The following is a 67,762-nucleotide window of genomic DNA, read 5'->3' on the forward strand; positions in this document are numbered from 1 at the left end:
AACTCGAAGTACACTTACACTCTTCAAAACAAGAATTTAACCCAAATCTCACAACACTATAATATAAGAGTAAAAGAAAAAATCACAAGCTTAAAGTGTCTTTAATTTGGGATGTCTAGAACCATGAACTTAGAGTTTATTATATAACCACGAACACTCACTCCCTTACTCAACCTGATACGCTTCCTAGTAATCGTTCAACTCAAGTGAGTTAATTAATAAGTGTTTAAATTCGCATCAGAATGTGCAATCAATCAAATTGCTTACAAGTCTTAGACCATTACTCTCTCGTAAAGAGGATATGTGTTGAATACAATTTAATGAGTGTTTTCTCTTCTCTCTCTTGTTACAATAGTGAGCTTGTGTAACAATGAAGTTTGAGAGTGTTTCTAATCTTGAGCTTTTTCTCTTCACAAATATTCTCTTTTAAGTTCGTGTGCTTTTTTATATATAGGGTATTATATAAAAAAAACAGTTTAACAAGTAAAATAAATGTTTTAGTAATTATGTTGTTAAAAAAATGAAACAAATAAAATTAAGTGGTTTCAAATAATAATAAAAATCCCAATAAATAATGAGTTCAATTACAATGATAAAAAAGTAATTGAAAATTGGGTTTTGGTGGTCACTACGTCACACAAAGGATAGGTAGGAAGATGTTGGATTGTGGATTATATTGGTCTATCATCTTTAAAGATGCAAGAAGGATATATGAAAATTGTGAGCAATGTTAGAGGACAACGAGATCCATCACCAGATAGGAAGATATGCCTCAACAACCCATGTTATATTGTGAGGTATTTGATATTTGAGGTATTGACTTTATGTGTCCTTTTCCTTCTTCTTCTGGGTTTTCGTATATTTTACTTGTTGTAGACTATATTTGCAAGTGAGTGGAAGCCATTTTCAAACTCACTGACAATATAATTGATGTTTACACATTTTTCCCCTATTTTGGGCTTTTTAATTTGAGAAGAAATAAATTAAGTGGAAGTTGTAAATTGTTGATTCGCTTCTGTCCGAGGGTCTTTGCCATGAATAAGGGCTTTCTCATATCTTTGCCACAACCACCAATGCTTCAGTAAGGGTTTTGAGATATGTTCTTGATAGTTATCAATAATCAAACCCTAATAGATTTTCTAGTAATTGAATTATGGATGAATAAGATGGTGCGGATCGTATATAATAGTCCTTCGTTTTTCCTTTAATGGGTATCTCTCTATTCCTCCATATCTGAATCAATTCATATTTTTTTCCCCTTTTGATTGTTTAAATCCACTTTTCCTTTTCGTGAAGCTTTCCAAATTTGGGCAGTAATTTGCTTTTTCCAGTTTGTTTTTTCTTTCTTGGAACATAGAAATTGACTTAAGAGAGCGAGCACACAGAGTAGGAAGAATGAGAGTGTCACCGACGGCAACTCCAAACACAGTATCGATGACGTCTTCGGTTGCACCGCAACGGTACGGGGTGTTGGCATTGCTCCTTGGTTTTTGGGTGAAGAAGTAAACCCTAGTTATTTTGAAATACTAGGTGCCACGTCAATTAGGCACACAGTTGCCACGTAATGAAAGATTGTACAGGTTGGCTAAGTTCCGTTAATTGTTTAACGCCGTAAGCAAAAAGGATCAACTTGAACCGTTTTTTACAAAATATGGGATAATTGTGAACGTCTAAAAAAAGGTAGGACAACTTTGAACAAACCTCACAAACCTAGGGACCAAAATAGGTATTAAACCTAATTTATAATAGATAATTATTATGTGAAAAGTTTTTTTTTATAATTCAAGATTTGAATTAGAATTTTAACTTTTTTTTTTACCTAGAAAATTCTCTTTCTCATCTTCATTTTTATATATAGAGATAAAACAAAACATAATTTTCACATCCTAGCTTTTTAATTGAAATACAAAAATTGTAATATTGTTAAAGTTCAATAGAAATTAACACCGTTAGAAGCTAAATAAGATGGGTTGGACAAGCTAGTTTCACCACAAATTTTATTCAATCAATTTTCGTACCCTAGCCCATGCCTAAACCTCGGTATACATAATAATCTACGACTTTATTGAAATTTAAAGACGGACTACTGTATTAGGTCGTTCCTTACATCTCTACCATGACTGGTTAGAAAGTTTATCTTTAGAAAAAAAAATGTCTATTTAAAATAATTTTTATTTTATAGTACTTAAATATAAGACCTCATTCAACTATATGAAATATATAAAAAATAATAAAATTTTGGGAACAAAATAAATTGATAACAGTTTTGTTTAAAACAAATACTAATAATTCATTCAAATATATTTTTATGCGCTTGAAAAAGTATAAAACAATTAAATATTTATAAAGTTATCATAATTTTACATATCCAAGTATATACTGTGATTCATATTATAAAGACTTATTACCTTTACAAGAATTTAACTATCACTTTCTCTTCGGTGTTTTTTTTTTTTTTGTTGTCTTTCTTAATAGAATTTGTGATTATGTTTTCTTTAAAATATTGTTTTATTACCCAAGTTACAAAAATAAAAAAGATAATGGTTTATCGCAGTGTGATTTATAATCCTTCATACATTGGTCATAATGTTTTGGAGAGAGTTCTTCTACACATTTGTTTTTACAATTGACATTGCACAAAGAATTATCTGTTGATTCGGCCGCGACAAAACTTGATAAGATCATGATTGTGATTATAGCACCAATAGTTTTTATCCCAATTTTTCCCATATTTCTTCTCTAAATTCTCTCCGAGGATCTCAAATCTGTATACAAGATGAGATGTTACTTGCAATGTTTATGTAAGCTAATATATGAATTTATAGAAAAAAAAATTCTATATTCTTTTACTCTAGAGAATATATTTTAATAAAAATCTATTACTGATTTATTTATTATTTCCTGATATAATTAATATATATCATGAATGTACCGTTTTGACTATCTATCATATTTAAAAACAGTATTTATTTAAATAGTTTGTAAATATATATTAAAACTGATTACACACACACACACACATATATATATATATATATATATATATATATATATATATATATATATATATATATATTTCTTTTTTCTTGAGATAAATAATAATATAATAAATGCATTAATTAAGAAATTATTTTAATGTTTCTTTTCACTATAAATTTAATAACAATAACAGAGACTAAATAAATACATAACATTTTTTTGGTACAATATTTCAATTATAAAGATTAAGAATATAATACTTTATAATAAGTTCACTACACTAGTACAGTCACGAGAAATGAGAGCGGTTGTTTTTTCTTATAGACAGCGGTTTTTCAACCGATGCATATTCAGGCGAGGCAAAAAGTATAATATTTTTTGTCTCGGGTGTGAACCGAGGCATAAAGGGAGAGGATTTGTAAATAGTATTTATTTACTTACTGTTGTAAAATGTCGTTTTAAAACCTTTATTACTTACCGGTTATTCTGAAATTTATGTTATTTAGTACCGGTTTTGAAACCCTTGATATTTTGTGGGGATTTTAAAACGTCTGCCACTTCCTAATGGATTTAAATTCTTGATATTGTGTGACAATTCTAAAAACTCTTTCAAGTATTTTCTTTATCACTTTAAACTTGTATTTGACTTTTTCTTTTACTCTTATAATATTGTTGTGAGGTTTGGATTAAATTCTTGTTTTGGAGATTGTGAGATAGTTGTCAATGTGCCCTACAAATCTTCACATAGTCCCTTAGAACGTCAAAGTTAAACACTCATATCAAACTATGTACCCTACTCAATACAGTTCAAGTCATGACGAACAATTAAACAACTAAGAACTATAAAAGAACCCCACCAAGAGGATCACCACCTTCACATCCACCATCACTGGCAAAATCACAAGAGTGATATTTTCTTTTCTTCAATACCCTCTTTAGTTGTTGACAAAAAAAAGAGAGAAAAGGACAATTATACAATTTTGTTTTTATTTTTCATCTAAGTAATGTTTTTTAGGTCTTAAAATTTTTATGTGCATTCTATATACTTGTTTGTGAAGCCGTAGAGATAAATGTAAAGTACCAACCATAGATGAGGAGGAAACTCGATCCCGACGAGAGTTTTGCAACACATTGTAGAGAGCTTTGCGAATAAGCCTCACAACTTAGTGTGGAGAGCTTCACATAGGAGCCTCATCATGCATGGGTTTTATTGCAAGATGTGACGTGTAGTGACATCAGTAGTGCTTCATGGATGGAGGAGGTTCATGTAGAGCAATTCCCTATCGGTAGAGGCAACGATTGCGGTGACTATGAGATGCAAGGGGAAAAGAAAATGAAAAGGCAAAGGGGAAGACAAAATGAAAAGGCAAAGGGGAAGAGAGAATGAAAGTGTAGGGGAACATGAAACACTCAAATGAAAAGACAATGTTTCTACATAATTGTCATTATTTCTGAATGTTTTAAAGATGATTCACTATATAACTGTTGCTATTTATCATCATTCAATATGATGTTGTCCCTAGTGAGCCAAAATTGTATTCTTTGTAAGAGAATTTTTCTTTCTACTTGTGAATTCTTAATCTTAAGAGATATTAGGAAGGTATAAACAAGAGTGATTTATGTATTCATGAGAGCCAAAACTAATTTGACTACTCGATTTGTAATATTTGATTTTATTATTACAACCTTATAAACTATATATTTAAAGAGAGAATTGGATGTAGCCTAAAGTGGTTAGGCTGAACCAATATAAAAATCTTGTATGTTATTTGATTGATCTCACTATATGGTTTAGTCTAAATCCCTATTAAAAGAATTCTAAACTCTATTCAACTATATCCTTTTATAACCAGCTATTCTTACAATATTGGGATTAATCATTCATTCAAATATTTTGTGGGGGGTTTTAAAATAATCACAACCATATTAATCATTCATTCAAATAAACAAATATTAATCATTCATTCAAATTTATTTTTATGTACTTGAAAAGTATAAAATAATTAAATATTCGTAAACATATCCTAATTTTACACATCCACATCCATTTTCATCTGTGATTCACGTTATAAAGACTTAATACATTTTTCAGAGTTTAAATATCACTTTCTCTTAAGATTTTTTTTTTCTCCTCGTTAATAAAAATTTTATGATACTTTTTTCTTTAAAAAATTTTTTATTAACACTCGAGTTTCAAGAATAAAAGGAAAGATAAAAGAGATGAAGGAACGTAATTGAAAAAGAAATACCTAAATATATAAAAATAACTATGAAAATATTCTCATAATTGAGTAGAAATATTATTTCTTCTAATTTTTCTCACTGGTTATACATTATAATCTTTGTTTACACTCTTGTATACAAGTATTCTTCACACTGTTCACAACTTCAGGAGCACCTGGTAAACATTTAAAGGTAATAATCAAAATCATAAGTAACCAAGATCAATCATCAAAATAAAAAAAAAATAGTGAAATAAAACATGGAGAAACAAAATATAAAAACCAGGAAACACAAAAATATTTAAAAATACATACCATTGTTCATGGCGATGGACTTCATTAAACGACAATCAGTGATACAATTATAAAGAGGATCAGAAGATAATTTACCACAACGGGATTCACAATCATTCACACATGCTTCGTATACTACTAGATTTATCACGCATTTAAGCTTACATTTCAAATTACACAAAGAACTATCTGTTAATTTGGCTTGTGCAAAATTTAATAAAATCAAAACTGTAATTACAACCCCAATAGATTTTATCTCACTTTTCCTCATAATTCTTCTCAAAATTCTCTCGAAAATTATAAAATTTGAACAAAAGGTTGATCTCACTGGTGTTTTGCAAGAAAGCTAAACATAAATTTATAAGAAAGAATTGATAAAAAAATGTTAGCCTTGAAAATATTTATTATAATAAGATAAAATTTTATTAATTTATTTATATTTTCTTCTATATATGATTAATATATATAAATTATAAATATTAAAACTGAATTGTCTTTTATGCTGCATTGAATAAAAATACAATAAATGCATTAGTGAAAAGGTATAAATAATTCATTTAATGTTTCTATCTATAATTATATATAAACATTTTATATATAAAGAGATACCTATTTTGTGTACATATTTATTAATTCTTATTTTATCCTTTGTAGTATAATTATTTTTTTTTAATAGTTTTGTAAAGGTTTTTCTTTCGTTTTCATAAAATTTTAATTATATATTTAATTTTTCTTATAATATTGAGCAAATGAAAATATCATAATAGCATGTATTCTGATAAGCGTCAATTATCTCTGTCTCACTTAAAATTTATTTGAAACTAAAAAATATTTAATGTATTTCGTTAAATTTTAACATTTCAAATATTATATTATATATAATATTTCATTAAACATTCTTTTTGTTTCCACTTTAACACGTGCCTCCCTTTTTACAATAGAGAATAGAGAAGGTATTCTCATACGTATTTATTGGGCTTGAAAATATTTGGTCATATAATTGATTTTGATTGGAGAGTTACTCCCTCCATCATCACACACAATGCTTCCTGCACCTCTCCATTCCTCTTTTGTCCCTTGAATAATATTTAAATGGATGTGAATATGTGTTGGATTCATAAACGGATATCAATATCTGTGTATGGATATCGACATCCGTGCACGGATATCAACATTCGTTGAACCAGAATAAATCATTGAGAAGTTTAAAGTCCTCATCAATTATAACATGGTCTTCAAGAGAGAAAGCTCATGCTGAACCCCCAACTAACAAAACCAACAAGAACCCATCAAAAGAAGCCTTCATTACATCAGTTATTACATGCGTTATTACTCTCTCATGCACATTGGACAATATTATCTTCAAACATTGGTTAAGCTCCTCAAGAAAAGGCTTAATTCTAGTATGATACTTCACCAACATACAGGTAATCCCAAAGAACATGGCGGAGATCCTGGAAAATCACTTTGTATGCCATGGCCTCGAAGAGTTGACGGATACCTTCCACAAAAACAGCTTTAGAAAGCTTGAACTTCAACCTCTTCTCCATACCATCCTTTATTGTGGATTTAGAATTCCCAAGAAGGGCAGCGGTCCTCCTTCCTAAAGCCTTTAGTCCCATGCCAATGCGTTGCTTGGTATTTATGTGAACACAAGGGCATTACCGAAGGCCACAATCCCTCGGAAACAGCCAGAAGCCGTCGGTAATGACCTATTACCAACGGCTTATCGTCAGCCAGATTACTGTCGGTCAATCCCTTGTCGCTAACATTTACCGAAAGGCAAAAGCCTTCGGTAATTACCGAAGGGAGAAAGCTTCCCTTCTGTAAGTACCGAAGGGCGAAATACTTCGGTAAGTACCGAAAGGTGAAAGCCTTCGGTAAATCCTTCGATATGATCCAGGAAAAACTAAGTCATATTTGTATTTCTTATCCAACCAAACAAACCTGCATAAAATGTTCACAGCATAGACAAACCTGCATAATATTTTCAAACCACAGACAGACCTCCATAATATGCATCCCAAAATCATCCAATCAGTAATGACAAAAAGAACAATATAACATCATTTGTATTCTTCAAATTTAAGAAATTCTATTTATAAATGAAACATAAAACATAAAACAATATCATCTAGACATGAAACATAATGATGGAAACCTAATTAGGCAAGTCATCCAAAGGAGTACTAACTCATGCTAAGGCTAGGAAAGGGAAGTTCAAGAAGAACTTTTAAAGGCTCTTTCTTGATTTTCTTTCTCTTTGTCTTAGAAGGATTCCTCTTTTAATACTATATGGTTGTTTTGTTTTAGGATACAATAAAGTAAAGAACCATGGCTAACCAATCAGATTTGGGAAAAGCATTCTTCAAGGAATCAACACCAGGGTCGCTCAAGCGCCCTCAGACAGGGGGGCTCCAGCGCAGGTGCACCAAATAGACTTCCCAGCTCAAGTGTGCCCCAACGCCCTTAGACAGGGGAGGCTCCAACGCCAGCGGAGCTGCCTGAAGCACGTTTTGGCAGCATTGTCCATGTGACCCAGCATGCTTCCCGTGACCCAGTTGGCTTGGCCTCCAAGCTCGTTTCTTATTTTGAATTTTGGAGGGAAATTAGGACAAAATTGAGGCCCTTCTTCACCTATAAATAAGAGAGCCTCTCCTTTGTAATTTTCACTTTTCGATGTAATGAAATGCTGCATAATTGCTTGCTCAGTTTCTTATATGAATAAAATTTCAATTTTGATCTACTTTGCCTATGTTTTTGGGTGACCTTTTCCACTTTTTCGGATGGATGATTGAGTTCTTTTGTCATGGGTGGTGTTTTCTTAACCAATAAACAACTTAAGTCGTTCAATTATTGAGAAAAATGCCCATTTAGGTTGTTCGCATCAAGTCAAGTGAAGTCCATGACTATTGGTGCTATTGTCATGCCCTGGTAATCGATTACAGGGGTCTTATAATCGATTACCAAAGGCCTTGGGGGCATTTGCACAAAAAGTTCAACGTCACTCCCCAACTAGGAGAACTGGATTCCCCAGCATGGTTTTACCTATGTTCTTGCGGACTTTTTGCAATTTTTTAGATGGGTGAGTGAGTTTAATGGTCATTGGTGGTGTTTAGTGCATCAATGAACACACTAGGCCATTGAATTGTTAACAAAAAAAGGTCAGTTAAGTGCTTTCATGTAAGCTAGACGAGATCTGTTATCATTGCTGGCCATTTTCTACCCTGGTAATCGATTACAAGGGTCTTGTAATCGATTACCAGAGGCATGGGGGCCTTTGTACAAAAAGTTCAACGTCACTCCCCAGCTAGAAAACATCACTCCCCATGATGGTTTTTGCTCTATTTTTGATGAATTTTTCCATTTTTTGAGGTGGTGATTTAGTTCAATGCTGTTGGGTGTGTTCCTTGCCCCGATGATGAGGTTAGCCATTGATTTCTTCAAAAAAATGTCAATTTAGGTGGTTTTCTCTAACTAAGGTGAGGTCCATGATCATTGTTGTAACACCCCTTCTCGGAGTGTCACAGGAAAAATTTTCATTTTATTAATTAAGAAATATGTCATCTAATGTTGTTACAATACAAAAATTTTAAACAGAATTTTCAATAAATAATAGATTTGTGAACAATAGGGAAATATATACATATAAGATAACGTGTTGTCAACTTTGACCTTTGTTGACTATTTTAATCATAACTTTTCCCACAGACCTTCAAATGATGTGATTCTTTTTTTATTAGAAAATAGACTCAAAAAATTTTTTCCAATAACTACTAATTTGTAAAGTTAACGTTTTATATATTTCTGCCAACTCCTACCTTTGCTGGTTGTTTTGCTCGTAACTTTTTCCACCAAACTCCAAATGAGTTGATTCTTGTTTTGTTGGAATCTAGACTCAAAAGGTTTTCAAGTGAGTACTAACTCATAACTTTTAGACCACTGTACTAGATGTAGTTAATTTCCCAAAAACAATGTTTTTCTAAGCTTCCTAAATTGAATTGTTGAGAAAAAAGATCATTTATGTGCTTTCATGTAAGTTAGATGAGGTCCATGAGCATTTCTAACCATTTTTGTCCTAGTAATCGATTACAGGGGTCTTTTAATCAATTACCAGAGGCCTAGGGAGCATTTGTACAGAAAGATCAACGTCACTCCCTAGTTCGGAGAACTGGACTCCCCAACATGGTTTTGCATGTGTTCTTGGTGACTTTTTGCAATTTTTTAGATGGGTGAGTGAGTTTAATGGTCATGGGTGGTGTTTACTGCACCAATGAATACACTAGGCCATTGAATTTTGACAAAAAAGGTCAGTTAAGTGTTTCATGTAAGCTAAATGATGTTCATTATCATTGGTAGCCATTTTCTATCCTGGTAATCGATTACAGGGGTCTTGTAATCGATCACTAGAGGCCTAATGGGCATTTGTATAAAAAGTTCAACGTCATTCCCCAACTGGAAGAACTAGACTCCCCAGCATGGTTTCGCTTGTGTTTTTAGTGACTTTTTCCCATTTTTAATATGGGTGAGTGATTTTAATGGTCATGGGTGCTCAAATACATTAACATTCCATGTTGAGAACATAGGTTGGTTCAATCCATGAATATTAATATTGAAAGAAAATGTTGTGAATTGGAAATGTTCAATACAGTCCATTATAATAATCTTTAAAAATATTAATGACAAAGTAGACATTCCATAATTTTATCAATTAGACATTCCCCTGCTCCTGAGTCAAACTTCTATTCAAAGCACCAACAAACTTGGTTTTGAAAGAATGTCGCACACACAACTACATGAAAAATAAATTAATAACCAAAGCGAAAACTGGAAATGGAAATGGGTACATTGAAAATGCTAAAGGGGAAATGGAAAAGGGATCAAGGGAAAGGAGAAAGAGGGAAGGGAATACCTTGCTCACCTCACCGAAGTCACCGGATTTTTCCATTGGTTCACCGAAGTTTCGCGGGTTGTCTCGCCGGAGAAGATGACCATTTTTGCTTCGTGGGAGAGAAAGGAGAGAAATGAGAGAAGTTGGAGAGAGAGAAGTTGGAGAGAGCATGTAGAAATTGAAAACAAAAATAGTGAGTAGAGAGAGAATGAAGACCTTTTTTACTATTAAAATGATAAGGGTATTTTCAAAATAAAAAATCAATCACTCGAAACACCTTGTTCAGATGTGGCTTGACGAAAAAAAAAATTAAACAGTCCAATATCATGCTAACCCGTGGTCGTTTGTCAAAATGTTGTTAACAAGTGGTTGTTAACATATCGTGGTCCATATTTAATATGTTACATTTACTTGATGGTTGTATTTTTATTTTTACTTGTTATAGTTGAAACTTAAGCTGAATTTTGTGATTGGATTTTGTTTATGTAGTATTTTCATACCATTAAATTTTAATTTTATTAATTTGTTTTTAATATTGGTTGTTTTGGTTTTAATACATAAAATGTTGGTGCTAAATTAACATCATAACAACAAAGACAAAGATGTTGATTTATTTATTTTTAAAGAGATACTTGTGAACACATTCGACTCTTATTTTATCCTTTATAATATAATTATTTATTTTTAATCCATTAACAATTATTTTGACCCCTTTTGAATAAAACTATCTTACCAGTTCTTTTCTCTTTTTTTCCCGATTCATTTTACGAATTTTGGTTCTTCGCCAAATCTGTAATGTTTGTTGCTCATATTCAGGTACTTCGTGTTTTCTTCTTCAGGTAGTTCTTTTTATTTTATTATCTTTCTCTTCTTTTGTTTGTTGTGAATTTTCTGTACTACTTTGACTATTCCCTCTTCTTTTTCCAGTACAAATATGATGACTCTTAGGTTCTTGTCCTAATTTCATTTCATTGTACTCCTTAGAGTATTAGGTTCTTGCAAGAATTCAACTCCACTAATTGTTTCATTCCATTCATTAGGTGCACTATTTCGATCACTACAATTAAGTAATGTGAATCGTGTTTCAAGGAGATGAAAAGAAGTTTAGCCAATGCAACGCATATAAGTCATTTTAGGTGTTATCATATGCTTATATCAATGTTATGGAATATGCTGATTAAGGAGAAGCGACTAGTAGCTTATGTACAGAGATAGTTAACAGTGTACAAAATAATGGAGCTTAATTTCAAGTTTTTTTGGTGATCATAAGAACCTAATGTATTTGTCAACTAGAAACATTTGAAGATGAGGATTTCTATGATAGAAGGTGTAGTTGCTATTGGGATGGAGAATTAGTTATTGTTGGGATGAAGTTGTGACACAAAGGTAAAACTGATAGAAGAAAGGATGAAGGTGTCAAAAAATAGACATAAATCATATGCATATTAGAGAAGGACCTCTTGAGTTGAGGTAGGAGTTCGTGTATTTTTGCAGTTAACATGTAACACCCTAACGAAATGTCACGTGTATATTTTTTTTTATCATCACAAAATCTTTTTTTCTGATTTTCTCCGTACTAACCACATTAAATGGACGAGAGTAATCAATTGCTTAGGATTAACTTTTCTCTCTATTTAACTCAATCTCACTTCTCACTTTCTCAACACATTCTCTCAAAACCCTAATCCTTCTCTCGTTGTCATGCCCTCTCAACTTTCTGATCTCCCAAACCTTCAACATTACAAACCAATGAAGCCTTCTTCCAAAGCTCTTGACCTTTCTCATCCAATCTTTGGAACAAGATGAACACGATCATCCAACATCCATTCCTATACTCATACTCAGAACTTACCTACCTTACTCACGTAGTTCTTCCACCTAACCTCCACCCTTCACCACCAGATTTCTTCCACTTACCCACCATCATTGATCCCTTCTTTTCCACCATCATTTTTTTCCTTCTTCTTCTCATTCTCTCCCTCCTCACTTGATTCCACCTCCTCCTTCTTTAGTCCCATCGTCATATTATTTCATTGTTATAATATGATCTCATGTGGATCAATTCCATTGTCGGGTTATGATGTCCTTTCTCTCATTCCCTTATAATGTTTATCAAATAAGGGAGAGAAAAAGAGAGAGTACATGTGTCAGCATCTAGGATCATGTACTTAGGGGAAGTACACCAGAAGTTAGGATAACTCATAATCATGGGGAGTCTCCAAATTCTTAGAGTTCATCTTAGGAGTCCATATTTACATTCATGGAATATGTTTTTCTAAAAATTTTTGTTGGTTGTTGTTTAACTTATGGTTGATGTATATGTTCAGTTGTTTAATTTATGTCTTCCTTTCACGCAAATATTGTTTATGTATTTCGAGTGTGTTCACTAACCCCGTGCAAAAGTTAAAAACAAGGAAAGATGTAAAACACACAACGAACCAAGACACACAAAAACTCAAATCCTAACCAAGAAAGATTATATATAGTTTAAATGTGTATTTGTTAAACATAAAAAAAAGGGAGATTGTTAAGACAAAATCATATATTCACCTAAACGCTCTCATGTTTTGAAGTTTAACCAAATAACATTAAAAAAGGATAATAATCTAAAAATAACTTAGGATGAAAACACAAGCCTTAGAACCAAAATCCCCTAACACACAAAACCTTAGGAAAACACTTAGGTTCTTAGAAAATGGAAAAACAGATAAAACACCCAAACGCAATGTTAAACGATTGTTATGCCTAAAGCGTCTAAAGAGAGTTGAAGTTAAATGCTGACAGCTTATCATACCCAAAGGGTATCCAATTTAGCTCTCGAAAACAAAACAATGTCAAGACGATGCCTTTAACAAAACATACTAAAAGAGTAAAAGCTTAAAACTTTAAGAGAAAACAAACAAAGCTAAACGATGTATGCCTAAAAGGACAATATCACAAGAAGCATTTACTTAGCTAAACAGTACCATGAGCTTAAATAATACTTTGTCCAACAATGAAGTCTATACACAACACTTGGCATCTTTAGAAGAAAAGCTTAATTGTCAAATTCTACCTTAGCGGTAGAAAATAAAAAAAAGTAATTTGTTGCTTTGAGAAAGCATTAAATGATATTAAATGTTCAACATTCAAAAATAAAAAAAAAGTGATAAGAAAAGACATATTTGTTGCATGCACAATTTAATCTAATCTTTATAGATAAGCTACTCTACACGCATCCACAGATCAAATATCAAAAGCGGACGTTAGAGAAAAGGAGATATTCACCTAATGTTCTTCACTTGAAGCAAAACATTAAAAAAGTACAACCTATTTCAAGCAAAGTACCGAAAAAACATGCCTACTCTGACAAGTTGACTTTTCCCAATAACTACTATACACAAAGAAAGAGAAAGCACAAGAATCAAGGCAAAAGTTGAGTCTAATAGACATTTATCTAAGAAGCCTTTAAATATAAGAGTTTTCGAAAATAAAAACCTTAGCTGAAGAGGATAGCATACAATGAAACATTCATCCTGAGAAGCGTTCAAAAAGAAAAGAAAAGAAAGAGCTCAAGAAAAAGAATATATCTGAGCAGAAAAAGAGAAGAAGAGAAAAGAGAAGAAAAGAAAAGAAATACGCTCGAGCTTCATTGTAATACTGCTTACTGATTGTAAGAAAGAGAGAAACACCTGCGAGTGTTTAAACTGCTTTGTATTGTAATCACATCCTCTCTGCAACAGTTATAGTTTGAACAATTTGTAAGCAATCTTTGAGTGGTGTGAATACTCAAAGGAAATCTAGGCAAGGTTGCTTACTACTATGAGTGGTGGGAATACTCAAAGGAAATCTAGGCAAGGCTACTTAGTACTAGGAGTGGTGCAAATACTCAAAGAAAATCTAGGCAAAGTTACTTAGTACCAGGAGTGATGTGAATATTCAGTTGTAATCTTGTGAAGATTATAGCGAAAACCTCACGGAGAAGACTACACATAGCTCGCTTGGAGTGAACCAATATAAAAAATAAATGTGCAATTATCTCTTCTCTTACCTAAACGTTTCTCTTATAAAAACCTACAACTGTGTTTTTTTTTTCAAATACAAGAACTTTCCAAGCTAAATGATTACTCTTCAACTAAGGAGGTTCTTATAAAACTATGCAATGTACATTTTGAATAGCACGTCAAAAGTCACAATTGTCTACTAACATTTATTAGGTCGAGCGTCTAAGAATTCAAAAGAAAATCTCAAAAGCTTGATAAAATTCTATATTAGGAGGGTTGCAAAAAGAATTTTTTTCATTCACACTATTCAACCTCCCCCCTCCCCTTCTAGTGCTTTTCAGGTACTTTACTAAATACAAGGCCTAGATAAAAAAAACTACAAACTAATTTATATTTTTACAATGCTAATAGAAGGGAAAGACAAGCTAATACACTATCTTCCATTAAAGAATAGCTCTTTGAAGTGTTTCTTCTTCTTCCATTCTTCTAGTCATGACTCATATTGTAGGTCACTAGATGGGTTTCCATCCGCATAGTCTAACAATCCTAACCAAATAAAGATTCATCTTGTGCCCTTAGATGAGACATGCAAGCCCAACAATCTCCACAGGCATTAGAGTCACTAAAGGACTCAAAAGAAGAGAAAAAGATGAACCTATTATGTTTAATATTCTAATAGGATATGATAGTGTTGTCAAAATGGGTTGGAATCCGTGAGTCAACTCGGCCTACCAAGAGTTCGGGTTGGGTTGGATTGAAAAAAATTAAAATTTTAATACAGGTCAATTTTGAACCTGACTCATCCTAGTTGAACTTGTGGTGAGCATGGTTGTCTCACCAACTCACCTAATTTTTCAAATAAGTATTTTTGTTAGGTTAGTCATTTTACAATAAAACAACATGAAAAATTCATAAATCTATATTTAGTAACTCAATTTTTATGCACAAACAAATTTGAATCGTTATGCAACCATTAAATGTTTTGTTGAGGAGTTTTTGTAATATCATTGTGTGAATGAAGTCTTACGTTTGAATTAGAAAACTTTTGTTATTATTTTTAATTGAAAAAAAAACTTGTAATTATGTAAGCCAGTGTCAATCCATTTACTTACAAACTTGGTGGGTTGGACTAGGTTCAAATTTTTTCGACTCATTAATAAATGAATCAGATTGAATTACAGTTATTATAACAAAAACGCCTATTATGGTCTCTGAAACTAAAACAAATAAAGTCAGTTAAAAAGAAAAGACCGAGAAAGATTATAGAAAACATTTTAAAGGAATGGTGGTTCTTTTAAAATGAATATTTATTAATAAAAAATTATATTTATAGTTTAACTTTTTAAATAAAAAAAATCAAGTGTCATCTTTTAAAACCCATTACTATTCCTAATTATCTTTTACACGTTTACATATTGAATTTTGAAGAATAATTTATATTACATTATGTATGTATCAAAATCATTTCCCTATTAAAAAAATAGCTTTTTTTGTCGGTCTCAAAACAATGAATGGTTTATATTAATAATTTATACATAATCAGTCACAAAATAACTTCTTTTGAATCCTTTCTATATATATATATATATATATATATATATATATATATATATATATATATATATGTGTGTGTGTGTGTGTTTATACTAAATTTTTATGCACGTAACAATGAATTTTTTATTCCATCAAATTTTAAGTAAGTTTATGTTTTATTTAAATCAAATACTTCACATTAGTTGTATAGCAGAAAATGAAAACAATGATTTACATGATTTTACAATTTTATTGGACAATCCTAATAATTTTACTATGTTATGATAATGCATGGCTATGAATCATAAATATTATATAAAATTGTAAGATTTTATTATTTTACGATTTACATGTCGATTTTAACTACAAAGGACCATAACTATTTAGAAGGTTTATCATGAAAAATAATCAAGTCTTTATAAAATAATTCTTATTTCATAAAAGTGATAATCTTTAGCTATAATCTCATTCAACTATAAGAAATATTGGAACAATAATGAAATTATCGAGACAAAATAAAGTGTTTGCAATTTAATTAATTCTATTATAAAAAAATATTAATCATTCATTCAAATTTATTTTTATGTACTTGAAAAGTATAAAATAATTAAATATTTTTAAACATATCCTAATTTTACACATCCGAGTCCATTTTCATTTGTGATTCACGTTATAAAGACTTAATACCTTTTTCAGAGTTTAAATATCACTTTCTCTTAAGATTTTTTTTTTGTCTTCGTTAATAAAAAAATTTATGATACTTTTTTCTTTAAATTTTTTTTATTAATACTCGAGTTTCAAGAATAAAAAGAAAGATAAAAGAGATGAAGGAACGTAATTAGAAAATATTCTCATGACTAAAAATATTATTTCTTCTAATTTTTTTCACTCTTTATACATTATAATCTTTTTTTACATTCTTGTATGCAAGTATTCTTCACATTGTTCACAATATCAGGAGCACCTGGTAAACATGTAAAGGTAATAGTCAAAATCATAAGTAACCAAGATCAATCATCATAATAAAAAAGAAAAATAGTGAAATAAAACATGGAGAAACAAAATATAAAAACCATGAAACAAGAAAATATTTTAAAATACATACCATTGTTCATGGTGATGGACTTCATTAAACGACAACTATTGATACAATTATAAATAGAATCAGAGGATAATTTATCCCAACGTGATTCACAATGCTCTGATTCACAATTTTCCACACATCGTGTGAATGAAAATGGATCATCATTATTATTCATACAAATAAGTTTACATTTAAAATCGCAATCGGGTATTTTTGCTTGTGCAAAATTTAATAAAATCGTAACCAGAATTACGACTCCAATAGATTTTATCTCGATTTTTCTCATAATTCTCTCGAAAAATAGAAAATTTTAACAAAAGGTAGATCTCACTTGTGTTTTGCAAGAAAGTTAATCATAAATTTATATTAATCATAAATTTATAGGGAAAGAATTGATAAAAATGTTAGCCCTGAAAATATTTATTATAATAAATCAAAAATTTATTATTATAATAAGACAAAATATTATTAATTTATTTATTATTTTCTTCTATAATTAATATATATAATTTATAAATATTAAAACCGATTTACCTTTTATGCGTATGCTGCATTGAATAAAAATATAAAAAATGCATTAGTGAAAAGGTATAAATAATTCATTTAATGTTTCTATCTATAATTATATATAAACTCTTTATATATAAAGAGGATACCTATTTTGTATACATATTTATTAATTCTTATGTTATCCTTTGTAGTATAATTATTTATTTATTTATTAATAGTTTTGTAAAGGTTTTTCTTTCGTTTTCATAAAATTTTAATTATATATTTAATTTTTCTGATTATATTGAGCACATGAAAATATCATAACAGCATGTGTTCTGATAAGCGTCAATTATCTCTGTCTCACTTAAATTTATTTGAAACTAATATTTAATGTATTTCGTTTTTCAAATATTATATTATATATAATATTTCATTAAACATTCTTTTTGTTTCCACTTTAACACGTGCCTCCCTTTTTACAATTGAGAAGGTATTCTCAGAAGTATTTATTGGGCTTGAAAATATTTGGTCAGATAATTGATTTTGATTGATTTAATTAATGAAGACAATAACATGATGTTTGAATGAAAAATACACTAAACAAAATTCAATTGGGAATGTTGAGATGGACAAAGAATACATGAAAAAGAAGAAGTTGATTAAGAACCACGCAGATGGTCGTACATGCATTGTTGTTATGAGTGAAATTCATAATAAGAATTACTCACATACAAAATGAGATATAGGTTGTTTTAATGTTCAACTACCCTTCACTGTTGAACTAACAACACATTGGATTTAAAATATATTTAATGTTACATTTACTTGATGGTTATAATTTATTTTTACCTGTTATAGATGAAACTTAAGCTGAATTTTGTGATTGGATTTTGTTTATGTATGATTTTCATACCATTAAATTTTGATTTATATTAAATTTTGTTTTAATATTTATTGTTTTGGTTTTAATAGACAAAATGTTGGTGCTAACAAATTAACATCATAACAACAAATACAAAGATGCTGATTGATTTATTTTTAAAGAGGATACTTGTGTACACATTTAATTCTTATTTTATCTTTTATAATATAATTATTTATGTTTTAACCATTAACAATTATTATGACCCGTTTTGAATAAAACTATCTTACCAGTTCTTTTCTCTTTTTTTCCGAATCATTTTACGAATTTTGGTTCTTCATCAAATCTGTAATGTTTGTTACTCACATTCAGGAACTTCGTGTTTTCTTTTGACATTCAGGTAGTTCTTTTTATTCTATTATCTTTCTCTTCTTTTATTTGTTGTGAATATTCTGTACTACTTTCACTATTCCCTCTTCTTTTTCGAGTATAAATATGATGAGTCTTAGGTTCTTTCCATAATTTCATTTCATTTTACTCCTTGTTAGGTTGTTGCAAGAATTCCATTCCCTTAATTAGGTTCACTGTTTCTTTGGATCGACTCTTCATTGTGACTAAGCAATGTGAATCGTGTGGAGAAAATAAGATTAACCCATGCAACACATATAACTCTTTTTAGGTGTTATTACATGCTTCGTATCAATGTTATGGTATATGCTGATTAAGGAGAAGGAGAAGCGACGAGTAATTTATGCATCAGATAGTTAACGGTGTATAAAAAACATTGGGAGCTCAATTTCAAGTTTTGTAATAAGAACCTAAAGTATTGGTCAACCAAAAACATTTGAACATGAAGATTTATATAACAAGTGTATTGGGATGGAGAATTAGTAATTGTTGGGACGAAGTTGTTATAACAAATTACGAAGAAAGTGAAACTGATTCAAGAAAGTGTCCAAAAGTAGAAAGAAATCATATGCAGATTAGAGAATAAGACCTCTTGAATTGAGATAGGAGTTCGTGTACTTTTGCAGTTAACACTTATTATTGGTGTTGGGAGAGCTATTAGATTCAAGAAGTTCTCTCCAAAGTTTCTTGGACTACATCAAATTCTAAGGAGGATTGGTCTAATAATGTATGATGTAACACCCCAAAATATAAAACATCTCACACCCAAATTTATTTCATTAATAAAGAAAACATCGTACAATATTACAATCCTCCATTTAGGAGTAACATAGTTCACACTAGAAATACATTATAATTTCACACATAAATAAAACACTCTTAATTTTCTTTATGTTTTATTTTTTTTCTTAAAATATTCTTCATTTTTCTGCTGCTTCCTCCTTCACTTGAATTGGTTCAGACGTCGTTCCCTCATCTGCTCCCGTATAACAAAAACATTATACGATCATCGCAAAAATAAGATTTTTCCGGCACAAACAAACAAGTAAGGGTGAGCTACCATGCAACATTCAAAGAAAAACATTACACTATTGCTATACGTAATACATTCACCATAAATTCATGTAAAATGCAATTATCATTCTAGACTCTATTATCCGGATATAATGTTGATGGAAGTCTCGGGTGGTCATGCACTTGTGGTGATTTCAACAACAAAAATTTTGGCCAAATATAATATATCATATCACCCACAAGGTTAATCCATTAATGTCTATAAACATAGACTAGGACCTCCTACTACTCTCACCACATAACACATCCTTCTCTAATTGATACTGGAAGATTATTAGAGTTTTAGGATAACCACCAACAACAGGACCCTCAACATCAACATATACACTAATACCATACCAATATAGAATCTCTCCATGAGACTCATATCATGCTCATTTTCCTCAACTCATGTCATACTATTACAAAATCTCCTCATAAAACTCATATCATGTTCAGATTCATAATTTCATATCAACATCATAAAATACATTCAACACAGAAATCATACAAGATAAATATATTACAAACAAATTAACAATAATAAAATCTTACTATAAATAGTCAACGGAGAAGAATCAAATGTTTGACAATCATTAAAATAAACTTAATAAAAACTCTTGGGGAAACAAGAAGTTGAATCTGGCAGAGCCGGTTAGACAACTTCTCATCCTTCCAAGAATACAACGTAATTAAATAATAAGAATAATGACAGGTTTGGGGAAATAAGAAGTTGAATCTGGCAGAGCCGGTTAGACAACTTCTAATCCTTCCAAAAATAAAAACGAATAAGGAAAACAATATAAAGTATGGGGAAACAAGAAGTTGAATCTGGCAGAGCCGGTTAGACAACTTCTCATCCTTCCAAGAATACAACGTAATTAAATAATAAGAATAATAACAGGTTTGGGGAAATAAGAAGTTGAATCTGGCAGAGCCGGTTAGACAACTTCTAATCCTTCCAAAAATAAAAACGAAAAGGAAAACAATATAAAGTATGGGGAAACAAGAAGTTGAATCTGGCAGAGCCGGTTAGACAACTTCTAATCCATCCATAGGCAATTAATAGCATACATATGCATAACATAATCAACATCACATTTTACAACTATCACACTTGGATCTAAGCACAAAAGCATGTTCTCATCAAAATTCAAAATCATACAGAAACAAAATACTTCACACTCAAGATTTAAGATCAACCAAAAGCAACATATACAAGACTCAAAATAATACCAAACAAAATGTAACTCCCCTTACCTCTATTCCAGACTTAGGTTCCTCTTCTCAAACCGTTCTCCAGAAACTTCCAGAATTTCCCCTCTTCAACTAGAATTTCCTCCAACTCTCTCCTCTCACAATTTCCCTAGAATTTTGGTGCAAATCTTCATCCTCCCCCCTTGGCTATTTATAGCCAAAAAATTTTTTTACTATTCATTTTTACTATTCACTTTTACTATTCATTTTTACTATTCAAAAATTTTTTTATTCACCATTCTTATCTCTGAATAATTGATTCTACGTGGAGTGTCCTCTTCCACAATTTATTTTAATATTTTTTTTTAACTATCACTATTCACTATTCACTATTCACTATTTACTATTTACTATTTACTATTCATTCATTTTTTTTTTTAACTTTTAAAATAAATTCTCAAATTTTTAAACTCCTTCCTTTGAAATTATTATTATTGTTACCTATCATAAATTTTAATTAATTTTTTTTTACCATACTTTTATTAACTTTATAAAAATAAAAATAAAAAATAAAAAAATAACTATTTATTAAATTTAAATATTTTTTTTTTCATGGGTCTTACATTCCCCAACAACAAAAATTTTCGACCTCGAAAATTCGACACTTCACAAAAAAAGATGGGGATAAGAATGTTTTACATCATCTTCTAATTCCCATGTATAGTCACCTGTTTTCCTATTCCAAACCACTCTGACTAAGTTGATATTTCTCCAAACCATTTTATCATATGACCTTCTATACCGAATGGTTAAATTATTTTACTAGAAGATCCTTTCTAATTTGAATATTTTATACTTCCAAAATGCAGAAAAGATTAGATACTACTACCATTTATTTATTTTTTTTTTTTTTTTAACCGATACTATTGAAGCCTCCGGTATGCCTGACCGGAACTGTGGGCACAGTGAGATTTTGGCTATATAAGGAGGAGCGAACCGCGTTGAGCGACACTTTGAGGCGTTGCGATTTTTGAGTGTGTGAGAGAGTGTGAGGTCTTCTAAGTGAGAGAGCTTTCGAGCGATCCTCTGGGTGTGAGTGAGATCTGAGCGCTGAGAGTTCTGAGTGTGAGAGCTTGTGGGATTAGAACGACTGAGTGTGATAGATCGGAGAGCCTTTCGGCAAGCTTCAATCTTTATGTTCCAGGGCTTTGCTCCGCCTCGAGTAAGTACTTCTTTTCTCTTATCTTTTCCTTTCCTTTACCCAGCTTCTCCTCTTCTTTACTTCTTGCTTCTTTTCTTTCCTTTCTTCTTCTTGCTTCCTTTCATGCACTTTTTCTTTTCTGAGCTTTTATTACTCGCAATTATATTCTACTCTTCTTTACTTTCCGCTCGTTATATTACTTCTGCTCCTTTACTTGCTTTCTTCTCTACTATTTTTCATTTTTTATTAACTAAAACTAAGAATACACTGTCTTAACAAAGATAAGGGTATATCGGCTGGAAACCAGACGTTAATCTCCCTTCGTTTGAAGGTATGGCAGAGACAATCGGGTAGAACAACGCCACGTACCCCATAAAAATGAAACTTTAGAAAAAAAAAACTTTATATGTATGCACAAAATGGACACGAACGTAGATCCGTTTAGGAACATTTGCGAGGACCGTGAAACAGATCTATTTTTGGACATTGAGACTTCAAAAATTGGACAATGAAAATTGAACTAACAAGAAGAAGCAAAATGAAAAACTTAACTTAAATTGGAACCTGACTTCACTGTAATAAATCTTTTTACTTTTACTTTACTTTATGCACCAAAAACTTAGAAAATGGATATGGAAGCCAAGACAGTTCATAAACGATGGCGATCTACCCCGGAACAAGTTGGAATCTTGCTGAACATCTTCAATCATGGGATCATTAATCCTAGTCGAGATCAAATTCGCGAGATTACAGGACGACTCAAGGAGTACGGAGAAGTTGGAGAATATAGCGTCTATTGTTGGTTTCAAAACCATGGAAATCGGGTGAAACATCGACGCTTGCCGCAAAACGTCCCTGGTACATCTGAACCTTCATATGCCCTCCTTCCGCCGTTTATGTATGGTAAACTTTTTTTTTTTTTTTTCTAATTTTCTTTATTTATCTCTGACTACTATTATTATTATTATAATTTTTTTTTTTTCACTACCGAAGATCCTTCATGGGTAATTCCACAGGCTCCAAGGCTCCTAGATCTCTTTCCCATCCCCGCTATACATGAAGAAGAAGAGAAAGTTACTCCACCCATGCCGTTTCGCATCAAAGCTCCTTCCACGGGGCTTTCCTTACGACCGCCTTCTACCGATGAATAGTCTTTATGATTTTATTTTATTTTATTTTTGTTGGAGTGTAATAATTAACGATCACTTCTGATCGACTCTAGAACATCTTTATTATTAGTAGTAGTAGTATTATTAGTATTATTAATTAAATCTAACGTAAACTAACTAACTATCATTTTTTCTTTCTCTTGATTCACGGTAAGGTAAGTCAGATCTGTCGGTTTTTTTTTTTTTTTTTTTTTTTTTATCTAGTAGCATTAATTTGTTTAAGTAGTGTAAGATAGATTTTATTTATTACAAGGGTAAGACCATCTTCGGGGTAATGGTTAATCGTTTATCTATGACAGTTATAATTTATCTCTGTGATTTCAGAATAGTTGGCTATATAAGGTTCTTCTAAAACTCTAAGGAAATAGCTATGAGCTTTTTAAGAATACAGTGTGTGGAAAATCGGAGCGGTTCTCTTTGAGTTGTCAAGACGGTCAACTACCGGTTCGTCTATCGAAGGAAGATTTTAATCTGTGCTGTTCTGGTTCGTTTGCCGAAGGAGAGTTTTTATCATTCTTTTTATTCACTCTATTGTAAATCTTTAAAAAAATTTAGTGAAAACGTTAATCACTCTTTATTGTGATTATCAACTGGATGTAGATTCTTTTGAATCGAACCAGGATAAAAATTCTGTGTTGAATTTTCTTGCTCTCTATACTTTTTACATTTTACGCATACCCACTGTTTGATGAATTTTATCTAAGAAAATTAATTTCCTAAAACTGACCATCTTAAAACGAGTTTAATCGAATGGAACCTAATAATCATTTGAACGAACGGTAACAACTCAACACTTGACCGAACGATTCCCAATAATCATTTGACCGAACGGTAACAAACCAAACAGTACTAAATCAGCACCTAACTGAACGGTACTACAACAACCCTATACTAGACATAATATATGTAAATTACACACAGACTAATAATCCAAGATAATATCATGTGAAAATTCTAATACCTACTTCACAACACCAACCAAGGATTCATACACCATAAAGATTTGTCTTTTCTTCACCACTTATCTTCGTTAAACCCATTTTTAACTTGATCAACTTCTGATATATATAATCGTTTGTTTTCCTTAAACTCAACACTTCTTAAAACTATAACCACCTAAAATCGAATTGAAACTATCAAACCTCTCTTATGATCACGCCTTAAATCTATGAAAGAATGACAATTATTCACTTAGACTAAGATCTTAAAATACTTCATTTCTTCTATACTCTATGCCTTATCTGACTGCTTCTCAAAATCTTCTTCTTCTACTTATTTATTTATTTATTTTTTTTAACCACTATCTTATTGAGATTCCAACCATTACTGATACATCGATCCATGTTACCAATCTCACACAATGCCACTCCGTTTCTCACCAACACTTCCTTCTCTTATGACTTTTAATGTTACTGATATAGTAAACGAAACTGATTTCTCAAACCTTGCTACATTCATGCTTATCCAGAGCTTCTCTTAATCTAGCCTTTGAACTCAACTCTTCGTAAGATATCTAATCTCCTGATTTGGTTCTGGAAAACTTCTTAAAACATTACTTCTAAACACCAACATCTTTACTCTTCCTTTGAAGCCTAAATTTTTAGTCTTCTAACACCTTATCTTCGAGGCAAGAATTTGTCTCAAAGGCTTAAACTAATTCTAATAAAGGTATACAACTCAAGTTGTCCTTGAATCTGCATTCCTCTACTATTATAGAGCACATTACACCACCACAAAGGCAAGAACAAGACATGAATTACTACAGGAAACAACACTAAAACTCTAACTCTTTCTTACCTCAAACCTTCAGAATTAAGAAAGGAAATTCCTCTTTGATAAAGTCATGAGTGTGCACCCTCATTTCTCTTTATCAAGATGCTTTTCTATTCTTAAAACCTTAAGTCGGTTGCACTCATTCTATGTTTTAAACTTCGAAAGACATGACAATTCATGTCATTTATACTCAACTCTTCACGGAAAGGCACACAACCCGCAAGTTCTAAGGACGAACTGCTCTGATACCACTAAATGTAACACCCCAAAATATAAAACATCTCACACCCAAATTTATTTCATTAATAAAGAAAACATCGTACAATATTACAATCCTCCATTTAGGAGTAACATAGTTCACACTAGAAATACATTATAATTTCACACATAAATAAAACACTCTTAATTTTATTTATGTTTTATTTTTTTTCTTAAAATATTCTTCATTTTTCTGCTGCTTCCTCCTTCACTTGAATTGGTTCAGACGTCGTTCCCTCATCTGCTCCCGTATAACAAAAACATTATACGATCATCGCAAAAATAAGATTTTTCCGGCACAAACAAACAAGTAAGGGTGAGCTACCATGCAACATTCAAAGAAAAACATTACACTATTGCTATACGTAATACATTCACCATAAATTCATGTAAAATGCAATTATCATTCTAGACTCTATTATCCGGATATAATGTTGATGGAAGTCTCGGGTGGTCATGCACTTGTGGTGATTTCAACAACAAAAATTTTGGCCAAATATAATATATCATATCACCCACAAGGTTAATCCATTAATGTCTATAAACATAGACTAGGACCTCCTACTACTCTCACCACATAACACATCCTTCTCTAATTGATACTGGAAGATTATTAGAGTTTTAGGATAACCACCAACAACAGGACCCTCAACATCAACATATACACTAATACCATACCAATATAGAATCTCTCCATGAGACTCATATCATGCTCATTTTCCTCAACTCATGTCATACTATTACAAAATCTCCTCATAAAACTCATATCATGTTCAGATTCATAATTTCATATCAACATCATAAAATACATTCAACACAGAAATCATACAAGATAAATATATTACAAACAAATTAACAATAATAAAATCTTACTATAAATAGTCAACGGAGAAGAATCAAATGTTTGACAATCATTAAAATAAACTTAAAAAAACTCTTGGGGAAACAAGAAGTTGAATCTGGCAGAGCCGGTTAGACAACTTCTCATCCTTCCAAGAATACAACGTAATTAAATAATAAGAATAATGACAGGTTTGGGGAAATAAGAAGTTGAATCTGGCAGAGCCGGTTAGACAACTTCTAATCCTTCCAAAATAAAACGAATAAGGAAAACAATATAAAGTATGGGGAAACAAGAAGTTGAATCTGGCAGAGCCGGTTAGACAACTTCTCATCCTTCCAAGAATACAACGTAATTAAATAATAAGAATAATAACAGGTTTGGGGAAATAAGAAGTTGAATCTGGCAGAGCCGGTTAGACAACTTCTAATCCTTCCAAAAATAAAAACGAAAAAGGAAAACAATATAAAGTATGGGGAAACAAGAAGTTGAATCTGGCAGAGCCGGTTAGACAACTTCTAATCCATCCATAGGCAATTAATAGCATACATATGCATAACATAATCAACATCACATTTTACAACTATCACACTTGGATCTAAGCACAAAAGCATGTTCTCATCAAAATTCAAAATCATACAGAAACAAAATACTTCACACTCAAGATTTAAGATCAACCAAAAGCAACATATACAAGACTCAAAATAATACCAAACAAAATGTAACTCCCCTTACCTCTATTCCAGACTTAGGTTCCTCTTCTCAAACCGTTCTCCAGAAACTTCCAGAATTTCCCCTCTTCAACTAGAATTTCCTCCAACTCTCTCCTCTCACAATTTCCCTAGAATTTTGGTGCAAATCTTCATCCTCCCCCCCTTGGCTATTTATAGCCAAAAATTTTTTTACTATTCATTTTTACTATTCACTTTTACTATTCATTTTTACTATTCAAAAATTTTTTTATTCACCATTCTTATCTCTGAATAATTGATTCTACGTGGAGTGTCCTCTTCCACAATTTATTTTAATATTTTTTTTTTAACTATTCACTATTCACTATTCACTATTCACTATTTACTATTTACTATTTACTATTCATTCATTTTTTTTTTTAACTTTTAAAATAAATTCTCAAATTTTTAAACTCCTTCCTTTGAAATTATTATTATTGTTACCTATCATAAATTTTAATTTTTTTTTTTACCATACTTTTATTAACTTTATAAAAATAAAAATAAAAATAAAAAAAATAACTATTTATTAAATTTAAATATTTTTTTTTTCATGGGTCTTACATATGAGATCATGTGGCCTTCACAATGAGCGAATTTCATGTGTTTCATGTATTGCAATTGATAAAATACATATCAAATTCCAATCATGTGTTGGAGTTGGATGAAGTTCAGGTCATAGAAGATCTATCTAAGTTCTTGTAATAAAAGACTTATCTACAGTTGCTAGTCCAATATGAGTATTGGATTCTCAGACAAAACAATTAAGAGAGAAGAACATTCGTATAATATATGTGCTTTGGAATGAAAACACTCAAGATATCATGTGAAAGTCATATACTTATCATTTTACAAGTAAGTACAATCTTTTAGGACGAAAAGATTGTATATGTTGAGGAAAATGTAAGACATAGGAAAAATATTTGTTAAGACAAGATAGTTTAGAGACTAGACCGTCTACTTAACTCAAGTTTTGAAGTTTAACAAAAATGTTAAATGAAATATCGATTTGTTGAAAACTTGTAGCAAACGACGTCTAAGAAAGGAAGTTGTCTCTCTTATTAAATTTTAATAAGACAATATGGGTAACATACAATGTTTTATAAATAGCACATGAACGCCTAATCAAACACGGTCTTAAAAGCATGCATTTCATGAGCAAAAACTGTCTAACTCATAATAACACAAAAGCATAAGATATATTTTATTTCAAAATAGTGTTAAGCTCAAGGAAAGCGTCTTATGAAATGAATTATCTAAAGAGTGACCCTTAAACGTTGCATATCTATTTTGATAAAGTATCTATTGTTCTCTTATTTTCGTTTGTGTGCTCCTAAAATGTAAACAGAACAACTCTTTCTTAGGTTATCAATTTTTGTTCCAGCATTTTAATTTGTGCAGCAATTTCGTTACAGCACTCTTAATTTCTTGCACCTTGAATTTCGTTTCACTATCTTGAATCTGCACTTACGTTTTTGGGTTTCTATTTCACAGTTCACTTTGGTTCCAATTCAATCTCATTTGTTGCACTTTCATTTGGTTTTGTTGCGTTTTTCTGTATTGCATTTTCGTTTCTGATTCCTATTATGTTTTGCATTTTGTTTTCCATTTGTTGTGTTAATTTCGTTTTCCATTTGTTGCATTGAATTTGTATTCATGGAAGGGTAACTTTGTTTGGTTGGTCATTAGTGAAATTGCAATGTGTTCCTTGAGATTACTGAACCGTAATTGTGAATCTGTTGCTCTGACCTTGCTCACATTCAATCTGTTTGTGCACCTGCAATTAGGACACACTTAGTAGTCTAATTGGAGTATAATGTTCGCTTAGTCATTAATCTATATGGTGCATAATCGATTGAATGTGTGCATTGTGTTTGCTTAATTCGCTTTTATGAAAATTGTGTTTAGTCTTCGCTTAGTAGGCTAATCAGTGTTGGATTAGGGGTTATAGGAGTGAGTGATTGTTGTTAATTTGTGATTGGAAGCATTGTAATTGATCTAGTGACCAACCGTTTTATGTAGTGTTTGAATTCGTATTTTAATCAATTCATTTTTGTTCACATAGCTCTATCTAACCCCCCCCCCCCACCTACTACATGTTTGATCTAATGCCTGAACCAATTGTTGGTCCTTGAAAGATGACCTAAGAGTCACTTTCTAGTATATACTGCACTTTAATTGCATATTAATCTGATTAGGGTCTTTTCTATTGTTGTAATTTTCTTTCTGATAACGTAATTCCCTCCAATTATCTTATAAATAATCAAATATCTTCAAGATACACTAGTGCAAAATAGACTTTTTATAGCAATTGTTTATACCTGTTGAAATTCATTAGGTATAGAAAATGATGTGGTGGCAGAATGGTAAGTAAGGGAAATATTTTTACACCGGTTACACTAAAAAGAGGTATAAAATATAACACGGTGACAAATTCATAATAATGGATAAATAATTCTATACCGGTTACACTCATATTAGGTATAAAAAATAATTTTTTACACCGATTATACTAAAACCCGGTATGGATTTTGCCCAACACTCACTTTCGTTTCTCACTTTCTTTGCCCAACACTCACTTTCGTCTTCTCTTACTTCTTCTCCTTTTCTTCACGTCTTCTCTTAGTTTTCTCTAGCGCGTCTTCTTCTCCTTTGCATTGAGGGCAGAGTTCCAATTGTAAAAAACCTCGTGCTCTTGGATCGCGACTTGTCTAGAAGGGTTAGATCCTCTCTTTTCCTATGTTTGGACGATTAGTGTTCCGCGACAACACAAGAATGAAGAAGGTGTGTGATCAATATGATACTATGTTGGTGATTGTGAGGGATTAAGAGGATGAAATGTGTTTTAGAAGAGTCTTTCATCGAAACTTAGGTACCAAAGCTCACCTCATAACTTAGGTATCAATGTCCGACGGGTTCACTGTGGTTAGCTTGTTATCTGCTTGTGCTGAGCTTGCTGCTCGTGAACTAGGACGTAGGGTCCATGTGTTGTTGAAATCAACAGTGATAATCAAATAAATGATGATATTCCAATTTTCGGTCTTTAATTGTTGTTTCTTTTTCCTTTTATCGGCATCTTCAATTGTTATTTAGTTGGGAATTTTAAATGTTGCTTGTGCTTTACACTCGTAATTTTTGTTCTCAGGTACTACTGTGAAGCTTGTTTTGGAGCAGGATAAAGTTTCCTTTATTCAATTAATTGGTAATAGTGTTCTCCAAAGTGCTGCATCTTCTTTCATTGCGCCTTCTATAAGGTATTCAACATTCACATTACAAGAAACAACTTTGCTAAAGTCCATCGTATAACTTCTGTTTAAATTGTTCGTACCATGAATTACTGGAATGGATATCTCATTGTTGACGTATTACCATTTACCATTGATTTTTCTATTCTATTATTTGTATGTTATCGATAGCACTTAAAATATGAAAAATATTATATAGTTGCGTAGATAGTTCAAGGCATTGGAATGGGCGAAAAGGTTGTTTAGGTTGATCGAAAGTAAATTTAGTATGTCTGTCTACAGACACTTGACTTATTGAATTTACATTTAGGTGCAGAGATTTGAGAGTTGCATTCTATACTTTTTACTATTGGAATAACTTCTGCAGCAGTTTTTAGTTATATCTGGGTTGGTTTGGTAGTGCAATCCGTTTTCACAACATATACGATATAGGATGAGAAGGTAATTCTTATGTTCGTGAATGTGCCTAGATGAAAGAACGCTTTAGCTACGATTTAGTTATTCGAATCTTATGATTCACTTTCACTGTTTTTATCTTACAATTTGATACTATTTGGTTACTTGTTGATTCATATCATACGATAAATCTCAAGTAACTTTGAATCTTAAAATCAGTTTTTTACTTGTCAACCATTCAATTCATACACTTTGTTTAGTTTTTCATTCATTTGTTTCCATTCTTCTAAAATAGGACCCTCACAAACTTAAATATAACTAATGATTTTGTTTTATGAGACTTATGGTTAGGGTTGCTCTGTCTATTTCTTGTTTAAAATTAATGTATTGAGCTCTAAAGTTTACTATGCAATTCAAATTATGATTCATGATTAAAAAATAGCTCACCATTCACAATTTAAATCCTAATTTGATAATGATAACCTTGATGATGATCAATTAGGATAAGGTCATGTTTTGTGCTCATAGATGTGTTAGATGATAGGAAAATAAACGCAAATCATATGAAGCTGCTTTGGTTTTTGTATCTGATATAGCTTTATTCATGCAGTACTTAATTAAGCTCATTTGTTAATTGTTTATCTGCTGATAATACTTGTATTGTACCAACGTTTATGTTCACATTATGAACTAATTAAATCATTTAAGTCCATTTTCCTTGGTAAAAGTTTAATATCTTTGCTGGACAGAAGCATGATGACTCATTTTAGTTTCTGTGTTACATTTCAGGAGCTTGAACATGTTATTTGCCAAGACTATTGAAACCAGAATCGGAGCCATTAAATGAAGCAATTGCTTCTACATTCTACAAGCACCACCCTCTTGGCCATCGTTTTCACTATTTTAATTGATATTGTCGTAATGGTCCCTACCATCACTGCTTATGCTTTCACACTCAATCCAGATAATATCATATGTTTAAGGTTCATCTCATGATTAAGTTTCATACTTTAACTATTGAATGCATTTGGTGACTTTATGCATCATTCTTAGACCTGTCAATTTGGCCCTCCTTATATGGTTTGGCCCTAACTCACGTGGGTTGGGGCCAAAAAATCCACAGGACCAAAAAGCCCCTCGTAAAAAAAGCCCACGAACCAAAATATCTTCAAAAGCCCTGTGGGCCAGGGCCAACCCATGAGCCTTTTTTTTAGAAAAAATGTTCATTTTGAATACAAGAAAAAATATAATTAACTCCTAATTTGTTACAACAATAGTTACTATAGAAAATAAATTGAAATTTTTATAAGAAGAGAGTTCTAAAATCAAGAAGTAAAAGCAAAAGGACAATATTTATTGAGTTAGATTCTCTAAGTATATAATTAAAGGATCATTTTATAAATTTAAAATTTAAATATTTAATTTCACTTTTTTTTTAAGTTATAAGTAAAAAATTAACTTTTTATCTAAAATTATCCTAATTGAAATTTAAGAGAAGATTTTCTCTAATTGAAGCTCTTAATTTAAAAAAAAAATAGGCTTCTTTATTTTCTTAGAAAGTTATTGAAAAAGAAATTAAATATAAATGATTTTTTTTTTCATTTTATACTCAACAAATCATGTTCATAACAAAAATAATAAATAAAAAAAAACTCATAAACCTTGTGTAGACTGAAGTTGTATTCGTCCATAGAATTCAATCTCCTCGTACTACTCACTCAAAATGTTTACATTTTAAATGTCATAAACATAAATATAAACATAAACATACATTTATGTTATGTGTTCTAATTGAAAGTTAAAAATAAATTATTTAATGTGTTAGTTAAAGAATTGAAACCCTATAACATTTGTCATTCTTTAGTACTTTAGGTCTATTTAAAATTTTCATTTTTTTATAAATTTTTCAGAAATTAACTTTCTTTTTATAATATATCTTGTGGTGATTTTGAGAAAAGATTATCATAGAGAAAAAAACAAAACAAAACATAAGTTTAATTTACACATAAAATATTAATACTATTTTTGATCAAAAAATTTTAGATAATAAATTTTTGAATTATTTTTAATTTTAAATTATTAAAACAAAATTGAGTGATATTTTAGAAGTCGAGGAAACAAAACAATGATTCTTTTTAAGAACGGTAAAAGCAGTGCAAATATTAAATCAAATTAATATGTTATTATCTCTCTTTGGGGTTATTTTGATATTACTAATGATATATAATTTTCTAATAATTGGTGTCTGCAACATAAGACATAATTTAATTAAAGTTGACAATAAAATAAAGCATTTTTATAATATTTCAGTAAAATAAATTTGTAATAATATTTAGTTGTATAAAATTAAGTGTGTGATTTGCAATTGTTTTTAATTATTTAAAAAAGTGGTTATTTTGAATATTAAATATTCTATTATACTATAATTAATTAGTTTTATTTAATAATTTGAAATAAGAAATCAATTACATGAATATAAAATTTAATACTTATAATAGTTACTATTAAGAATGTTGAAGTTTAGTTTCCAAAAAAATTTTAGTGGGCTAAACCCACCTTAACCCTGACCCTAACCCCCTTGAGAGGGGGCTTTGGGGGTTGGGGCTTTTTTTCTGCCCCCATTTGAGGGGCTTCTTAAGAGGGAGCTTTCTCAAGAGTGGGTTAGGACTAGCCCTGGGGTCATGGGTCAAATTGACACCTCTAATCATTCTCATGACAAGTTTCTAAACATAAAACCTTTCAAGGAAAGTCAATTCCAGGAAGTCTTTCATAGTATCAAGATCCTTCTTTCACCAAAAAATATAACCATCCTTCTGTTAGAAGAGCCATAACAAACACCATCCAGGTCAGATTCTTCTAACAATTCTCAAATCTTTCTTATTGAAACAATAGTTATCGTCTGCACAGCCACTTAGTTGAATTTTTCTCTGCATTGAACTATGTTAAAAACATCACAAAAGCACACAACTAACTCAAGCCATTGATTTTAATTTACAACCACTCTTCCTATGCAATTATTTTACTTCAACACAATATATCAAAATCTCTGTCCATGTAATTTTATGCATAAACCAGATATGGACTAGGAAGTGAAGCCTGTAAGCATGAGTTGGAAAATATTTTTTTAAAAAGAAAATCAACTTTGAATTGCCATACAAGTACTCCACACCCTCTATTTATTTTTCTTTGTTCACTCGTCATCCATGACTCTTATAAAATCAGTAAGTACAATTTAATGAGATGTATTTATTTTATTTTCTTTTCTATTTTTTGCTATTTGTTGCATTCCAAGTGTCAACCAATGGTCTGGAAAAGGAAGCATTTCATTACCTCTTTTCCTAATTGTTAAGTTTTACTACAACCAATTAAAGGGGAAATCACTCTATTTTCCCTTTTATATCCTTATTGAAAATTATGTTTCAACATTATATCCTGAGGATATTTTTCTATGTGAACCTGGGAAGAGCAGAGGCTTGAATAACGCGAGTCATAGGATAACTATCTAGGCCTAGTATAAGTGTTAACTCTTGAAGGAAATAACAAGAAAATATGTGTAATGAAATTCAACCTTGTAGCTGAAACTAAAAATTATGGACATGTTTGGATACTTTACACAGTAAATGCTTTTAAGAGAAAATAAATTTCTCTGCAAGTCGATAAGTTGCTTATACACAAGTTAAAGTTTGTTTAGATTCCTTTTTCCGTTTAGGTAAAAATGAAATACCTAAACGGAAAAAAACAAGTGTACTTAGCACTTTATTTGCAATAGTAAGTATATAATTTTTATTAATAAAATTCTATTTTTGTAAATGTTATTTAACACTATTATTGTTTGAATCTGCAGGGGTCACTGGTAATTGTTACTAATTCTTCCTCAACAGTTTCTTGTAGTTCTCTTATGTTCATTGCACAAAACATCTCGCACTTTGGTCATTAAAAGTACACTAATATAATAAGTTTTTTAATAATTTATTTGTTGTGCACACATAACTGATTTTACAAAGTTCTTCAGGACTCATTTAAATGTACATTTAACTTTATAGAGTGGTTGAGGCATATTCAAGGTTGTAGGGAATGCATATCGTCTCTAGAAAGAAGTTGCAGTTCATTGCATCAACTATAAGTAGTTAATCTTTCAAACTATAAATATAATTATAAATTTTATGATGATTTATAAATTTAACTTGTACTGCTCACGTCAACCGGGAAGCTTTCGGTGCGGATATTATGTCATGAGGCACATGCAGAAAATTATATCCGCAAATGTCGTTGACTCATGGAATCTGGTGTGAACATTTTATAACTAAGTCATTAATGTTATAACTTGACTCATTATTCATTGTGTAGATATTTGATGACACGTCTCCAATGGAGCAACATGTCATAAAGGATGTTGAAGAAAAATGGGCTGCATTTTTTTTAACCATTTGTAAATGATTAGATGTTTCGATATTACATTTTGAGTTTAGGAACTATTTTATGAGTAACTATGTTAAGTAACTATGTTAAGTAAATATATTTAGGAACTTTGTTAGTTAAATATTACATTTTGATGTGTTAATAGAAACAATATTGATTATTTTACTCGTTATTGATTATTAAAACTGTATTCTGGGATTGAATTTTATGCAAGTCTGGATATGAATAGTAACACATACAAATAAAATATTTAAAAAAAAGTCACTTTTTACACCGGTTAAAGCCACATCAAGTATAAAAAGTCTTGTTTTTCACACCGGTTATAACAACATCAAGTATAAAAGTGAGCTTCTTTTACACCTGCTCTGGTTCCATCAAATATAAAAAGTGAGTTTTTTTTTATAAAAGAAACGCTTTTTTTTATACTTGATCATAGAATATCTGGTATAAATAGCAAACTTTTATACCTGTTATAAACAGAACTGGTGTAAAAAGTTAGATTTTTTATATCTAGAACTGGTGTAAAAACGAAAACTTTCTATATCTCATGCTTTTATACCTACTCAAAAACCAGAATAAAAAACCTTTTTTTAACATGTATAAAAAAACTTTTTTTGACATAGTGATAAATTTGTTTATTGTGGAGCTCTAAAAGATTTAAGAAGATCTTGTCAAATTTAAAAAGATTTGACAAATATTATCTTTTGATAATTAAATATAATAATTATTTAAAAAATAAAATAAAATATCTAAAGATATATTGGCTCCAAATTATCTTTTATCATAAATATTTTTTAATTATGAAAACTCGTTTTCTTTTGGAAAAAAGATAGAAAAAAACACAAGGTGCAATTTTTGTGACTCTTTCCTTTTTATTGTCTTAACGAAACATTCTTCACGTTTTCCCGTTTTAGTTGTCTTTTTCATGCAATACTTAGACTTGATTTCTTGTAACTTGGCTAATCCATGAACTTAAACTTAGCTTCAACTCCATCAAAACACATCAGAATATTTAAATGACATTTAACTAAAAATTTATTTTTAACCTATTTTTATATCTCAAACTCATTTGACTATCTTAGAATAAATCCTTATGATATCTTAGAATAAATCCTTATTTTAGCAACATTTTAAGCATAAAAACCATTTAAGAAACAAAGATTAAAGTTTAAAAGAGAACATAAATATGTACTTGTCACTCATCCACTAGATACTTGTTTATATCTAAGTGTGTCTTCTGTATTGACTCGTTTAGTGCATACTTCTAAGTTATCTAATTCTTTTTCTTTACTTGTTTACTTGTCTGGACTCATCTGATGCTTCTTTGACTCATATACTCTCTTGTAGAAGTTCACTGTTTTCCCACACTAGGTTGACTCGTATGGTCAACATAATCGTATGATACTGCATTTTGCTCTTGCACTGCTTGAGTCTTCTGATCCTTATTTTTGACTTGTTATATTTATCCAAGTCGTTTGAAATTTGTTTTAGAACATGAGTTGTGTGATTGCGTGGTCGTTTGATCTAACCTTTCATTCCACTAACTAGTGTTTTCAAATCAACTCGTCAAAAAATTGAGAAAGATGATAGTGAAAAAGTGTTTCATTAGTTTCAATAAGATGAGTATCTTTACTTTTAACTACTCTATCGACAAGTACGACGATACGAAATTTAATAAAAGATACCATTAAATTTCATGAAATTGATAAAATTGATTAGATAAAAATTAGGTTTAATCCTATACTACATCCCTATTTATGTACGAATGTCTCAATTGGGTCCTCGTTTTTTAAAGTGTATCAAAATGGTCCTTAATTTTGAAAATTGATATCAATTGAGTCCTTTCCGTTAAGTTGGATGGACGGCGTTAAAAAAATTGATGAGTGGATGCTGAGATGACGAACGAACGCTCGTCCACCAGCGAACGAACGCTCGTCCACCAGCGAACGAACGCTCGTCCACCAGCGAACGAACGCTCGTCCACCAGAGAACGAACGCTCGTCGACCTCTTACTGACTGGACGACCGTTCGTTCCACACTGGAATACCGTTCGTTCGCTGGTGGACGAGCGTTCGTTCGTCATCTCAGCATCCACTCATCAATTTTTTTAACGCCGTCCAGCCAACTTAACGGAAAGGACTCAATTGATATCAATTTTCAAAATTAAGGACCATTTTGATACACTTTAAAAAACGAGGACCCAATTGAGACATTCGTACATAAGGGATGTAGTATAGGATTAAACCTAAAAATTACTAGCATCATCAATATGAAAAACACGTATACACATAACAAATTGTGTTTCTGATTTCGTTAAAAAAATTTGATTTGAAATATAGAAGACAGAGGTGTAAAACTCTTGTAACATATGTCACCTACATGTTTTTTCGAGATGCTTCTCACCTACCTTAAGCTTTTTTTTTCAAGTCAATCTGGAATAAAAGGTATTTCTTATTGTCATGTCATGTGACAACAACAATAAAACATTATTTTTTCCGTTGTGTAGCAACTTGCTACCTCATATATTAAGATCGAAGCTCAAATCGATTCCATCAAAGTCTTCCATACTAAAATCGTTGTTGGAAACCGACAACAAATAATTATTGGCAAAGCCAAAAAACACCCCAAAAAAATGCAGAGTGTGTACTGGGTGGAGTTTGCAGCACGACAAGGAGACGTAAACAGTCTCTACGAAATCATTGAAAATGATCCGTGTGTTTTAGAAGCAATAGATTCAATACCATTTGTTGAATCTCCCTTGCATGTTGCTGCACGTGCAGGGCAGGTTCAGTTTGCTGCGGAGATCATGACACTGAAACCTTCATTTGCTTGGAAGTTCAATCCCCAAGGACGCAGACCGATCCACCTTGCTCTCGAAAATGGCGACACTGCAATGGTCCTTCACCTTATAAACATGGACAAAGAACTCGTTCGAGCCAAAAGGAGAGAAGGTCTCACTCTTTTGCATTTGGCAAGTGAATCCGGAGACATACACCTGTTAACTGAGTTTCTCAGAGCTTGCCCAGATTCCGTAAAAGATTTGACCGTTAGAAATGAGACTGCACTGCATTTTGCTGTTAAAAACCGGAGGTTATATACTCTTAGATTCTTACTCAGATGGCTCACGACAAATACGGTTGAGTTGCACGCCATTCTGAATCAGAAAGACGTTGACGGCAACACCATTTTACACATTGCAGCAACAAACAATGACACGGAGGTATAGTTGATTGTTTTAAATGCTTCTCAACAAATGCTTTAAAATACCTAGTGGCAGGTGTTGGAAACTCAAGGATGGAAAAAGTTTTATAATTGAGTTACAGTCAAAGTGATTCATAAGTTAATCAGAGTAATTTATCTAAAACGATGGAAGCTACAATTAACTTGTGAATTGTGTTCGTACAGGCAATGCGATTGTTGATGAAGAACATGACAGATTTGGATGCTGCAAATTTGAGTGGCGAAACGGCATTTGATATAATAAAAGACGAAGAAATTAAGAATAATCTGGCCAGGGCCGAAGCAAGAGTTAAGATAATAAAGAAAGTCCGTTCGTTAATGGTATCAATGAGAGAGTGGCTAATTCGAAAAACTGGTAACAGGGGGAACATGTCGGATGAGATACGTAGAGTGTACATGATAGTGGCTACTCTTGTTGCAACCGCCACCTATAACGCAGCAGTGAGTCCACCTGGTGGAGTTCATCAGATTCAAGCAGCTGGGACTAATAACACTGCCGTTCATGTGGCATCAAATTCATCAAAAGTTTATGAAGGGAAATCAGTGATGTCAACCTCGAACTTTATGCTCTTTTCGATCACAAACACGTCTGCCTTTATTGTGTCCCTTATATCAATTATTTTTATGATGCCTAGGAATCTTGGATGGCTTCTACTGCATACGTCAGCATCGCTTTTTTTATTTAGCTACTTCCTCTGTTTGATGGTCGTATCTCCCAATGACATCACCTCAAACCTGTCGGCCACCATTCTCGTAGTCCTTTTATATTTAATCGCTGCGGTGGCTGGTGTTTTTTTCACACCTCAATAAGTTATGTTCGGTTATTCGGACCGGTTGTTAATTTTAGTTTTAATCGTCTTTGTGAGTCTACTATTGTGATAATTATATAGTCGAAGTGTGTGTGATTGTATGTTACTTGTGGTGATGAATAAAATGAGAAGGTTAAAAAAAAGTAGACAGTGAAGCTTAATTAATTCTATGAGAATAATATCTATTTAAATTGACATAGACAACGTATGTAATATAGATTCTTTAATTTTTTCAATATTTCTTTACCATAATTGCTAAATATAACATAATTGAAAAGATGAATTTGTAACCGCATTCAGAACCAATGTTAAAAGTATGTAAAAGTAAGGACTTTTATCATTTGTTAAAATGATAAATAACATTGAGAAAGTGTTGAGAGCATCGAGAAATACCAAGTAAATCGGAGGATGCAATAGATTGGTTGACTTGTAAAAGAATAGAAAAGAGAAGTACCAATACGAATAGAATTGAAACAAGATATTGATAAGAGAACACTATAAAAACATCGAAGGGAGCTCGAGCGGAACACGAGACATCCAAGACACTTTAGATTGAAGGTGAAAAGAACACCAAGAGGAAAAGGAACGAGATCGAGACTAAAGCTAGTTTAATAAAGAGGTTAAACGTAGAAAACGTGGAACCAACGAGGAGGTCTGACACGATAGAGATGCTTCCCTTTTGTATATGTTTCTTTTATTTTACTACATCAAGTACCTGTTAAAATAGAGAGAAAATATAAATAGGGGTGACAAATTTTTGGACACAAATTCAAACATTCAGATAAATGTCACAAACAAAAAAATAGCAAGATTAATGTTGATTGTGATAATTTTGGATCACTGCTCTCATTGATTTCTTTTATCAATCTTTCTTTTATTCTTGTTAAATTACTTTTTCTACAATTTACATTTGTGCAAACCTTTCATTGTTACTCTCTTCTTCATCTAAGTTTATTTAGAGTAATCTCGATACAGTTTCACTATGCATTTGATGGATACCATTCTAGACAAAAAAAAAAGGGGGAAACCCCATGTGCTGCTTAAATGTTGCCACATTTGATGGATCACATGCCAAGTGGCACTAACACTTTTTATCCTTTTGCAACTTATGCAAAATGAGATTGTGTGTACTCATTGCTTGCATGACCGACCTAAGAGTTTGAGTGGCCAATTAAAGTTCAATTGAAACCTTAGGTGATCTATTATGATCCAAACCCAATTACAAGTCTACTTATTTAAATCTAGGACCAAAGTATAAGCCTAATGAAATATTTATTTTAAATCTTTATATCTTCGTTGGCCTATTTTATTAGCATCTTGGGCCATACCTTCTCAATCTTTTTATAGCTTCCTTATGTTAAAGGTCCTATGGTTAGGCCTAAGTCACCATCCCTTCCTTATTGAGAAGTATTTGTTTGCAAGGAATTGGATCAGTAACATAGGTAAGTCTAATTGATAGCATTGTTATTGATCTCAGGGGCTAAATTTGGACTTCCTCTTTTACGAAATCTATCTTTATGTAAATGAAGACAAACTCAATCCCCTTCACTAAAGATCATCTTTTTTCCTCTTATTGTTGTATTTAGCATAGCTCTTTGTTTTTTTGTTACATATGATTCTTAACCCTTTCATGTAATTCTTTGAATAAATTAGATTTGGATACCCCTTCTTTGTGCACAAAATCAAAAGATGTAGGAAGAGCTATTAAATCTACAAGAGTGAGAGGGTTAAATCCATACATAACCCCCAAAGGGAGGGATTTTAGTAGTCCTATGAACTACGCTTATATAGAAAGATAATCATCCCAAGATTTATTATTAGCCTTAAAAATTGACCTCAACATAGTAGATAAAGATTTATGAACAACTTTTATCTGCCATTAGTTTATGGGTGACAAGAAGTAGATGAATTTAACTTCGTACCTAATCTAGACCATAAAGTTCTCCAAAAGTGACTAAGAAATTTAGGATCTCTATCACTACAAGAAATAATGGATTTATATACAGAAGTTTATATACGGATTTAAATCCGTATATAAGGCAAATATTATATATGAAATTTATATACGAAATTTAGCAAAAATTTATATACAGCTATTATATCGGTTATTTATATACGGATGTTCGTATATAAATTGCTACATAATGTTGCGCGTGATACGGGGAAAATTACCCAAGGAGGGATCGTATATAAGTTGTATTATCCGTTGTAGTTAGAAAACAGGTGTTATCTACGGTATTATATACGGATCAGGGAAATAATTATTTTAAAAAAAATTATATTTATAATTAAGTGGTTAAAAAAAAAGAAGGAAAAAAAATAAAAGAAAAAAAAGTGGGTGTCATTTCTCAACCTCGAGCTTTCCTCTCTTTGTCGAACCCTCGAGATTTCTTCTCTGTCGAACCATCACGCTTTCCTTTCTCTTTCGAACCATCTTCGGTCTTAGTTCGGTGTCCTTCTGTGGAGCCATCTTCGGTGTGGGTGTTGGTCTCTTGAGCCCTCTTCGGTGTGGGTGTAGATCGTGCTTTGATTCTTCCTTGTCTCTCTCTGTCTATTATTGTGACCTTCATCAATCCTTCATCAATCCTTCATCAAACACTGTGGTTGGAGCTCATTGTTAGGTGCGGTGCCGTAGTTGGGCGTTGAGTAGCTTAATCGGGTAAGTAAATCAAACCCTAATGCTTAGTAAATTTGGTTCTTCTCTGGCCATTCTTGTCATCAAGCGATTGTCATCAATCATAGGCCTAATCTCGAACCATCATCTTCGTCGCTCGAACCGTAGGAGTTCCTGCCTCCAATCGTAGTGTTCCAGTCGTGGTGCCGTTGTGGGGTAATCGTGTTCTCCGTCTCGAACCTTCAGTCACCTCTCCTCTCGAACCTCTCTTATCTGCAGTTGTCGGTCGACTTCACCCCTGTTCTGTCAAGCCTTAAATTTGGTAAGTGATTCTTCTCTTCCCTCATGTTTATGCTAATCTGTAATGCCTAGAAATCTTTAAAACTGAACCCTAATATGTGTTAATTTTATTTTCATTGCCCCATTTTTGGTTCGTTTGGCAAGACGTAGTTGGATTTTGACTAGGCATCGATTGAGGCTGCTGTGTTGCGGTTTAAGCTGAGACATAGAACTTGGTGCTGCGAAGGCCGAAGGAACCAGAAAAAGGTGTTTTTAATTTCCTCTCTTGCTCGGTTTGGTATGCAATGTACTTCGGTGTGTGTGTGTGTGTATATATATAATGTTAATTTTTAAGTATTGTTGACTGTATTAAGTATGTGAAGTCGTAAATGCTATTATACATGTTAGTGTTTGTGGCTATTCTACATTGCTAGAGTTGGCTGCCTTATATTATAGCCTTTTTGAATCTGAACCTGGTGTAATATGTTAATTTTATTTGGTTTAGAATTTTTTATTGTAAAGTCAAAGAAGTCCTCTGGTTCAGAAGACTCTAGCTTGCTTCCTTCAGATCTTCCTTCCTTTGTTCTTCATTATAAGGAACTTTTTCTTGTAGAGTAGTGCTAACAAATTAAGTATGCTCTCAAGAGGTGTCCTGATATAGCTATTGTTGTTGTTGAGGTACTGGTGTTGGATTTTACTAAGTTTTTTGTGGTCGTGTTAGTTGTTATGGTTGTGGTTGCTCTTCTACCGCTATAACTACACTGGATTCCCCCATTTGAAAGGGTCTGTCTCCAGGCCAAGCCATTAGGTTCAGAACATGAAACTTTGAAATCTCCTCAGTTACGACATTTGTTATGTCCAACAAGTATCCTCTTTTGATGTAGTATATGAATTGGGCTTAAGCAATGGTGAAGCTAGGTACATGGGAGCTAGGGGTCACATTAGAAATAAGAAAGGTGACCCATATTTGTGATAGTTTTCATGCTTTCCCTTTGGAAGTGTTTGAGGTTGTCCAGACCTCCCTAGCTTAGTGTCACTCCTCTTATGAAATCCTTGAACAGTTCCCCTTCCTCATTGGATTTATTTCTTGTGAGCTACAAGAATCCTTGATATTTTTTGATTATGCATTTATCAATTTTGTCCAACTGAAGTAAATCATCAATTGAACTTTTAAATTCATTCAGCACCTCATTACTCCCAATCAAAAAACTAAGTTAAATGAATCTGAACTTTATAGACAAAAGTGTGAAACGGCAAAGAAGAATCGGACATCTGAAAAGGGTGGTTGTTTGCACACTGAAGGATCTATAAGTGTGCATGAGCATGCTATTCGTTTGGTATGTAACTTGTACATTTTTTTTCTTATATTTGTAATCATAAACTTTACAAATATTTATTAACAACTCATTTTGTTTACAATCACAAGAGCTTGGTCGGTTTGTGCATGTTGATGAAAAATTTCAGCAGACACATATTCGTCAATCAAAAGGGGAATTTGTGGACGAAAGGTCTAGGCGGACCCATGTAAGTTTGTACTAACTCTATCACATTATAAATTTTCGGTTTTTAAACCTCATGTTTAATGATAATATTTATTCATTTAACAAGAACAATTTGTTGCAAAATTTTCTCAAATAAGATCTAAGACTGCATTTGTTGGTGTCTCAGCATCTTCTCCTCTAGACCCTACGGAGGAGGAAAGATTGAGAAATCGATGTTGGTTAGAGGCTGCTGGTGGAAAATAAAAGGGACGCGTATACGGCATTGGAAATGTCACTTCCCAAGATGACTGTGTTGATAGTTACATCCAACAAACACAGGCATCTTCTACTACTCAACAACAAAATTCAGAAGAAATTGTTAACCTGAAATCGCAGTTACAACAATATGGTCAGCAGCTTGAAAAGTTTGAAGGCTTTATTGGCGTCCTCCTGCCATTCCTTCCACCTTCAGTAGCCGCAGCTACACAAGACTTTTTAAACCTTCAAAATCCTCAACTTCAAAATGAAGTACCCAATGATGTCCAACCAGAACAACAACCTCCAGAATAGCAACCACCACACCAGCAACCACCAGATGAACAACCACAAGATGGAAATGATTATCTGCATTATTAGGCATTTTATAGAACTTATTTCCATTACTGTTGAACTTATTTAGAACCACAACCACAATCCGTTTATGAACTTAACTAATGTTTATTCTTGCAGTTATATTGATGTAAACAATATTTATGTATTCATATACAATGTTTCCTTTATGGATTAAGTGTATCTGAAAAGCTTATTGGATTTATATGTCAATGTGCAATGTATAATGTCCAGGTTTGCTTATATCAATTGTGAATGTTCACTATAATGTTCAGGTCTGCTTGTATATTGTGCATGGGGAACTGCTATATACAGGGTATTTGTTTAGCTCTTCTTAAACCATTATATACGGATTTATCCATATATAGATTATATACGGATTTATCCATATATAGATTATAAATGGATTTATCTGTATATAAGTTATATACGGATAATTCCGTATATAATTTCCGTATATAGGTTATATATGGATTTATTCGTATATACTTTATATATGGATATATCCGTATATAATTTCTGTATATAAGTTATATACGGATTTATCCGTATATAAACCTAGCTACGATAGTATTATATACGAATTTTTGTCCGTATGTAATCCGTATATAACCAAGTATTATATACGAATTTTGGGTCTTATATACGGATTTTTGTTGTATGTAATTCATTTTTTTCTTGTAGTGTATAAGAGGCTATAGTATGAGGTAAACCATAAAGTTTAACTACATCTTTAAAGAATAACTTTGCAATATTGATTGCATCATCCAGCTTGTGAGAAGGAATAAAATGTGTCGTTTTACTAAATATGTACATTACCATAAAGATAGGATCACAACCCGTTAAAGTTCTTAGAAGACCTAGGACAAAGTCCATACTAATATCCTCCCAAGTAATTAAGCCTAGATTTAGCTTGTAAACATGAAACACATCTATGGAAATTTCTCTGGACATGTTTCCTCATAAAGGGCCAAAAGAATCTATCTTTAAGCATGCTTTTTATCAACCCTAAAGTTCCTTATAAGTTCCCCTCAAGCAACAAGCCTAGATTTAGCTTGTAAACATGAAACACATCTATGGAAATGCCTTTGGACATGCTTCCTCATAAAAGGCCAAAAGAATCTATCTTTAAGCATGCTTTTTATCAACCCTAAAGTTCCTTATAAGTCCCCCTCACGCATTTCCATGACTAAGATTTTCTATGTGAATCTTGGAGAATACAAATCTTTCCTACTTTAAACCAGTACCCATCATTCACATAGAAACCTCCTTGAGCCTTTTTCAAGCATTCAACACAGATGGATGACAAGTTATAATCTTAAGAATACAATGTATATGATTAAATCCAAGAATTTGGGCACTTAATTTTGAAAAGAGATTGTGCCTTCTTGACAAGGCATCAACCACAATATTTTTTCCCTTCTTGTATTTAATTACATGAGGAAATTGTTCTAAGTATTCCATCCATTTAGCATGTCTTTTGTTTAACTTATGTTGACCCTTCAAGTGCTTAATTGACTCATGATCACTATGAATGACAAACTCCTTGTAAATAAGGTAATGTTTGCAAGTTTGAAGGACCCTCACAAAAGCATATAATTCCTTGTTATAGGTGGGATAATTGCAAGAGGAGCCATTGAGTTTTTCACTGAAATATACAATGGGGTGTCCTTGCAATAAAGCTACACTAATGGAAACTCTCTAGGCATGATTGTAAGACCTAGGAAAAATAAAATTATAGAAGAGTAGTATGTTTTGCAAAGTTTGGCAATGCTAGAATTGGTGCCTTAGTGAATCTTTCTTTTATATTTTCAAAAGATTTTTGTTCTTTTTCTCCTTAAGAAAATGTGACATCTTTCTTCACTAACTCATTAAGTGGTGAAGCTAGACTAGATAAATTAGGAACAAGCCTTTTATAAAAATTGGTCAAACCATGGAAGCTTTTAACTTCTCTCACTTTTTGTGGGAATGGGCCATTCTTGGATGGCCTTTATTTTGTCAAGGTCCACATGTATCCCTTGTTTATTGAACACAAATCCTAAAAGGACAACACTATTAACACAAAAGGTAACTTATCTTTATTGGCAAACAAATTATTATCCCTAAGAATGGAAAGGATTGACCTAGACCTACATGATCATGCAGACTTGTACACTAAAATATCACCAAAGTAAACTACAACAAATTTACCTATGAAACCCTAAGAACATGATTCATATATAAGGCCAAAAGGCATCACTAACAAATCATACAATACAAACCTGGTATTAAGAGCAGTCTTCAACTCATCACTTTATTTAATTCAAATTTGGTAATAACCACTTTTAAGATCAATTTTAGAAAATACAATGGACCCATGTAATTCATCTAGAATATTATCTAACTTAGAGATTGGATGCCTATATTCTCCAGTTGTCACCTTTTTTTGGTACTTATACGACAAGCACAACATAAGGGCTAAGACTTTTTTGAATCCAACCATTATCTAACAAATCTTGCACTTGAGACTCTATCTCTTTAGTTTCTTAAGGATTGGTCCTATAGGCGGGTTTATTAGGAAGACTAGCCCTAGGTACAAGGTCAATTTGATACTTTATTTTCCTAAAAGGAGGGATCCCAATGAGACCTTCTTTAGGAAATATATCATCAAACTCCTTCAAAAGATTTTCAATGGATGAAGATAGTTTCTTGGTTTCAAGATTAGTAGAAATGCATGTTAGTATTCCTTAACATAGGAGGTGAGAAAGTTGTTCAACATGAAGAAGGTTTTTTAAAGATTTTTGGTTTAAAAGAGCTTCATGTTGAATGACCTTATGGAAGGAACACTAATTTCCCACATCTCTAACTCATCTTTAGTTACTTTTTAGGGGTTTTCTTGACTTTTTTTCTTTTCTTTTCTTCTTCCCTCTTGACCTTCATTTGAACTTAATCCTCTGCCACTTATGAGGGTTTCAAAGGGTGAAGTACAAATTTCGTATCCTTGTGTAGGAGCTTAATTTAATTAGAATGACCATTGCATATAGATTTTTTATCAAATTTTCATGGTCTTCCTACTAAAACATGACAAGCCTCCATGGGAACTATATCTCATAAAACTTCATCTTTGTAGTTCCCTATGGCGAATTATCCCTTCACTTGTTGATTTACTATAATATCCCCATATTCAATTAGCCAATGAAGTTTATAAGGTTTGGAATAAGGTATAACAACTAAATTAAGTTTCTCAACCAATATAGTGTTGCAATAATTTGAGAACATGTATTATCTAAAAATTTACATCTTGTATGAAAGATGTTATCTCTTTATGTGATGTATTGCGCACTAGGTTGGTTGTTGACAAAGTCTTCTTACCATGAGAAGATCTCCACAAGGGTATGTATCCTTTCCATTAGACTCTTTTGGACTTTCACTCACTCTCACTAGATGAAGACTCCTTTTGACTACTATAATTTAGCTCCTTGCATATTTCTTTCCAGATTAAACTAATTTTAGCCTTAATTTATAGCTTAGGCCATTTAATTTTATGTTTCGAATGAATCAAACTTTAACTTCAGCTGCACAAACAATATTAGAATATCCAAAAATAATTTATATAACTTATAATTACTTTTCAAGAGCTTTTCATTCCCAAACTTAATAAGTTCTCTTGACACAAATTTTATTCAAATCAATTATTTAAAAATAACAATTCCATCAAAATTTTGAAATTAAAGCTCAAATGTGGGCATAAATATGCATTCATCACCTTACCTAATAATCTTAACTCATTTAAGATCATTTGAAATCTGTTGAAAATGCTTTGGATATTTGTGTTATCCTCTATTAAGAACAACTCATATTGCTTTATCAACAAGCTTAGCTTGTTTCGCTTTTCTTCATTAGAACCTTCGTATGTGACGATAAGAGTATCCCTTATTTCCTTGTCTCCTTTGAAGGCATGTACATTTATGTATTCTTCTTCTGAAAGAGTGCACATTAGTGAATTTCTAGCTTTTGAGTTCAAAAGGTATTTGTGTTTATGCTCTTCTTTCCATGTGCTTTTGGGCAGTTCATCACCCTTCTCACAAGGGGTATAAAATTTCCATTTTTCATCATGTCTCACGTGTCTATGTGGCAAGACTCAAAGAAAGCAATCATTTGTTGCTTCCAGTAGTTGAACTTTTCCCCCTTGAACAAGGGAAGGTGACTTACTACGTATCTTTCATTTTCCAGTAAGATTGTTTCCTCAAGCCTGGCAAAGAACTAACCCCTAAGGTTAGCCCTGATAACAACTGAAATCACAGGAAAACACTGGAAAGGGAGGGAGTTGAATAGTGTTTCAAAACTTTTCGTAAATCAACGTTTGATAAATATTGCAGGGGTTAGATATTCTACAATAGTTGTTTGACGTGTGTTCTTAAGTAAAACATTTAGGGACGACATTTTAAGTACAAAAAGCAATAACACAAGTATTTTGTACTTATTCACTCAATCTTGAGCTATCTACAGTCTCCCTCAAGAGCCCTTGAGAGGTTCCACTAATTTTATCCAAGATTACAACCGAGTACAAGTCATTAGTCCGAGTTTAACCACTTCAGTCCCCCTAGCCAATTTTGACTAGTCTAAGTTTGATCACTCTTGGTATCCAAATATTCTGACCAATCCTAGTATTAACCTTAGACAACTATCTAGAACGTTTAACTCTCATGAGCTAAACAATATAAGTGTTTTAATTCTCTTCAGAATATCCAAACAAAATCAGTGTTGGTATATAAGTGCATATTCTAATAACTCTTAGTAAGAAGATAAATACAGTACAAAGAAATCTAAGAACTTGCGAAGTTCTTTCTTTTGTTCTATGAATGGACTTAAACTATGTAAGCTTATTGAGAGAATAACAGCTTAATAATACAATGAAAGCAAAAAAGTTCTTCTGTTCTCTTGTGTGAGTTATTCTTTTACAGCTTTCTTCGCGAGATGACCATTACTTAGAGATAGTTAACTTTGTTAAGAATATATGGCTTCTCGTAGAAAGATATGTATTTTTCTACGTCTTATGAAAAACATCATTGCTTTTGTAGTTAGAGCTAGTACAACTATGATAAGACATAAAGCATTAGAAAAATTTTCTAGTAATGTTTTCCTATCTCACAACGTATTTCTGATATTCGTGCAATACTTTTGAGTATATCTTGATATTATAAATATCTGCAAAAATAAAGAGAGAAAAGGTAAAACAGACAAGGTATAATATATACATGCATTTAATGATTTATACGTTGATAAAGAATTGAAGCATGTTTCGTAAAATAAACATTTAGTACAAATCTGAGCTTTTTCAAATACATAAGATATATGTATTTTGTGGCTTCTTTCTCTATACATACTTTTAATAAATATTGTTTAATCTTTTATACTTAACACATGGTCTATCTTAATAGTATTTAATAATAATGTTTTGATGTGTATATTTTGTATACATTATACTTCTGGATGTTTTGTTAAATGTTTGTTAAACTTCAAAACTAAACATGTTAGAGTCTATTTCCTTTAGACATTAGCTACTTCAAGTCCTCTTCTAAAATAGCAAGTTGGACCTTTCTCTCAAGTCTTTGATTTTATTTTTGCATGGTCTTTTATTGTCTCCTTAGTTTGAGTGCTCATGAGAAAGAGATTCTAAACTGTGAACATATATTCTTCAGAGACACTCCCACTATGTTTTAAACTGTGAACAGATTCCTCAGAGTGCCTTGTTCTAACTTTTGGATTTTGTAGAGAAGTCCCTGGTCAAGAGTTGGCTTGGTCAAAATCAACTTTTGACCCTTGCTTCACTAATCAAAACGCAACATAGTGGGAAAAGGGTGGATCTAGCTGAGCCATCTTCGAAGGAGCTCTGGCAACCCTAGTTGTTGTGACCCTGATTCACCTAAATCCCTATTGATGACTTTGGTAATTCTTAGGTCATGCAATTTTGACAAATTACTCATTTATTACTTTGATCGAAATAAGAAACATCTCCCTTTCGAAAGGATAGCGCTAAGCAGAAAAACAATGAGCATAATTCAAAACTTGAAAAAGGCTTGGTGAATGAAACACTCCCATAATCATTATTTTTAGTAATTCAAAACCATATACAATATTATTATTGTATAATACAGATTATATAATATAGATTTAACAGAATAGAAATATAAAAAAAGCATTAAATTAGTGAACCCCAGAAACCGTTACTGCATTTCATTCCATTGATGTTCTTCATTTTCTTTTGTCCTAAAAAGAACAACACAGGGATTTCAAGAGAAGTAACACCTATGTCACAACACAATTTCAAAGAAAAGGAAATCATCAAAGCATTGGATCAGCCTCCAAAACCATAGAGAGTCCTTCCCTGTCTCTTCAGGGCATACACCACGTCCATGGCCGTAACAGTCTTCCTCCTAGCGTGCTCGGTATAGGTCACAGCGTCGCGAATCACATTTTCCAGGAATATCTTCAGCACTCCTCTGGTCTCTTCATAAATCAATCCACTGATTCTCTTCACGCCACCTCTTCTAGCCAATCGCCGAATCGCCGGTTTCGTTATGCCCTGAATGTTGTCCCGAAGAACTTTCCTGTGCCTCTTCGCACCTCCCTTGCCCAATCCCTTTCCTCCCTTGCCACGACCAGACATTTTCTCAACAGTTTCCGCGCTCAAATAGATCTACTTTTAGGATTTAGGGATTTCTGCTAGTCCGAATTGGAACTAGAACGGGACTCCAGAGAAGGATTTCGATCGAACTAGAAAATTTAGGGTTTTGTTTCGATTTAAGATTTCGAATGATTTTTCGGAGGGAGATATACGGGTATTTATTGAAGGTGCTTCCAAGTTTTGAGTTTTGAGTTTTGATCTTTGTCGTTGGATGGAGAATTGATCGACGGTTCATCTTTGCGATCCGTGGACTGCAAATTCGACAATTAAGAAGCGTTGATAGATAGATTTGAACGGCCAGAATTTGTGTTGTAGCGTATGTGTAGATTGGGACTTTTTTTACTTTTTCTCCACATTTTGAAACATCCTTTTAAATAAATAGAATAGAATAATAAATTGCTTTTTTTCATGCAATATAAAAATCACAAAACCAGAAGTCATTGTAAATTGTATTTATTGCTTTAAGAAATTCATCAAATTAATATGCAATATTTTTAAAAAATAAAAATTCTATTGAAAATAGACTTGTTATTCTTTATACAATTTTTTTTCGTAAGAAGAGTATGACTCCCTCTTTTTATTTGTTTGTTACTTTTTTTAAGTTGAAAATTTTCTCCTTTTATTGAAATAAGAAGTGTTTTAGAAAATAAAATTTTATAATCATCAAATATTTGTATTACCTTGATTAGGTTTTTAAAATATACAAGTTTTAAACTTGTTTACTTAGTGTATGTTTAAGTGTTATTAAAAGAAATAATGAGTTTGAGAATATAAATAATAAAATTTTTTACTTTATAATTAATTTTTTAATAGAATTAAGAGGAAAATTATTTATAGATTTGAAAAGTTAATAAATCAATAAAAATATAAATAATAGAATCTAAGTTTATTACTCAATAATGTTGACGTTAATTTACATTAGATATAAAATTTAAATTTGTTACTTAATAACAAACATAAATTTAAGTCTGCTGAATCTAAGTCTGCTTTAAAATAGACTTAAAAAGTCAAAAATAACAAACTTAAAAAGTTTATTTTCTACTAGTAATGCTTAAGTGACTCTCAGAATGGGGATGTTACACAAGCAATAGATATAGCCTTAGAAAGAAGTTGTAGCTCATTACACCAAATATAAGTAGTTAATCTTTGTGACTATTCAAATAAAATTATACACTTTATGATACTATGTAAATTTAACTTGTACTGCTCATGTCAACCGAGGAGCTTTGAATACAAATATTATGTCATGAGGCATATGTAGAAAATCATATCCGTAAAGTTGTTGACTCATGGAATTTGGTAACGTCAACATTTTATAACTAATATCTTGAGTCATTATCATTCTAACTTGACTCAAAATGTTTATTGTGTAGTAATTTAGTAACGCATATCCAATAGAGCAAGAGGTCCTTAAGAATGTTTGGAAGTAGTGGTACGCATTTATATTAAGTATTTATAAATGATGTTAGGTAAATATTATATGTATTCATTATATATTGATGTTAGAAACTATTTATTGATGTGCATATAGTAGGAAGTTAATTGATTTTTATTTTTGGATATATCCATTAGAATGTATTTTGGGATTGTTATCTATTCTGAAACTAAACTTTATACAAGTTTGTACATAGATGGTAGCACATTTAGACCTTTTATTGAAAAAAAAAACATAACTTTTTATAATCAGTTCTAGCATTAACTGGTTTAGAAAGTAATTTTTTATATCGATTATTATTACACCTAGTATAAAATTTAAGATTTTTTATACTTGTTATAACTATAACTCAAAGATAAGACTTTTTTATATTTGTTGTAACAAATAACGGGAATAAAATGTTTGCTTCATACTGAGATTTTTTTCGTTCCAAACAAACTGTCTATACCGATTTCAGAATAAGTATAGAATGTGGACCTTAGCCGGAATAAAAAGTTGAATACTTTATATACTTTTTATTCCTATATCGGTTCAAAATCTGATAAAAAAAAGTATATAAAATGAAGGGAAGTAATTGGAAAAAAAATGAAAATAGATCAAGATTTTTCATAAAGAAAATTATTTTCTCTAATACTTTTTTACTCAAAATTTATTACAATAAATTATAATTTTTATTTACACTCTTGTACGCAAATATTCATCACATTGTTCACAAGATCACGAGCACGAGCACCTGGTAAGTATGTAAAGTTAATAGTTAAAATCATAAGTACGCAAGGTCAATTATAAAAATCATGAAACAAAAATAGTGAAATAAAACTTTAAGAAACAAAATATAAAACCATGGAAAAAGAAAATATTTTTTAATACATACCATTGTTGATAGCGAGGGATTTCATTGAGCAACAACCAGTGATACAATTATAAACAAAATCGGGGGATAATTTACTACAGTGTAATGATTCACATTCATTCACACATATTTGAAAGTATTCAGCAGCTGATTGTGCCAAACATGTGATTCTACACTTGAAATTGCAATAAGAAACAGCCATTAACTCAGCTTTTGAAAAATTTAATAAAATCATGATTGTAATTATAAATCCAATAGATTTTATCTCAAATTTTCCCATTACTCTTCTCTAAATTCTCTCCAAGATTATGAAATTTGTACAAAAGTTATATCTTAGTGGTGTTTCAAGAAAGCTAAACATATGAACTTATAGAAAAGGAATTGATAAAAAAATTTACCCTTGAAAATATGTAATAATAAATATATTATAATAAGAAAAAATATTAATGATGTATTTATTATTTTTCTACTATAATTAATATATATTGTATTTAAAACAGTATTTAAATATAGTTTATAAATATTAATTTAAAACGGTACAAGAAAAGTTGTAATTAGCATCCCAAGGAAACGGACAGAAAAAGAAAGATAATAAGACGCTAATGGTTGATTAGCAAACACAAACCCCACCCCCCACACTCATCAGAAGCTACAAAGTTTCTCGTTTGACAAAGAAACCGACTTAATAGCATCCTTCACACCCACTCCACTACTTAAATTATTTAATTAATTTTAATTAATAATAAAATATTGCATGTTAGTAATAATAAAATTAGGTTTATTATTATTTCTTTTATTATTGTATTTATTGACTCAATATGATAACGTCTTTTATTAAAATTAAAGACTTGTTATAATAAAAATTATAATAATGAAAAATAAATATTATATAATTTTAATTTAAATTATTCTTTATAAGATTATTGAGGATAGATTTAGTGATCTTTATTAAAGAAAGATTGAAAGATCTAACTTTTTATATTAGACGTAGAGCACGTACATATATGTGACCATTGAACTTACTCAGGAGATTTTTTAATGGTTGATATTATCTTTGAATTATCATAAAAAAATTATATAATTTTCTTATACTTAAAGATTATATAAAATTAACAAGTTATTTTTTATATTTTGGTATATGTTTCTACTGGAATGGGACGAGGAAAACTCCTGTTGCTTCTGCTCGGGAATGCTCCGTCTCCGTTGATCGGTTCTCCTTGTTCCGGTCTTACCGCCTGATCTTCCTTTCTATTCTCAAATGGGGGTGACCTGCAGGAAACACTCTGACGCTCAAATCAGAATTTATCTCCGCAAGTCTAGTTTAAATCAGAAATCAGAGCTTTTACCTTCTTAATCAGTTGTTATTTATAGGGTTTCAAGGAATATAATCCATTAATTTACCTCTTAATGACGATCAATGCAAACCTTAACTGCTCCACGGTGACCGTTACATCATTAATTATGCATTTATTGACATTTAAAGGTTGTCTCCAGCAAACTGCTGGAGAGTTCACACGAATATTACTCTAGCGTCCGATCGGGAATGATTGGCTTCCATCGCCCCTGCATGTCTGGTCGGTCTAACCTCAGTAGTAACACTTCCATCGCCCTTGCATGGTCGGTCGGTCTAACCTACTCAGTAGTAACACAAGTCCCCCAAGCCCTAGCAAAAATATTTTTGCGTAGGGTTTTGAAGTGGTTCCCGGTCAGTTCGCATCTTCTCTTGTTAAGACCTTCAACCGTGTTCTTGACTTTTGCAAGGGCGTGAAGTCGTAGAGTCATGACTGTAAAAATTAGGCGGGAAAAGTAAAAATGAATCGTCACATCGCCTAGACCATCAGATCTTTCTTCATTTGACGCTCTAGATTTGTTTCGCGAATCGTTTTTTACCCTCTATAAATAGCCCTGAATTTGCCCTAATTTTTCACCCCTTTCTCCTCACCTTCGTTACTTTCTCGTGCCTATCTTCCTCATCTTAATCATGTGCCTTAGGTAATCATGTCTTCTAATGTCGCCGGTGAAGAGGGTAGGGGGTATGCCGATGATAAGGTTGCTACTTCGTCTTCCTCCTCGAGTGTCGTTGATGGTCAGGGTGTTATAGTCGTCAATTCAGGGAATTCTTCCGATCTTCTGGCGAATAGTGATGCTCCAGAGGAAGTCGCAATTAACGTGGACTCCTCCGGTGCTTGGGATGGTAAGCCCAGAGATTGACCTGTTATTCCTGGCTATGATTGGGCTCCCTACGAGGTTAGGCAAATCTCTTCCTCTTTCTACCATCGCCGCAGGGATTTGGCCAGTAGTGTTTGTCTGGTAAAGGCTGCTAAGGGCGCTAGTCATTTTAAACTTGTCATTTGCCAAATGACCGAGCGGGTATGCCACGGCCGGGGGAATTACCCCACAAACTTCTTCTATGCTTACGCCACCATGTTTAAAGATTTAAAGGTTCTCCTTCCTTTTTCGGATTTTCAAATGAGCGTTCTGATGGAGCTTAAGGTGGCTCCTACTCAGCTGCATCCGAACGATTGGGCGTTTATGCAAGCATTCTCTGTCGTCTGTACCGACTTACCTTTATACCCCTCTCCTGGGGCTTTCCTTTACTTTCTTCACGTACAGCCTCATCCGACCAAACCCTGGGTTTCCCTCAAAACGATCAGGAATAGACATTTGTTGTCTCTTTTTAACAGTTCGTACAAGGATTTTAAAGGGAACTTCTTTAAGGTCGTACCTTTGGAAGGTGGGTATAAGAGTTTCTGTTTCCCGGACGGGCGGGCTAAGTTTCCCTTTTATTGGACCAACAACCCCAAGAAGGTTATTTCCTGGCCAAGTCACGGATGACACCCGAGGATTTGACTTAATAAATCAATTGAGTCAGCTACCCCCCAAGTCCTCTCCTCGCGTGTTGATCGACTTTCTGAACAACAAAAATCTTCCCTCTAATGTGTTCGGTAAGTTACTTTTGACCGCCTTTTGTTGAGCAGACATTTGGAACTTATCTAAATTTATTTTTGATGTGTAGATTACTTGACCAAGATGGATCCATCCAAAAGCAGCACCTTCGCTGCTTATTCGCTCAAAGAGGGGAAGGCATAAGGAAAACAGTAGGAGGGAGCTCATCTCGCGCCCAACTACTACTGCCATCCCTGCGACATCCCTGCCGGTCCAACAGGCACCACCTCCCCCGCATGTTGCTGAAGTCCAGTCGCCCAAATCCGTTCGTCGCCCTACCGACAAAGTTCAACAGTCGGAGTCGATTCCAAAGAAAAAGGGAAAATGGAAAGTCGTTCGGGAATCCTCTGCCTCATCCAAGCGTAGCAAGAGGGCTCTACCCGACGATCCTCCCCTTTCTGGGCCTCTGAGTCCCAACTTGTGGGTGGCGAAGCACATCCACTTTGATCTTTTTGCCGAGGAAAAAGCTCTAGTTATAGGGATGACCGAGAAGGAAGCCTCCAATATGGCTATGGAGTTGGCCACTCGGCCTACGATGTGTTTGGCTTACGCTGCTCAGAAGAGGGCATCGACTTCTACAGAGCTTCAGTCTCTTCAAGAGAAGTATGACACCGCTGTGAAGTCCAACCAAGAATTGACGCTCCGCCCGGCCGAAACAGAAAGGATAGCGGATGAGGACAAGAAAAAAGCCAACACTTTGTTGGCCTCGGCTCGCTCTGCTCAACGCCGTATGCAACAGTCTTATGATGATTTGAAGCTTGACCTCCAAAATGCAACTACCAAAAATAAAGAGTTGGTGATTGAGAGGAATGGCCTTCTGGCCGATCGGGATTCGCTTCGGGATCGAGTGTTGAAATTGGAGGCGGACAACAAATTTTTGGGCGATGAAGTAGTGAATGAGCATTTACTTGGCTTCAAGAAAGCACTCGCCCAATGTAACATCCTTTTTCAAGTTCCGACCGAAGACCCTCGTCTCGATGTGAGCATGATGGTGGTGGATGGGAAATTAGTTCCGATCCATGTTCCTCCACCATCACCTTTGGCCATCCCTAATGTTCAGACTCCCGTTGAAGTGATCGAGGAGACCGACGGGGCTGATGCCTAATCTTAGGTCTTTAGGTATAGAATTTTGTCGCTTTTCTACCTCTGTACTTTGTAAATGAAATAGATTTATTTTGAATGAAAACGTGCCTGTCGAGCATTTATTTCGTACGCGTATGCTTCATACTTAATTTCACGCTTGGTTTGTCAAGTCTTCAATAATGGACATTTATTGCCGCTCGGTTTAGGTCTTAGGAGTTCACTAGGAGCGTGCCCTAAGACCAAGGTGAGAGTTCACGAAAGAAATATGCCTCACCCGCTCGGTTTAGGTCTTAGGAGTTCACTAGGAGCGTGCCCTAAGACCAAGGTGAGAGTTCACGAAAGAAATCTGCCTCACCCGCTCAGTTTAGGTCTTAGGAGTTCACTAGGAGCGTGCCCTAAGACCCAGGTGAGAGTTCACGATAGAAATCTGCCTCACCTGCTCGGTTTCGGTCTTAGGAGTTCACTAGGAGCGTGCCCTAAGACCAAGGTGAGAGTTCACGAAAGAAGACTGCCTCACCGCTCGGTTTAGGTCTTAGGAGTTCACTAGGAGCGTGCCCTAAGACCAAGGTGAGAACTCACGAAGAGTCTGCCTCACCGGGTTGAAAATTGTTCCCTGTTGATCGGTTGCTCAAAGTTGCCCAAGTAGTTAGTATACAAAGTCCTGTTATCTGCACCGAAGAAAAATAACACTCGAATTTTGAACGATGAGAAAAATATAGCTAATAAAACTAAGCTATTTTGAGTTGAGGCCAGACGACCGAACAAGTGAGATCGTTCAGTCTTGATGTGACTAGTCTTGTGACCTGCAAAATATATATAAAATATAGACAAGATCGTTCGATCTTTGGTTGAATGTTGGGAGATCAATACGAAGAATTCACATTAAGATGTGTCATAGATGATTTAGAAGTGTTTAACATCTTGCCCAATAACTAGAGATGTTGACTATGACTAAACGGTCCAAGAATGGCCAAAACTGTGAGTAGTCATACAAACATAAGTTGGTCTTTCACAAAAACTGAGCCTGAAGTTGTTTCTTCCACTACATTAGAGCTCCCAAAGTAATTTACTGGTTGCAATCTTCAGATGCAATTCACTCGAATTTGATGCCATACAAGCCTGCACAACTATGAATTGTGTTCCTGTTGATGCAATGACAGTTGTTGAGGTTTTTAGTGGAACCAAGAGGATGAGTGAATTCCCTCCTAATGAATGCGTGTCAGCACATGCTCCCTCCTAATTGGTTAGGAACTAGCTGTTTCTAATAATATGAAGCACATTCATGTGTTGTAGGAACCTGCCTTGCCTCTTGTTAAGAATTCAAAAGAGTTGAACTGATAGTGAGATGGCCAAAATAAATGTTAAACAAGAAATCTGGTGACAGAAATGTATGAACTCCAAGCGTGATGTCGCCAATGACGAAGAAGATAGCGAAGACATCACCCCTCAATAGAAGGAGCAGTAAAGAAACTTTTGCCTGTGCAACTGTTGTGCCCATCACTTGAGCCTCTTAGCTTGCGACGAATAGCTTCAAGCAGAAAACATGTAGATTCAATTTGAAATCGAGTCAAATTTGTTTTGCCCTAGAGGAAAAAAGAATTCTAACACAGCAGTGGCTGGACGCGGCGGCTTGGGGCGAAGCTCTTTGGGGAAAAGGGTCATTAACTGCCAATGTCAAAAGCTTAGGTTGCTTATACGGAGTGTTGTTATCTATGCTTTGCAAGAAAAGGGTTTAAAACTATCACTCTCTACTTGGCAGGATCATGGGATAAGAACCCTTAACATGCTTCAGTTAAATGCTTATGCAGATGACGCCACTTTAGGTTGCAATCGACGTATTTCTACTTTACAATTGTAATGGTGGATTAAAGATGTATCTTTCCCTGAGAACAAAAAAATGGATAAATGCGTCTAAGGTTGCTACTCCTGCCGATGCCACGAGCTCAACAACTCCTTGTGTGGTGGAAACCGCAACGGATGTCTTTGTAGAGGCGTTGCCGCGAAGGAAAGCCAGGGAAACGAAACCAACAAATAAGGCGTGCGAGGCCTGACAGCGGAGAAGTAAGCCTGGTCCTGGTTGAAGGCCAGGGTATAACATCGTCGGGGGCGATGTCCCTCTCCGACGAGGATTTTCATGTTTGCCGATAATGGAGACGGTGAAGTTCGCTTGGGCACCCTTTGCCATATTCAATGATTGTTCTGAGGATCCTTGGCGAGACGCTCAATTTGGCAGGCATTCCAGTCGACGGAGTGAACGCAGTAGGCGTGCTCTTTGAAGGCCCGACGCTGGTGATCAAGTTCCAGTGGATGATTCCCTTTCCAACGAGGGTAATTTTGGTGAGGCGGCGGTCATCGCCGAGGAGGTTGTCGGAGGACGACAGCGAGGCTGAGTGGAGAAGGTCGAGGAGTTGTGATGGCTCCGTCGAGATTGGCTCGGTCTAAACCCTCCTCGTTTGGCAGTGGCGACAGAAGCAGCCGTGGTGGCAGAGGAATGAGAGAAACTCGCCGGAGGCGTCCTCTGATTCCCTGCAGGTTTGAGGCGCGATGGAGAAAACACGATTCGTGCGAATTGGTTGTCAGCGATGGCTTTCCGATTTGGGGGCCGGCCATGGTTGTGCGATCGGAGGCGTAGGGAGGGAGTTGTCGTCGATGACGATGTTTGTCACGTACTGCACGGTGACGCAGGGGCCGCCGGCAAAGTGCATGCTGGCGTTGTGGCTGCGGATGCTCTTGAAGGGATTCACCCAAAGTTCCTTACCACGCGCAAAGATGAAATCCACCATGACGCGGACTGCGTGGGAATTCTTGCTGTCGAAACCGCTCTGTACCGTTCCAATTATCAAAGTCATGGGCGTAAAACATTTTTGCACCAGGCAGTCGCTTTCAAAGCTTTAAAAATTATTTTTACTACTTCAAACGCTACCTTTCCATCTTTGGCGCAAGGTTTTGGAACGACATGGTTTTGGGAACGCGAGGCAATACGTCATCATTTCATGGATTTGTTTACATGAAAGTTCATAAAACAAAAGATATATATATATATATATATATATATATATATATATATATATATATATATATATATATATATATATATATATATATATATATATATATATATGACTTTAGAAATTATTATTAAATTTTTTGAATTTGCAAAATCTGATGTTGATTCGAAGTAGCGATGTCAAGACCGAGAGCGCTTTTAGTTCCTCGTGGTTCCTTGGGATGCTGCTCGGTCCCACGGTGGGTGCCAAAATGTTTCGGCAGGATTTAAAACCCTAATCCAAAACATTCAAAGTTGTTTGTTTCATCCAGTTGGGATGTCTTCTCTCTTCTCCTTGTCTAAGCCGCGGAGGAGGGTGCCTGCAAAAGACACTCCGATCAGCGACTTTGCATAATAATCTTGTAATGAAGATTAGTTCTCAGATTTCAAAGTTCAGTTCAAGTTACCTGTCCTCTTTGTCAGACAAATATTTATAAATTATAATGAGCTTGACTCATTAATCACCAATGAATGACAATATTAATTGTTAATAAATGACAATTATTTTCATTAACTTCCCGACAGTTATTACTATTAATTACGGCTGTTTTTACCGATTGGTTCATTGACCTGAGAGGTATCATCGGTCAGCCGACTCTTCTGCACTTTTATCGTTCCATCGACTATGAGCCCATAGTAACAATTTCCATATTAAATAAATAACTTTTTTAATCAATCTCAAAAGTTGTATATTATTTGTACTCTTTAAGGATGAGACTAATTTAGTGATTCATTAAATATGATTATGTTTTATTTTGTATGTAATAACTTCTAATAATAATTTTTTTATTGCCTTAAATTTCAATTAGGTTTATGTTTTATTTAAACCATATACATTTACATATGTAGGTGAACTAGTGATGTAACAAAAAATAACGATTTACATGATTTTACAATCTTTTTCAATAATTCTAATAATTCTATTATGTTACGATTACGCATGGGATCTGAATCATAAATATTTTGCAAAATCGTAGGATTTTACTATTTTATGATTTGTATCTCAATTTGAACTACATTAAATAAAAAAGTCTTTATATAATAATTATTATTCCCTTCAAGTATATTTCTTAACTATAAGATCACATTTATCTATAAAAAACATAGGAACAATAATGAAAATATTGGTACAAAATAAATTGTTTGAACTTTAATTAGTTGTATTATAAACAAATATTAATTATTCACATTATAAAGACTTGATACTTTTTTCAGAGTTTAAATATCACTTACTCTTATGAATCTTTTTCTTCTTGTCTTCTTTAATAAATTTTGATAATGTTTTCTTTAAAAAAATATTATTTTATTAATTAAAATCCGAGTTGCAAGAATGAAAAGGAAGATAGAAAAAAGACGAAGGGAAGTAACTGCAGAAAAAAAAATGAAAATACATCAAGATTTCTCATAATTGAGTAAGAATATTATTTCTTCTAATATTTTTTTTCACTAAAATTCTTTTGCTATATAAACTATAATCTTTCTTTACACTCTTGTATACAAGTATTCATCACATTGTTCACAAGATCACGAGCACCTGTTAAGCATTTGAAGTTGATGGTCAAAATAATGAGAAAAAAATACTGAAAAAAAATATTTAGAAACAAAATATAAAACCTCTATACAAGAAAATAATTTTGAATACGTACCATTATTGGTGACGAGGGACTTCCGACAACCAGTGATACAATTATAAACAACATCAGAAGATAATTTACTACAGTGTGATGATTCACATTCCTTCACACAATTTTCAAAGTATTGAGCAGCTGATTCCACCAAACATATCATTCTACACTTAAAATTGCAATAATAAACTTCTTCAGTTACATCAGCTTGTGAAAAATTTAATAAAACCATGAAAGTAATTATAACTCCAATGGATTTTATCTCAATTTTTCTCATAACTCTTCTCTAGTTATCTCCAAAATTATGAAATGAGTACAAAAGTTATATTTCACTTGTGGTGTTTCAAGAAAGCTGAATTTATAGAAAAAAGAATTGATAAAAATGTAGTAATAAATATATTATAATAAGAAAAAAAATATTAATAATGGATTTATTATATTTCTACTATAATTAATATATATAAGGAATGTAACATTTTTACTATGTTCGTATTTAAAACAGTTTGTAAATATTAATTTAAAGCGGTACAAATAATTATTTTAGTTTTCTATTGGGGTACAAATTTAATAACTATAATAAAACTTACATAAATGTAATATCTGGTATAAAATTTCAATTATAGTAAAGATTAAAAATGTACTATTTTTTAATATTTTACAGTAAAGTTAAAAAATGTAACCTTTTATAGGTATTAGTGCTGCTATATATGCAACGTTGTAGCATTTACGGTTTCTTTCGGAGCCCATCATCTTTCTTGAACCCATTAGGAAATAAAAATATATATTTTAATACAAATTTTTTTATAACATTTAGACACAATAATTAACTTGTAATTAACATCACAAGAAAACGGACAAAAAAGAAGAAAAAAGATCCTAATCTTGATTAGTGTGTGCATTGAGTCGACAACAAAAACCCAGACTCCTCACTCAGAAGCTATAAAGTTTTGCATTTGACAAAGAAACCGAATTAATAGCATCCTTTACACCCACTCCATTACCTAAATTATTTAATTTATTGTAATTAATAATAAAATATTGCATGTTAGTAATAATAAAATTCAGTTTATTATTATTTATTTTACTGTTATATTTATTTCATATGATATGATCTTTTATTAAAATTAAAATTTTGTTATAATAAAAATTATAATAATAAAAAATAAGTTGGCTTGATACCATTGTTGGTCTTAATTTTTGTCAGTTTTGTTTGAAATGGTTCTATTTTTTTTTAATGTTCAATGTAGTCTTAAAGATCGTAATTGGTGTTGAATTTAGTTCTTTTTGCAAACGTCGTTTAAATCGATAACAACCAAATGTCCAGCTGTGCAGTCAGTGAATGACGTGGACACTTTAACCGCGTGTTAATATGGATGAAATGTTTGTTGTAGGCTCTGATATGGATGAAATTATTGAGATATGAAGTTTAAAGTTTCTCATAATTTTAAGGAAGGAATAAAGAAAGTTCTAAATGGTATTCATTTTACCTTCTATAATTAGTTTGGATTTTTTATCTTTCATAATAGATAAAGCAAGACCATTTTCTTTGCTCAAACATTTCTCGAACGAAGTTTGACAGCCATCACATGTAATCTTTCCTTCATCTGAGACAAACGCAGGTTAATTAACTACTTTAGGTATGATTTTTGTTTGTTTTGACCGATTATTTTCGTGTTCTTGTCCTTCATAGGCGCATTCTGCTTTCTCTTTCACAGGTAGCAACACTTTATTCCGACGAACCCACCTTTTGGAAGTTAGTTTTCATTTTCGTTTTGAAGAACTTATTTGTTAAACTTGTTTCTTGTTGTTGTTTGATTGAACTTGTTTGTTGTGGTTGTTTGGTTGAACTTGTTTGTTGTTATTTGGTTGAACTTATTTGTTGTTGATACTACATTACACGTTCATAGTTCATACTTTATAAAATACCAAAAACTGAAATTTGTTGTTTTTCTGTTTTTCAGGTCTTCGTAGAGTTGTAAAAAAGGATCACAATTAATTTAAAAAAAATTGATTAACATCGTATATTAACAAAATTCGACGTTAATTAAGGTAACGTCGAATTTTTTAAATTCGACATCAATTTAACATCTCCTGATATGATGTCGGCATTAATTTCGACGTGAAAGGTCAAAAAACACCAACGTTATACGATGTTTTTGTACTAGTGCTAAGACGTATTAGAGGAGAACTGGACGTAGCTTGGTGGAGTGAACCAGTATAAAAATAACTGTGTTTATTGATTTAATCTTATTAAACGCTTCTCTTATAAACCCTGCAGTTAGCTCTATCTTAACTGTTATAAAAGTTGTTATCACCAAACGTTATTTTATTAAGAGTTGGCTTTATCAAAACACAGAAGCAAATTTGTTTAAACAATTGAAAAATATATTTGTTTGAGAATTTATAGTTAGAACATAACTTTCAAGTCAAGCGTTTAACAACTTATATATAAATATTTTAAAGTTAGGAAATGTCTAATTAGGTTAGGTCCAAGTTAAATAAGATTAAGTTGGATTAGGTTGAGTCGAAGTCAAGTTTGGTCGAGTACCTAAGCAAGTTAGGTTAGGTCTTAACCTTGTAATACAAACAATAAAAATTAATTAAGGGTTGATTTATAATTAGTGTAAAATATGTAGGAAGGTTGAGACTTTTTTAATCTACTTCCTTGACAGGTCAATTAAGAAAGACTTATTTTATAAATGAGTGGAGGTTAATCAATGGATCAAATTTACTACTTCAATTATCTCTTTGCATTTTATATAAGTGATCCTTTCATTACTTGTTTGCTTTGATCATGTTGCTCACACGAGCAGAACAAAATGTTGAGCACGCTACTCTTGGTTGATGAGGATCCAGGCTTGGGGATCAAGTACAGAACCTTTAGCCCCTTTTTATTTTTCTTATTGTTTTATTGTTTTCGTTTGTAAATATTTTTGTATCAATTCCTTAAGGATAATTCATTTCTTTATGGTTGTTGTTTTGTAGTATCTCAAGATATCTTTACGGTTACATTTCACACCATGATATGATGTTTTCTCTAATGATAAATCATATGTCATGCTTAAAGGTTGCAAAAGCATTTATACCCATTTTCTTTATGACGTTTAACTTTTAAGAGTATTAATTAAATCTGAAAGGGGATCTTTCTGCGTTGTAATAGTGATGTATCATGTATTATTTTTTGATAGAATTAAATGGTAGGAAGTAGAGGAAAGCAGTTGTTTAGGTTAAAAGAAAAATAAATAGAGTAAGATAAATTTATTTTTTGTTTTTAAAGCCAAATTAAATATTCATTGTTATACAATAAATACACTGATAAATTATTTTAAAATAAAAATAATAAAAAGTAAATATAGTGGTGGTAATAAAATGGTTATATTTTCCTATGCAACACAGTAATAAAGAGTAAAAAACACTTTGGAGGTTTTTATTTATCCATGTATACAAGAAACAAACTATTTCATTAACTTCAAATTCAAAGAACAATCACAAACATTGACAGTTTCAGCACCTTCCTAAAATAAAAACCAAATTCAAAGAAAAACACAATCAAAATCACAGTTTCATAAAGCAGGACAATGACCTTGACAAACTCTTCCATGCACAAATGCTCCTCCACCACTTTCAGAAGCTGCACTATCACAAAGTTCTCCATGCACAAATGCACATCCACCACCTTCGTTGTACTATCATAGAACCACCTCATCCACCACAGCTCCAAACAATGAGCTTCACCTTCATAAACACCTCCTCCTTCACCTTCAAAACCGCGTCCTCATCTATGTTCCCTTTCCTTACACATGCAAAACACCTAACTGATTATGATTGCCAAAGTCAAATCATTATATTAATCACTGGAAGCTGGTCACCAAGAACAAAGTGCATGACAGCTGCTAGAATCGGTTAATGGCCAAGTGGAATCGGATACATGAAGACTGATACAAGAAGAGTGGAATCAGATACGAGACTTGGAATCAAATACATTAGCCATGGAACCGATTCCAGACCAATTGGAATCGGTTACGCGCACTGTGCAAGTCTCTTCGCTGCAATGTGTTGGTTTGCAACCTCGTGCTTCTTCAACCGTGCTTCTTCAGCCTCCTTCACCGTGGTTCTTCAACGTCGATGCCCCTAGCTTCTTCAACGTCCTTCACCGTTGACATCCATCACCCCACAGTGTACAGCTTCCCAGTAATGGGTGCTCCATCTTCATCTCCAACCTCAAGAATTGTGAAATAATGAGGATAAATATATCATTTCACTTTACTTCCCTTCAAATCTCTGCGTAGGAGAGGGTGATGAAAAAAACTTGTATCCCGCAAATTTCTGTAATTCATTGCTTTTAAATCACTGAAAACGAACAACAAATTCATTTACCATCTGTGCTCACAATTCTGTATGAACAGTAAAATCTGTTCAAAGTAAAGGTTAACGTGAAATAGTCCTCAACTTCCTTATTTCTTCAATTCTCAAAAGAAAATAGTTTAGAAAAATTAAGTCAGAATTCGATTCTCAAATACCAAAGTCTGATTGGTTTCTCAACGCAGGTGAAGGTACGTTGAGAATTCAATACTATGAAGCCAAATTCTTAATCTACTCACTCTAGTGCAGGAAACAGGGAAGAATTTGATTTTTAGAAAGTTGAATTCTGATTTGGTTTTTCCAACTTATTAAAAAAAGGAAAAGGAAATTAGGTGATACTGAATTCTAAACATGCTAATAGTAAATGAATTTAGATTGAGAATTAAAGTGAAAATGGATTTATTTAAATAAATATTTTTTAAATAGGTATATTTGAGAAAAAAATATATTCTTTTCCTGTATTTGTAAATCACACTTTCCACGGTTTTGACCGAAAAGAAACGACTGAGACATCTTTCCGCGCTTTTTCCTGTCCCACATATTTCCATGATTTGAAACAAACTCCATAGTGGTTCTCAGTATTAATGGAGTTGTTAAATTTTACTATTGAAAGAAGGTTTATTCTTCCTACATCCCCTAATTTCAAAATTATCAATTTATATTTATAAAAGTAATTTCAAATTATCTGTTCTTAAATCTTTTAAAAATTTACAAAATGAGTTTTGAAACGGCATTTTAGAACAAAATTTATAAAATAATTTTTTTCTAATAAAATTGTCAGTATGAAATATTATCTAGAACATATAAAATATAATATAGAAAGTTTTCTTTTTCAGCCTTTTCTACTTTTTTTTTTCTTTTTTCTGTGGCACTGTTTTCCTTCTTTTCTTTTTTTTTTCCTGTAGCGGTTGATAGCATCATAGCATTAATAATGATGAAGTACAGTACCAAAGGATAATTTAGTTTTATTTTAATATTGAGTTGCAAATAGCAAACTCTTACCATTCTAACCATTGACGAACCATTGTACATGAATATGTATACTTCATAGCAAGTAAAGATTAAATGTATTTAGAATTACGTTTTTATTTAATAATAACGTCTTAATATACAAAATTCAACTTAAAACTTATATAATAAATATTATTATATTTATTAAATTCGATATATGATTATATTTGGTAAATATAATAACTAATATCTTATGAAATATTAATGTTTACTCTTATACAATATGTTAATACAAGTTTTATTACTAATTAATTGTAAATTACATTCCTTTGTAAATTCGAAACAAAGTAATATAAAAAAATAAACATTTTAATGTTACTTGTTCAGTGGGAGAAATATTCACATGTTACAGCAAAGCAGATATATCTTAACATCTTACTACTACCGTTAATAGTAAATGTTAAACCTCTTCAACACGTCAAATATCAAAATTTATTTTTACTACTACCAATAAGAATATGAAGGTAAAATAATAATAATTAATAATAATAATTACACATTTGCAATGCATTAGCTTGATGCTAATGTATTGTTTACATACAAACGAGAGTAACATTCAAATTAGGCTTAACCGGAATTCAAGACTTGGTCAAAGCCCCTTAGACTTTTCATCTATTAGAGCCCAACTTAACATCTCAGTGCAGAACTGATCATCTGGTTTAAGCCACAAG

General features: G+C 32.4%; 3 protein-coding genes across 3 annotated transcripts in view; 1 reads left to right on the forward strand and 2 right to left on the reverse strand.

Annotated features, from left to right (window-relative positions):
* The first annotated feature begins 37,642 nt into the window (after window positions 1–37,642).
* Window positions 37,643–39,198, forward strand: LOC124840079 (ankyrin repeat-containing protein BDA1-like). Its single transcript, XM_047316070.2, has 2 exons — window positions 37,643–38,251; window positions 38,437–39,198. The coding sequence occupies exons 1-2, from the start codon at window positions 37,664–37,666 to the stop codon at window positions 39,079–39,081; spliced, it is 1,233 nt and encodes a 410-aa protein (XP_047172026.2). The 5' UTR covers window positions 37,643–37,663; the 3' UTR covers window positions 39,082–39,198.
* An 11,051-nt stretch (window positions 39,199–50,249) lies between these two features.
* Window positions 50,250–50,866, reverse strand: LOC124840071 (histone H4). The gene has a single exon (XM_047316059.2). It carries the CDS (start codon window positions 50,710–50,712, stop codon window positions 50,401–50,403), a length of 312 nt encoding a protein of 103 aa, XP_047172015.1. The 5' UTR covers window positions 50,713–50,866; the 3' UTR covers window positions 50,250–50,400.
* Window positions 50,867–67,514: 16,648 nt separating this feature from the next.
* The window catches only part of APC6 (anaphase promoting complex 6), a 9,599-nt gene continuing 9,351 nt past the window's right edge, over window positions 67,515–67,762 (reverse strand). Inside the window, exon 16 of the mRNA XM_047316066.2 lies at window positions 67,515–67,762. This exon is cut by the window's right edge and continues 2 nt beyond it. Coding sequence (XP_047172022.1) covers window positions 67,681–67,762 — 82 coding nt within the window. The 3' untranslated portion in view covers window positions 67,515–67,680.

This window comes from Vigna umbellata, chromosome 3 (genome assembly GCF_029865625.1).
Source record: "Vigna umbellata cultivar VRB3 chromosome 3, Vumbellata_1.0, whole genome shotgun sequence".
Lineage (NCBI taxonomy): Eukaryota > Viridiplantae > Streptophyta > Magnoliopsida > Fabales > Fabaceae > Vigna > Vigna umbellata.

Excerpts from the sequence above, each read along its gene's own strand:
- LOC124840071 (XM_047316059.2), bottom strand. The coding sequence starts at position 50,712 with ATGTCTGGTCGTGGCAAGGGAGGAAAGGGATTGGGCAAGGGAGGTGCG.
- LOC124840079 (XM_047316070.2), top strand. The coding sequence starts at position 37,664 with ATGCAGAGTGTGTACTGGGTGGAGTTTGCAGCACGACAAGGAGACGTA. Across the intron at positions 38,252-38,436 it reads CAACAAACAATGACACGGAG|GCAATGCGATTGTTGATGAA; the intron begins GTATAGTTGATT and ends GTGTTCGTACAG.